The 72,089-nt window shown below is 40.8% G+C and overlaps 2 protein-coding genes and 1 non-coding gene across 5 annotated transcripts; 2 read left to right on the top strand and 1 right to left on the bottom strand.

The window, feature by feature from the left end:
- The first annotated feature begins 15,648 nt into the window (after window positions 1-15,648).
- LOC145159159 (cactus-binding carboxy-terminal, cactin) lies at window positions 15,649-20,519 on the top strand. 3 transcript variants are annotated; one of them, XM_079078074.1, is made up of 13 exons: window positions 15,649-16,086; window positions 16,265-16,595; window positions 16,686-16,777; window positions 16,955-17,054; window positions 17,179-17,250; window positions 17,391-17,453; window positions 17,661-17,801; window positions 17,956-18,051; window positions 18,818-19,102; window positions 19,178-19,480; window positions 19,571-19,756; window positions 19,838-20,108; window positions 20,199-20,519. In XM_079078074.1, exons 2-13 carry the CDS (start codon window positions 16,299-16,301, stop codon window positions 20,261-20,263), a joined length of 1,971 nt encoding a protein of 656 aa, XP_078934200.1. In that variant the 5' UTR covers window positions 15,649-16,086; window positions 16,265-16,298; the 3' UTR covers window positions 20,264-20,519. The 3 variants fall into 3 exon arrangements, with proteins under 3 accessions (XP_078934200.1, XP_078934198.1, XP_078934199.1); XM_079078072.1 differs by having other exon boundaries at window positions 15,650-16,086; window positions 19,838-20,104; XM_079078073.1 differs by lacking the exon at window positions 15,649-16,086 and having other exon boundaries at window positions 16,098-16,595; window positions 19,838-20,104.
- Window positions 20,520-38,510: 17,991 nt separating this feature from the next.
- Window positions 38,511-38,617, bottom strand: LOC145161781 (small nucleolar RNA R71). Its single transcript, XR_013738655.1, has one exon. It is a non-coding gene; the product is annotated as a small nucleolar RNA R71 (small nucleolar RNA).
- Window positions 38,618-40,517: 1,900 nt separating this feature from the next.
- On the top strand, window positions 40,518-43,444 carry LOC145157493 (uncharacterized). Its single transcript, XM_079076526.1, has 3 exons — window positions 40,518-40,959; window positions 41,398-42,523; window positions 42,976-43,444. Exons 1-3 carry the CDS (start codon window positions 40,518-40,520, stop codon window positions 43,442-43,444), a joined length of 2,037 nt encoding a protein of 678 aa, XP_078932652.1.
- Window positions 43,445-72,089: the final 28,645 nt, after the last annotated feature.

Raw genomic sequence — 72,089 nt, 5'->3', positions numbered from 1 at the left:
TAACCGGCCCAGATGCAAACCCTAAATTGTGGCTTGTGTACTATAAAAGGAATGTTAAGGCCTTATTCTCAGCCGCCATTTCAGAGAGTGAAACCCTAATAGAGAGATACCCTTCGTTCCTAGCTTGTGTGTGTGTGTTCTAAGCTTCAAAGTGCCATTTCAAGGTGGTGAAGGAGAAGGGGAGGCCATTGTAGGAGCTAGAAGTTGGTGGACAAGAGTAGATCTGAGTTCTTCAGAGGTTGGAGCTTCCTTCTGAGGTAAAAAGCTCAAAGCTTTCCTTGTTATTTGTGATTTGTGCTTCTTGGACCAATTTTAGGGTTTTTGGTCCCAAGGTGGAGACTTTATGAGCAAATGGTCTCCATAAGCTTAGATCTGTCATATTTCAGAGTAAAATGAGTTGTAGGTTCATAAAAATCCAATCTTGGACGTGAATATTGAGCCATGCATGAGATCTAGACTTTATAAGGAAGAAGGAAAGGTGTTAAAGTGATTGGGAACCTTTACAGCCATGCAAAGGCTTAAAGGTCTCGACTTTATGAATTAAGTGGTCTTAGAGAAGTCAGATCTGGAGTTTGAGTTTATGTCTTAACCGTTTAAGACCAAAATCCATGAATGCATGAAACTGAGACTTACGTTGGGCGTAAATCTCAGTACGCGCAACGTAAGGGTCTGAGACCCCGATTCTGGATCGCCGGAGTACGCCCCGCGTACAAGAGTTGGTACGCGCCGCGTACTGCCCCTGTTGACTTTCGTTGACTTTTAGAGTTTTGGTCAACATTTGGACTTTCGGGTCAGGGAGGGGTAAAATGGTCTTTTACCCTTCTGTGGGATTGTAGGAAGGGATGTAATCTAGTCCTTGAGAGCCATTATTTATTCGAGAATACTGTTTATGTGTTTAGGCGGGGATTAGATCAGTGTTTCCGTGTGCGAGATTATCCGAGATTACCCGAGGTGAGTCTTCTCACTATACTGTACCTGGAAAGGTACCTATGTGTGACCGAAAGGTCTTGTATGTTATGATGTGTATGTACTGTATGCTATTATGTGATATGTATGTGATATGATGTGGGCCGGAAGGACAAGAGGATATGGACCGGAAGGTCAGAGTGAAATGGACCGGAAGGTCATTATAGGTAGGGCCGGAAGGTCTACCAGAGTTATGGGACGGAAGTCCCCTGAGACACAGAGACCGGAAGGTCTTATAGCCTTGAGTGGCGTACGTGCGTATGTGGTATTTTGGGGAACTCACTAAGCATTTATGCTTACCATGTTGTGTGTTATGTGTTTCAGGTACCAGTGAGGATCGCGGGAAGGCGCCGTTATGACCGTACACACAGATGGAGTTTTATTTTCATTGAGATCTTGGGAGTTGTTATTTGAGATGACGTTGGATACATTATGTTTTGATATTGTTTATGATTAAAAGTATGATTTAAAAATGAAAAATTGTTTTGGAAATTTACGTTGTTACAAGTTGGTATTAGAGCCTTGGTTTGAGGGATTCGGATGCACCTTCGGGCGTATCTGAACTCAAACTGAGGGTTTGAGGAAGTTTTTCACAAAATAAACAATTTTTCTAAGGAAGTAAAAGGATTTGAGAAAAACAGAAGGAAGCAGTGTGTACGATCAGCCAGCGCCCGAACGGTGATTTCCCAAAATACCCTTACATTATGTGTTATGAGATATGTATGATATGTTATGCATGCTAGAGTAGGCTAGGTACTCATATTAGGACAAGAGTGGCCTGATTTGTGATGATTTAGCCCAGGAAGGTTTCTGCTGCTATGAGATGCTTAAGAGTGAGTAGGTAGCAGTGAGGAGATTATGAGAGGTCTACCGAAGGGTAGCCTATGCTAGCGAGATGTAGAGTACTTGTGATCTGGGATCCAAGGAGGAGGACTTGGGGTGAATGCTGATGCGGTGTGGACGGTAGTATAGGGCTCGTACTACTGTAGACACCGGATCGGTGCGCAGCCCAAGTAAGAATCCTTAGGGTACTAAAGAACAAGTAGGGTTGAGTATCGAGTGCGAGTATACTCGATCGAATCTCTGATTTCTTTTTATGTTATATTTCAGAGACATCATGGTTGGGACACACCACAGACCAGAGACGAGCGGCGTGAGTGACGAGGAGCTTCGTCAGATGATCCACGACGAAGTGGCTGCGGCGATCCGGGCCGAGATTCCGGAGATGTTTGGGTCTATCAAGACCACATTGATTGAGACCTTTGATGAGCGGTACACAACGGTTACTGAGGCTGCGGCTGCTGCAGCTACTGCAGCTGTGGCTGCTGCTAGACCTCAGGGGGTGACTCGTTGCTGTACCGAGAGTTCAGCAACACGAAGCCACCAGAGTTTGATGGGACGCAGGATCCGATTGCTGCGATGAGATGGATTTCTGATATTGAGGGATGCTTCTACACCTGCTCGTGTCCAGAGCATCTGAGGGTTCGGTTTGCACTGAACCAGCTTCGCTTGGGAGCGAAGGACTGGTGGAAGTTTGTCGACAGATTTCTCTACGGCAGAGCTTACCGCGGTGACCTGGGAGTGGTTCACCGCGATGTTTCGAGATTAGTATGTTCCCCCTGTGGAGAGGGAACGATTAGCCCAGGAGTTCTTGTCCCTCAAGCAGGGAACTGAGTCTGTGACGGTGATTACGAGGATGTTTCATGAGAGGGCGATGTTTTGCCCTGAGCACGTGTCGTCTGAGCAGGCACGCATGAGTCAGTACTTGAGCATTTTGAGGAGGGATATCAGGGAGTTCGTGTCGAACTCGTCATACCGGACATTTGCTGAGCTCCAGGTAAATGGCCGGAAGATGGAGATTGAGCTGGAGACTCAGGCCAGGGAGGAGGTCGAGTCTCAGAGTAGGGACAGGCGACCGGTGCAGGCGCAGCCGGCTGCCAAGCGGACAAAGTCCGCTGATACGAGATCTGGAGGCCAGAAGGGCCGCACTTGTGGGAAGTGCGGCAAGGGACATGATGGGGTCTGTCGATCAGGTGCTTGCTACAAATGTGGAAAGGAGGGCATATCGCCAAGGATTGCCCCAAGGGATTTATGGTATGCTTTCATTGCAACCAGACTGGCCATCGGAAGGCCGAGTGCCCGCAGTTACATCAGGGATCAGCACATGGATCTGCACCTGCTACTAGGGCTATCGAGGTTCGGCCAGTGAAGGCCGAGGCACCGAAGGCTCGCGAGAGAGCTTTCCAGTTGACAGCGGAGGAGGTCCGCGCAGCGCCCGATGTTGTGGCAGGTATGTAATCTTTATTTATTTATGCTAAGCTGAGATCTTTTGCTTATATTATGATATGCGTAGGTACTTTTCTTGTGAGTTCTGTACCTGCTTTGGTGTTATTTGACTCGGGTGCGAGTCGGTCATTTGTGTCCTTAGCGTTTAGTCAGCACATCAGTATCCAGCGGGAGGCGTTGAGTCGACCGCTACGGGTTTCCATAGCTGACGAACGAGCGGTATATGTTACGGACGTGATTCGAGGTTGTGTACTCGAGATCTTCGGTGTTGAGTTCCCGATAGATCTGATTCCTATAGCGATGGGGGACGTGTGTGTCATAGTGGGCATGGATTGGTTGAGCCGGTTTGGGGCTGTTATAGACTGCGAGCGGTAGTTGGTGACGATACGAGACCCTAGTGGGGGAGTACTTACGGTATACGGCGAGGGTACCCGTTCTGGGTCAGCATTTTGTTCAGCTGCTAGAGCAAGGCGGAGTCTACAGCAGGGCTGTAGCGGGTTTGTGGCATATGTGATGGATTCACGAGTAGCCGCCGAGGGGCCAAGATCGATTGATGATGTGCCGATAGTGCGTGAGTTCCCGTATGTGTTTCCCAAGGAGTTGTCGGGTGTGCCTCCCGAGAGGCAGGTGGAGTTCCGCATTGATTTGATTCCGGGGGCAGCGCCTATCGCCAAGGCGCCTTATCGCCTTGCGCCGCTAGAGATGCAGGAGTTATCCTCGCAGCTTCAGGAGCTGCTGGGGAAGGGGTTTATTCGACTGAGTAGCTCGCCTTAGGGAGCGCTGATCCTTTTTGTCAAGAAAAAGGATGGTTCACACCGGATGTGTATTGATTACCGGGAGTTGAACAAGTTGACGGTCAAGAACCGTTACCCCTTACCGAGGATTGACGACCTGTTCGATCAGTTGCAGGGAGCGTCTTGGTTCTCCAAGATTGATTTGAGGTCTGGATATCATCAGATGAGGGTGCGTGATGAGGATATCCAGAAGACGGCGTTCAGAACTCGTTATGGGCATTACGAGTTCGTGGTGATGCCTTTTGGGCTCACCAATGCACCAGCAGCGTTCATGGATCTCATAAACAGGGTGTGTAGACCGATGCTGGACCGATCGGTAATCGTGTTCATTGATGATATTCTGGTGTATTCGAGGTCCCGAGAGCAGCACGAGGAGCATTTGAAGGAAATCCTCGAAGTTTTGAGCTCGGAGAGGCTGTACGCCAAATTCTCCAAATGTGATTTCTGGTTGCGAGAGGTCCAGTTATTAGGGCATCTCGTCAATCAGAAGGGGATATTGGTCGATCCAGCCAAGATTGAGGCGGTGATGAGTTGGGAGGTGCCGAGATCTCCCACCGAGATCAGGAGTTTTCTGGGGTTGGTCGGCTACTATCGGAGATTTATCAAGGATTTCTCCAAGATCGTTGTGCCTCTCACCAGGATGACCCGGAAAGGTGTTGCTTTTTCGTGGGGTCAGGAGCAGCAGACCTCGTTCGAGACCCTTCGCCAGAGGTTGTGCGAAGCCCCGATGTTATCCCTTCCGGAGGGAATGGAGGACTTTGTGGTGTACTGCGATGCATCGATATCAGGGTTGGGTGCGGTGCTTATGCAGAGGGGGTACGTGATAGCGTATGCATCGAGGCAGCTGAAGCCTCATGAGACGAGGTATCCTACCCACGATCTGGAGTTGGGAGCAGTGGTGTTCGCCCTCAAGATCTGGCGCCATTATCTGTATGGGGTTCGGTATACCATATACACGGACCACAAGAGTTTGAAGTATCTGATGGATCAGCCCAACCTGAATATGCGCCAGAGGAGATGGTTGGATGTGGTAAAGGACTATGATTGTGAGATCATATACAACCCGGGCAAAGCTAATGTTGTGGCTGATGCTCTGAGCCGTAGGGCAGGGAGTGCCCCGATTCGAGACCTTTGTATGCGATTGACGGTGATGACTCCGGTGTTGGACACCATTCGGGAGGCCCAGGCAGAGGCCGTGATGCCAGAGAACCTCAAAAGGGAGCGGGTGATCGGGCAAGTGTCCGAGTTCGTTACCGATACCCGAGGGCTGATGACTTTTCAAGGTCGGATTGGGTGCCGTATGCAGGCGGGGCACGTACCATTCTGATGGAGGAGGCGCACCGATCGAGGTTCTCGATCCATCCCGGGGCCACTAAGATGTATTTGGACCTGAAGAGAGAGTATTGGTGGCCTTGCATGAGGAGGGATGTCGCGTGGTTTGTTTAGAGGTTCTTGATCTGTCGTAGGGTTAAGGCCAAGCACCAACGTCCACATGGCAAGTTGCAGCCACTTGAGGTTCCCCAATGGAAGTGGGAACAGATTTCTATGGATTTTATCACCAAATTGCCAAGGACCGCGAGGGGCGTCGATGCAATTTGGGTGATAGTCGACCGGATGACGAAGAGCGCCCACTTCCTTGCTATCAGTGAGAGCTCTTCCGCAGAGAGTCTGGCCGAGTTGTATGTGAGAGAGGTGGTATCGCGTCACGGAGTGCCAATCTCGATTGTATCAGATCGGGATGTGCGATTCACTTCCAGGTTCTGGAAGAAGTTCCATGAGGAGTTGGGTACGAGGTTGCATTTCAGTACCGCCTACCACCCACAGAAGGACGGGCAGAGTGAGCGGACGATTCAGACACTCGAGGACATGCTTCGAGCATATGTGTTGGACTTCGGAGGAAGTTGGGACACGTACTTGCCGTTGGCTGAGTTTTCCTATAATAACAACCACCATTCGAGTATCGGTATGCCTCCTTTCGAGTTGTTGTATGGGAGGAGGTGTCGGACTCCCATTTGTTGGGGAGAGGTAGGGCAACGAGTGATGGGCAGCACTGAGATAATGCTCCAGACGACAGAGCAGATACAACAGGTCAGATAGAGATTGTTGACAGCTCAGAGTCGGCAGAAAAGTTATGCGGATAGACGACGATCTGAGCTTGAGTTTCAGGTGGGAGACTTCGTACTCCTGAAGGTGTCTCCTTGGAAAGGAGTGATCCGATTCAGGAAAAGGGGCAAGCTGGGGCCCCGGTACATTGGTTCGTTCAGGGTGACCGCGAGGGTGGGCAGGGTAGCGTATCGTTTGGAGCTACCTGCAGAGTTGAGTCAGATTCATGATACCTTCCACATGTCTCGGTTGAGGAAGTGTATTGCTGACGAGACGGCAGTGGTACCGCTAGAGGACATTCAGGTGGATGCGAGCCTGAATTATGTTGAGAGGCCAATCGCGATTGTGGATCGGAAGATCAAGGTTCTGAGGAACAAGGAGGTGCCCGTGGTTCAGGTCCAGTGGCAACATCGGAGAGGGTCCGAGCTAACTTGGGAGCCGGAGTCGCAGATGCGGGAGCAACATCCGGAGTTGTTTACAGCATGAGACTTCGAGGGCGAAGTCTGGTTCTAGTGGGGGAGAATTGTAACATCCCGAAATTCAGGTACATCTCTTGTACCCTTCTTCTTTTCCAAGTTGTCAAGTTTTCCCCTTAAAGGAAATATTAGGCAAATGAGTACGCTGAGCGTACTGAAGAGTACGTTGCGCGTACTCATGCGCTTAAGTTGGACGCGGACTCGCCTAGGTACGCTGGGCGTACCCAAGGTTACGTCGGGCGTAACCGGCCCAGATGCAAACCCTAAATTGTGGCTTGTGCACTATAAAAGGAATGTTAAGGCCTTATTCTCAGCCACCATTTCAGAGAGTGAAACCCTAATAGAGAGATACCCTTCGTTCCTAGCTTGTGTGTGTGTGTGTTCTAAGCTTCAAAGTGCCATTTCAAGGTGGTGAAGGAGAAGGGGAGGCCATTGTAGGAGCTAGAAGTTGGTGGACAAGAGTAGATCTGAGTTCTTCAGAGGTTGGAGCTTCCTTCTGAGGTAAAAAGCTCAAAGCTTTCCTTGTTATTTGTGATTTGTGCTTCTTGGACCAATTTTAGGGTTTTTGGTCCCAAGGTGGAGACTTTATGAGCAAATGGTCTCCATAAGCTTAGATCTGTCATATTTCAGAGTAAAATGAGTTGTAGGTTCATAAAAATCCAATCTTGGACGTGAATATTGAGCCATGCATGAGATCTAGACTTTATGAGGAAGAAGTAAAGGTGTTAAAGTGATTGGGAACCTTTACAGCCATGCAAAGGCTTAAAGGTCTCGACTTTATGGATTAAGTGGTCTTAGAGAAGTCAGATCTGGAGTTTGAGTTTATGTCTTAACCGTTTAAGACCAAAATCCATGAATGCATGAAACTGAGACTTACGCTGGGCGTAAATCTCAGTACGCGCAACGTAAGGGTCTGAGACCCCGATTCTGGATCGCCGGAGTACGCCCCGCGTGCAAGAGTTGGTACGCGCCGCGTACTGCCCCTGTTGACTTTCGTTGATTTTTAGAGTTTTGGTCAACATTTGGACTTTCGGGTCAGGGAGGGGTAAAATGGTCGTTTACCCTTCTGTGGGATTGTAGGAAGGGATGTAATCTAGTCCTTGAGAGCCATTATTTATTCGAGAGTACTGTTTATGTGTTTAGGCGAGGACTAGATCAGTGTTTCCGTGTGCGAGATGATCCGAGATTACCCGAGGTGAGTCTTCTCACTATACTGTACCTGGAAAGGTACCTATGTGCGACCGGAAGGTCTTGTATGCTATGATGTGTATGTACTGTATGCTGTTATGTGATATGTATGTGATATGATGTGGGCCGGAAGGTCAAGAGGATATGGACCGGAAGGTCAGAGTGAAATGGACCGGAAGGTCATTATAGGTAGGGCCGGAAGGTCTACCAGAGTTATGGGATGAAAGTCCCCTGAGACACAGAGACCGGAAGGTCTTATAGCCTTGAGTGGCGTACGTGCGTATGTGGTATTTTGGGGAACTCACTAAGCATTTATGTTTACCATGTTGTGTGTTATGTGTTTCAGGTACCAGTGAGGATCGCGGGAAAGGCGCCGGCATGACCGTACACACAGATGGAGTTTTATTTTCATTGAGATCTTGGGAGTTGTTATTTGAGATGACGTTGGATACATTATGTTTTGATATTGTTTATGATTAAAAGTATGATTTAAAAATGAAAAATTGTTTTGGAAATTTACGTTGTTACATGACTTCTGCCTTCGTTCATCCTTAGAGGGTGTTTGAGAATACTTTTTAAATGACTTTTGCCTTTTAACTTTTCTAAAAAGTTATAAAGATGTTTGGAAGATGCAAAAATTCTTTTCAAAATAATTTTTTGTAAAGAATAAAAGAGTGGGTTTTCAAAAGTCAAGAAAGTGTGACTTTTTGTAACTTTTGGACTTTTAAAGCTAAATTACACTCAAAAGTCAAAAAATACTATCCAAACACTTTTTAAAACCCACTTTTAGCTTTTGTTTCCTCAAAAGAACTCTTACAAAAAGAACTTTTAGGCTTAAAAAGTAATCCCAAACACCCCCTTAGTTTTCTTCCATTCCTTTCCCGATTGAAAACGGAGACTTATTCCCTTTTTATGGTTTTGCCCAAAAACAGCCCTTCAATTGTTTAGGATGTTACCAAATTAGTCCCTCTATTGCATTGTTTGACCAAGACAACCCTTGTTTGCATTATTTAATCAAATCTGACCCCAATGGATTATTTCATTACAAAAATCGTCCCTTTTGGATATAATTTATCACAAATCAGTCCTTGTGTTAGATAAATTACAAATTAGTCCTTTTTAAATATAATGTATTTAAAAACAAGTCTCTTTAGTTTTAAATATTACAAAACAAACTCATAAATGTTTTAAAGTCCAATAACGGTTACTTTGCGGTTACTCACGAAAAGCTTCACCAAAACTAACATGGATCGATATCACGCATCGAATGTGAGTTTCTATGGCCCCTCTTTTACAATTTTAATATTTGGAGGAGAATACATGCGTGCCTATTAAAGTCTTGATGATTTTCATGTTTTATACACAAAATACACATCATACTTTATTATTGGTCAAAAGTTTATGAAATAGCAATCTAAATTGTGTAAATCATCAATAAATCATATAAATTATAGTAGAATGCTATAAATGATATAATTACACCTTGTTATGATAGATTAATTAATATTAATAAAAATCACAAGATTTTAAGTAGATTGCTATAAAGATATAAGTATACTTGACGAATCAGGAATTGAAAGCCTTCTTGTATATATGCACGAATACAGTGAGAAAGCATGAAAAAGACATTATATCTATAACCAAATATGTTATTCAACATAATTATGTACAAAAGAAATGTACATTACCTTAAACGGTTGATAAACGAAGATTGAACAAATACATAATAATTAATTGAAAATATACCAAAAATCAACTATTATTATTATCATACTCTTGATCATCACGTAGAAATGATTTTAAATAAACGATATATTTTATTTTAATAATTATTATAAAAATATAAGTTATTTTTACTGTAATATGAAATTTGTGATATATGATAACATAATTGATTCTCAGATTTTAAGAATCGTTACCAAATAAATTATATATCATATCAATTATGCAACCTATCGAATATTATGAGAATTGTTGGTTTCACATTGGATGAAACCTGAAAAATATTATAAAAGCAGCTGTCATGCTGCCCAAAATTTGTCATAACAAACAATAAAAATTTGGAAACCCTTTAAGTCTTACGAATATCAAATACTAAAAGACTTAAATCAAAATCATTCATAAACATCAAAGAATTATAAGTATTCAGGAGTTTTATATCGGAAAGTTTAGGATTAGGATGCCTAGACACATTGTTAGGACCCAACACGCACGAGACTTCCTATATGAGCTATGTTTGTTTTTTTTTACAGCCATAAGAGCTCGGATCATTTCCTAAGCTTTGGGCTATATTTTTATGTATACTGAGACCGGTTGTCTTAGTGAAAATCCTCTGCGTTATAACCATTAATCCGTATGGAACGCAAAACGTCAGGTATATATCGACGATACTGATCTATACAGGTCGACATCCCGCCCACATGTGTTAGCTACACCATCACCTGACGAGACGAGTTTAGCGTTGACATTTCTATTTTTTCTACTCTGCGACGTTGATAAAGCGTTGATGTGGAACTTTTAGCACTTCCATGCTAGTGTTGTGGAACTTTTAGCACACCCTTTTTATGTTGGTGTAGAGGTGTCGCGTCGCAGTTCGGTTATGAGTTCATTATAGATCCCATATTTGTTTTGTTACCGTATAAAATTTACATTTGGTTTATATGGGGTTTTTGTTCACTTATACTAGTTGGAAGAGACTGTATTTAGTGAGATAGTTTGTGACTCAAAACGATAAGTGTCAATACCATAAATTAAGTCATATAACACTTAATTAACAACATGACACGTTTGGTTAGGGTTTGTTAACTTACATTTAATAAGTTATTTATATAAACCCTTTGTTTTTTTTATGAAAATACAATATTTATGTGGGAAGAGTTTCCCTACTGATTAAGTGTCGGTTTCCAAACTATGTAAGATAACACTTCATTAATACCACGACACGAATTTATAAAGTTTATAAATTCAAAACTTATGAGTTTTACATATAAACTATAGAAATGCATGTACAAGGTTTCAAGGGTAAAGTTGGCTATTTTATGTTTTCACAAAGTGTGACATGGCTTTATTTTATATAAATTGGTATTCAAAATCCTTACATTAAAATATTTTGGTCATGGAAACCGTAAAAATTTGATACAAGTCTGATATACTTATATATTTATCAAATGGTGTATTTTTGGATTTAAGCAAACGATATTTCTGAATGAGTCTAAATACACTTTTATAACTCAAATATTTTGTACTCTTGATAGAAAATTACGAACTTATAAAAGCTGATCAACCAGATAAATTTTATAAAACACTTTTGAGTATAAAAAAAAATATTTTGTGTCAAAACCTGTTGAACTCACCAACAATTTTGTTGACGTATCTTAATGCATGTATTCTTAGGTTATTTAGAAGGTCGGAAGTGTTCGTTCAGAAGACCCTCTGTTATTTTTACCATACATTTGTAAACGCTGGATTTTTAGGCGTGTGCCGCGATTTAGCAATAACTATTGTCAATGTAATTTCTGTTTCGATGATAATAGAAGATTTTATTTGTACTGTTCAATGTATGCTCAATAACTATGATCGTTGATTTACGTCGTGCACCTCGGCGTTTCCGCCGGCGACCGGGGGTGTGACACTTAAGATAAACCCTTAGGGAAGAATAAATAAGAAAACGGGGATGAGTAATTGGGTTAATTGTTTGTTTGATGATTTAACACATATATCACTATGGGTTGAAAACCCTATGTACTCGTCAGGTTTCCCAACCTAACCTACTCAACTTCTTTGTATCACAAGTAGTGGTGCAAAGTTGCACACATGATGAGAGATTCAAGGAGATGTAGAATGTTAGTATAATGAGACACTGTAAGTCTCTGTTTATGCTTATGTTCTTTATCAGTTATGACATCCCAAACTTTTATAAATCAATGAAAATCATTTCATATGAAATGCCTAGATTTGATATTATTTCATATCAAGGTTATTTTTGGGACCAATTCCGCAACAAAAGAAATACTCTGTTTTAAAATAAGCATAAATAAAAGTTTTAAAATAACCATAAATTTGGGGATGTCACAGCCGGGGGAAATCCAATGTTATATTGTGGGCCCGGTGTGTATGCATTGTATATGTATTGTTGTATGGGGTATTGTGGGGAACTCACTAAGCTTTGGCTTACAGTTGTGGATTTTAATGTTTTTCAGGTACTTATCGGATTGCGAATGCAGGACTATACACATGCACATCAACGATTTTATGATTCAATATTCCGCATTGTTTTCCATATAACTTTGATTTTGAATTATTGTTTTTGAACAAATGGTGTGACTTAATATAATTTTATAAAAATGAGTGTTTATTCTATTTTAAAAATAAAAAAATTTATTCTGCAATTGGGGACGTTTCATATATATATATATATATATATATATATATATATATATATATATATATATATATATATATATATATATATTGCAAATTTCATCTATTATGCACTATCAATTGAAAAACATGACTCTGATACCACTGATGGAAATTATAGGTTACAAAAATTGTACATGAGGAAAAACACTTAACACTTAAGTGTACATGCACCCTAACAGATCTATGTCTTTTCACATTCAATAGCGACATACTTATGAAACTAAACTAAGAACCCTATTGAATAATCAAAATTCATAGAATGCAATACATACCTTTGTGTTATAATCATATATAACACTTTAGAATCCTCATATCCGCCTCAGAAAGCTAGCACCAAAAGTATGGCTGCCTCTAGTGGCTCACACCCAAAAACCATAGAAACCCAAAGGATGAAGAGTAGAGAAGGGAGATGAAGAGAATTTCATTGTTTACCTAACTGGGTGTGAGACCCGTGTATTATACGGGTTGATTAAAACCAATTTGGTGTGTGATTTTCTAGAGGAACCGAATTTACAGCTAATATTTTTGAAAGCAATAATTCTAATTAATTTTAATATTGATTTTGCATAAATAATTTAGTGAGTTGTTAATTAAAATCTGTTGGAACAAATAAGAAATAAACACGTGGAATATACATTAAATCAAAATTGCTTAGAAAATGTCATGTGTCCAAATTAAGGAGAAGATGACATGTGACAATAAGTTCTTTATTTATTAGGTAGGATAATAGGTAAAAGCCATGAAATATAGGAGCCAAGGGGTCCTATTTATAGTTGATAGATCATAAGGATAAACCTTGATTTGAATAATTAAATAATAAATTTAATATATTCAAATCTCTATCCCTATCAGCTACTAGAAGGTTTCTAGAAGACAAAATTGCAAAAATGGTCCCTGTGGTTGTCAAAATTATGTAGTTTTGGTCCAAAAAGTTTTGATGGTGCACCAGTGGTCCAATTTTGGATCTTTTTAGTGATTTTGGTCCCTATGGTTGATACTTTTGTGTGTTTTTAGTCCATACCCCACATGAAATGACAAATATGCCCTTCATTACTTATTTTATTTAATTTCTTATTATTTTTTATTAAAAAAAGAAAATAAAATATCTCTCTCCTTATTATTTTGCAAACGGGTACAAATGTGCCAACACCCAAAATCTGAAGAACACACCTCGAAACTCAAAGTGTATAGATCTGTAAACTCATCATCTTTATCATCTCCATCAGATTTTGACGTTAGTGTGAATGAGATTTTGATTTCGGCAACCACTTTTAGAAGTCTTTGAAGAACAGCAACCAAATGAGCGCTAGTACCTCCGATCAACCAAAATTGTTCGTTCCTCCAACATTCTTCTAACTCAATCCCTAAACCTAGATATGATATGAAAATACAGAAACGAAATCGATTGTTCTTGAAAGCCCATTACCCATAAGCTTTTTTTTTAGATTCAAAACTCAATTCCAGTTCTAGAAACAAACCCAGAAATTCAATGAAGGAAATGGAGGTGGTTGGCGTCGGATGGTGGTGTTTGCGAACGGTGATGGACGGTGGAGATGGAGATCACCTCCGGTTCTCTGTTCCTCACACACATTTTATTCCAGATATTTTTCTCGATTTTGTTCCAGATTTGGGTGTTATTTTCTTATTTTGATCTTGGATAAAAATTAATGGTGGACGGCGGAAGATGTTGGTGGTGAAGCAACGAAAGATGTTGTTGGTGAGCGGTGGTTGTTGGTTTCTGCATTTTAATCTAGTACCCCAAAATAGAGCTTCAGATTGATGGATAAACATGTGTTTGAAACAAAGAGGTAGTGGTTGGTTTCTGCGTAACAATTACCTGGATTTCTTGATCATCAAGCACACATGCCCACACAAAGAACATACCAGAAGGGACATCTCTTTCAAGTGCTTGTTTTGTACTGTTTAGGTCATTAACTGTTCTGGCTAACTAGTGCATAGAATAGCTTCACTTTGATGGCCTTGTAAGTCGAATATCTGCCTACTGGGAACATTTCATTGAATGCCCATATGATTGTCAGTTCATCCTCCCTATTGTAAGAACTGCAAGATTTAGAGAAGAAACTCATCAGGCTACAAGTGTGTGTGTGTGTGTGTGTGTGTGTGAGAGAGAGAGAGAGAGAAATGACATTTTTCTATTTTTTAATTAATTAAAAATACTAATATAAATATAAAATAATTAAAAAATGAATATAAAGGGTATAATCATCTTTTTAAGTGTATAGGGACCAAAATTACTAAAAAGATCCAAAATTGGACCACTGGTGCACCATCGAAACTTTTTGGACTAAAACTACATAATTTTGCCAACCACAGAGACCATTTTTGCAATTTTGTCCTTCAAGAAACCCTAAAAGACCTCCTTAAAACCGTCCATAACATGGTAGGTTCTAGAATTATCTTGCTCATTTATTGAATAATTACAATTAATCTCTTTTACCTTTAATTAATTTTAGTTAATCCCAAATTAATTGTAGATTAATACTGATTAATAATTAATTAACTTCAATTATTTCTAATTAATTTATTAATCATATAATAAATTAACAAATCATTTTATCTATCTCCCTAAAGTCATTTCTAGCTATTTCTAGTTATTAATGACAACCTAAAAAAGACTTTACTATTATTCCATAAAGTTATATCAATTTAGTTTTGACTTTGGCCAATTTAGTAATGATCTTGGACACCTATTCAACAAGGAAAATGAAAATAACTTTGCTCTGATGGTTTTTCAATATGGAAAGGCTTCCCCAAATTCCGTCGACCCCCCTCTGATTTTGTAAACCCGTCTGGAACCTCATCGCAACCATCCTCGGCCACCCGTTATCAACAGCTCCCCATCTACGTCCTCCCTATTTCTTCGTCGAAACCCCTAAAGCCACTAGCATGTCACAACCTCTAATGAATAGCCAATACCATCGCTGCTTACGTTAACCCTAAGAGCGTTCATATCAGATACGAACAAAAAAACAACATCATCGCCATCGACAACTGCAAAAAACCGACCATTCTCTTAATGAGGTACACATGTGACGAATAGAGACAGAAGACAATTTAGAAACGAAGGCGATGAGAACCGGGTGGAAGAGTTGGATTGGAGGCAAATGACAATATCTTTACACCTGCAAAAACAAATGAGGAGGACCAAATGTCAAACATGCGAGAAACCCGCCCAAGATCGGCTCCAACCCAGCCAAAAGCCAAAACCAGAAAATAAATACCCGAGTTATTGTTCATAAGTTACATGTTTATTAATATATTTATACATAATTAAAATTTGATGGTTAACAAAAAAAAAAAAAAAAAGAACATAATATAATTTTTTTTATGAAGGTAATTTGATAGTTTGAAACTATATCCGAATGAAACAATGAACAACCGATTCATTCACAAATTGCCTATCCCTTTTATATTTTTTACGTTTCTTTTTTACATAGCTGCCTTCCTAGACGACGACGATCCCCGCCCCTGCTCCCCGTAACGACTTATCATTCGTCCCTGTCGTCGGCCTTCCTAATCTTCCGTTCGTCGGCGTGACGGCGTCGCCGTTCAATAAACCTCCCGATTTCAGTAAACCCTCCCAGCCTCCCTTCTACTCATATCCATTTCAATAAACCCAATCTCACGAACACTTCATTAGAGGGAAGTCCCAATCAAAACAACGAAATCACCACCTTACTCTCTCCATTAAATTACCCTCTCATTCTTACTCCCCGAAGTATCCCCAGCTTTCCCACCTACAAAATCCTAGTTTTTTTTTTTTTACGCGTTAACTTTATATTCGAAGCAGAACTGCTGCGTATCTGGATCAACTTCTGTTTCGGAGCGAGGTAAGATACTGCACTGGTTTTTATCTGCAATTTAGATGTATGTCTATGTTCAAGCGATCGTCGTAAAATTGTTGAAGTTGGGGAACTTGGACAATTAAATTAAACATCACTACTTTGCACGCCGTGCGATAACCTAGAAACCCTAAAACCCTCTATCTAAGATTGGAATTTCCTCCAGGGATTTTGAAGGTTTCGCGTAGGGCAAAATAATAATGGACAGTAGGAGGATGATTAAAAGAGAGGACTCCAAACGAAGACACACCCGTGATGATAATTCCCCCTCCATCTCGGATGAATCCGACAGCCATGATTCTTCTCCCCGACGACGCTCTTCTGGGAGAAGTAAAGAACGAAGCCGCAGTAGTAAGCACAGCCGGCGTCGGGATTCTGAATCCGATTCCGATTCCGATGACCACAGGAGTAAGAAGAAAAAAAAGGGGACAGGGTCTTCGAAGAAGATTAGTGAAGACGAGATCGCTGAGTATCTAACCAAGAAAGCTCAGAAAAAGGTTCCAGTTTTTACACAAGTTAAAGTTGTTTGACTAAATGTGATTTGTACCTTGTTTGGTGATTTGATTGTGTTACTTATGATTCTTTAGGCAACGAAAGTAGCAAAGAAGCTGAGAGCTCAGAATGTTTATGGTTATGCCAATGACTCCAATCCGTTTGGTGATTCCAACCTCAATGAGAAGTAAGTTTCTAGTCCTTTGGTCTCTTTTATGTTGCCTTTTAGGCACATTCAGCTAGCCTATATGATTTCTTCTTTGATTTAATCTAATGGTAATAATTTGGATAATCTTTGACAAATAGTGCTAATTTAGAAAATCAATGCTATTGGTAATAATGAAAATATGATATAAATTTGCAGGTTTGTATGGAGAAAGAAGATTGAGCGAGATGTTATTCAAGGAGCTCCTCTTGACATGTTCTCTGTTAAAGCTGAAAAGAAGAAACAGAAAGAAAGAATGGTATGTAACTTGCAAACAAATTATTTTCATGGTTTTTTCCTCTTATGATTTCTATTTATAATGTGATTCTTCATTCTTTTGTATTATACTTTCTATCTAATTCATATCTTTACATAAATTACAGGCCGAAATTGAAAAAGTTAAAAAGAGAAGGGAGGAAAGGGCCATTGAAAAAGCACAACATGAAGAGGAAATGGTAAAAGTTTGATATGTATTATGTATAACTAATTAACTATCATTCTACTTTCTTTCTCATAATTAGCAACCTTAATCTAATTTTAAAAAAGTTATTACTTTTTATTTTCTTATATAACTTAATACCCATTATTTCTACAGGCCTTGTTAGCTAGAGAGCGTGCTCGAGCTGAATTCCAAGATTGGGAAAAGAAAGAAGAAGAGGTTGAATAATTTATTACTTTTCTTTTTCCACATTAAAAAAAAAAATCTAATATTTTTTGTAAATATATCTTGTCATCTTGTATCTGACAACCTTGTAACATGTATTGGACTGGGACTGGGACTGAGACTCAGACTGATGTCAATGGAAAAAAATTGTAATTTTTTTTATCTGTGCAAATGACGTGAATGCCCTTGTCATGATTACAGTTTCATTTTGATCAAAGCAAAGTTCGATCTGGAATACGGTTGCGTGAAGGGCGTATCAAGCCAATTGATATATTATCAAAGCATGTTAATCCTTCTGATGAATTTGATGTAGAATTAGAGGAGCCATACATGGTCTTTAAGGTACTTTTTAAGCCCTATTATTAACATTCTAGTATGTTAGTTTCTTAATCTTATTTTTCAAATCTATTTGTTTTGTACTTTTTTGAGTAAATTTATGTTTATTAATCTGTATCATTTATATTTTAGGCTAAAAATAGTTTCTTGATTTACACAGGGTTTGACAGTTAAGGAAATGGAAGAGCTTCATGAGGACATAAAAATGCATCTAGATTTGGACAGAGGAACACCAACTCATATACAATATTGGGAGGTAATCTCTCTCTCTCTCTCTCTCTCTCTCTCTATATATATATATATATATATATATATATATATATATATGATCCTTAAGTCCCATTTTTTTTTCCAGGAAAAATCTTTTTTTATGTCAATAATTAAACAGTAACAAAATTTCCATTTTCATGCTTTTTTTGTACTGTTTGGTTTGCAAAATCATCAAATGAATTCGAATCTAAATTATACTAAATGACTAAAATACCCTTTATTGATTTTGAAGAACGAGATGAGGAGGTAAGAAAAATTATGTTAAATGACCAAAGTAACCTCTATAGATTTTGAAGAAATAGATAAGGAGGTAAGGAAAATTATGTTAAATGACCAAAATACCCTTTGTTGATTTTGTGTAACGAGATAAGGATGTAAGGAAATTTATGATAAATGACCAAAATACCCTTTATTGGTTTTAAAGAACAAGATAAGGAGGTAAGAAAAATTATGTTAAATGACCAAAGTAACCTCTATAGATTTTGAAGAACGAGATAAGGAAAATTATGTTAAATGACCAAAATAACCTTTATTGATTATGAAGAACGAGATAAGGAAAATCATGTTAAATGACTAAAATACCCTTTGTTGGTTTTGAGGAATGAGACAAGGAGGTAAGGAAATTTTTGTTAAATGACAAAAAGTACCCTTTATTGACTTTGAAGAACAAGATAAGGAGGCAAGGAAGATTACGTTAAATGACGAAAATACCCTTTTGTTGATTTGATGATGTAAAAAATTTGATTAAACAGGCACTATTGGTGGTATGTGAGTGGGAATTAGGTGAGGCACGAAAAAAAGATACATTGGATCGAGCTAGAGTCAGAGGTGAACAACCACCTGCCGAGTTACTTGCAGAAGAAAGAGGTTTGCACTCAAGTATAGAAGCTGATGTCAAGAAGCTTCTAGATGGAAAGTCATTTCTTGCCCTTGAAGCTCTTCAGTCACAAATCGAGTCACAAATGCGTTCAGGCACTGCTAAAGTTGTTGAGTATTGGGAAGCTGTTCTTAAACGCCTTCACATCTATAAAGCCAAGGTATCATCATCATCACCATCATCATCATCATCATCATCACCATCATCATCATCATATAATTTGGTGTGTTTGCAGGCTTGCTTAAAGGAAATTCACAATAAGATGTTGAGGAAGCATCTAGAACATCTTGAGAAACCATCATACGGGGACATGGAAAGAGACAAAACCGTTTCACCCAAAGTGGAGGAAGAATCTGATCATGATTCCAAGGGTATTTCCGTCAATTCACCCCGTGTCTCTCCTGAACCAATACCACAGGACAAGACAATGGAAGAGGAGGAGGAAGAAGAAGAAGAAGCTGGCTCTTTCTCACCGGAGCTGTTACATGGTGATGAAAATGAAGAAGCAATTGATCCTGAAGAGGACAGGGCCATTTTGGTAAATTACATCACCCATTCCCTTTCCCTTTCCCTTTCCCTTTCACTTTCACTTTCACTTTGTGTAATTATTGTAATTTGTAAAAAACAGGAAAGGAAACGTGTGGAAGTAGTGGAAGAACAACAGAGGAAATTTCAAGAAGCAATGGCTTCAAGGCCACCACCTCCTTCATCTGAAGATAATAATTTGGAAATGAGAGCTGTGAAAATCATGGGAGCTATGGATAATGGTGATGAGGTGTTTGGAAACAGTGATGAAGTTAATGTTGATTCACAGGTATTTATATTTATATTTTGTTTTAAAAATTAAAAAAATAAACGAATTTAAATTTACGGATGTGTGTATGATTTTTTACAGGTGTACTGGTGGCATGACAAATATAGGCCAAGAAAACCCAAGTATTTCAACAGAGTGCACACGGGATACGAGTGGAATAAATACAATCAAACTCATTATGATCATGATAATCCACCTCCAAAGATTGTTCAAGGATACAAATTTAATATATTTTATCCGGATCTTGTGGATAAAATTAAAGCGCCAATTTATACAATTGAAAAGGATGGTGATAGTGCTGAAACATGCATCATTCGTTTCCATGCGGGCCCACCCTACGAAGATATCGCAAGTTTCTATTGATTTCTTATTATTATTATTATTATTATTATTATTATTATGCTACAATAATTTATTCGTAAATGTGTTTTATTTGTGATAGGCATTTCGCATAGTGAACAAAGAATGGGAGTATTCTCACAAGAAGGGATTCAAATGCACGTTTGAACGTGGAATCTTGCATGTATATTTCAACTTTAAACGTTACAGGTATCGCAGATGAGTCAAAGTCAAAGTCAACAGCGTTGACTTTGAGTTCAGTCTTTTCTACATACTGCTTCTTTGACTTGTACTTTGAGCACGGATGGTTGTACTTTGTACCTTTGAGCATTTTTTATTTTCTTGATTATCTTGAAGTTTAAAATTAGTTAATTGTAATAAAAAAGGATGTTACAAGAAAAAAGCATTTGGATGTGTGTGTTAATGTGATTGTTGGACAAATAATGACTACTTAGGAAATTAATAAATATATAACGACAAATGATAGGATTACATATAATCGAAGTAAGATCCTCTTTGAAATAAGCAGTTTGTTGTAATTATCTATTTGGTAAAAATAAAAAGTGGTTTAATTTAACTTATGAACCAATTTATAAGCTAGCTTTTAAAAAGTTATATTGAAATAACTTTTTGCAAGCTTTTAGATATGTTTTGTTAATTATATCTATTTTTTAGGTTATATATCTAAATGTCTATTTATGTTATTTTTAAAAAATTGCAATCTAACTTATAAGTTATTTTTTTACCAAATACTATTAGTTTATAAATTAGCTTATCAATTATTATAGTTGTACTCCTTATGGTCACATTCATATTTAGTTTTACTTCAAGATTTGAAAAATTGATGTAGCTGTATGTTTTTTTTTTTTGTTTTTTTTTTGTTTCTCTAAGACCATAACGTACGGATGAGAATTTGGCCTGAAAACCTGAACCAAAAACCGAACCGAACCGAATTAGACCCGAATAAGCAATTCGATTCGGTTTTCGGGTATCTATATAAGGCTTATTCAGTTTTCGGGTTATTCGGTCTGGATTACCCGAATAAGGGCTTATTCAAAAGGACCGAACCGAATATGAAAAGTCACATTTTTTTTCCTAACACGATTGTTTATTCGGTCTTCTTTTCTATCGATCGTTACCCAACAAAACCCACGTAATACACCAAAAAAAATCAACGAAATCGAATTCGATCATCCGTATTACACCAAATCGACAATAGCGTATTACACCAAATCGACGAGTCGACGACATTACTCTTTGATCGATTGAAGTTTTTCTCATCCTTGCGACATTAGTCTTTTAGTGTTTAATTTGTTTCTTTAAAAGATTTGTTATGAAATCATAAGCTACAAAAGTCATACAAAATACAATATTTATAATCACATTGTAAATGTTATTTGTAAATGTTATTTGAGTTATTTGGGTTATTCGGCTCCTTAATCATCTTGTACATGTTATTTGGGTTATTCGGACCGGAACTGAACCGAACCGAATAATACCCAAACCGAACCGAACCCGTATTGCTTATTTGGTTCGGTTTTCGGTTCATACAATTACTCTTATTCGGTTTTCGGTTTATTCGGATTCGGGTCGGTTCGGTTTGGTTACGACCCGAATAACATCCCTACCATAATGTATGTTCAAAAACATCTTTCATTTTTTGACTGTGACGTCAATTTTCCATATCTCTCCATTTCATCAAAAGGTAGGAAATGATCACCATTCATTATAGGCAATTAAAAGCTATAAATTTTGATATATTTTTTATAATTTTTTAGTAGATATATAATTTAATAAATATTAAAAAACTGAAAAAAAAGACCAACCAATGACACGAGGAGAGAGAGTGATGGATATGCTTCCCTCACTCTTTTCCCGCACCCTCTAAAACGCAGTGGTGGTATGGTGTTCCAATGCGAGGGAAATCATCTTTCACTCCTTTCCCATGGTATACCCTTCGGTCTAACACCATTAGAAGATAATTGTTTAAATCATATCATAAAACTAATAAAATGACCATTTTACTCTCATTTTGATTTATTTGTATCCTCATTTCGCCACTTATTTAACTTCAATATATTTTTTCTCATTCCACCACCACCATATACCATTGCCACCACCATTGTCGTATATCACTACTACTCCCACCACCTACAACATAAAAAAAACACAAGAAGTTAGAACCACAAATTCGATAAACTAAGTCTAAAATAAAAAGAGAAATTTCAATACTCAATGAACCAAACTTGGAAACCATCTATCATAAACACTATTTACATTCTCCTAACATAGCACTCAAATGAACCCAAACCCATAAACCAAACCCTAAAACTTTAATTTCACCCTTGATTTGCAACCATTTCAAAAGTGGATGATTCCTAAATAGGAAAAATCGAGTTTAAAATGGGAAACCAAAATCATAAACATGGAAAATTCGATGAAAACAACACCTCAAGGTTGATGGCACCAAACCTTGGAAAACTCGTGTTTCAGAAAATTGTAAAGGTGGGCGACGATGGATACGAGGGTAGTGTCTAGTAATGGAGGTGAAAGGGTTGGGGTGAACGATGTGGTCTATCAGTGGCGGTGGGAAGAGGAGAGGAGGCGTAGGGTTAGCAGTGGTCGGAGAAGAATACGATCGACGACGCTGAGGGTGCCTGTGAGAGGGTGGGTGACATAACCCAAGTGTAGCTACTACTCTTTTTTAATGGTTCATTTCTAGCTTTTTGCTAGTATTTACTAAATCGTCGTCGTTCCAAAAAAAAGTATAAGACAAGGAGAAAAGAGTATTAGAATTATGTATTTACGTTTAAGTGTTTCACAATCACATTTTCAATTTTACGGTAACATCAAAAGTCAAGAGAGAATTGCAATTATATAGACAACATACTACTACTATTGCACTTTATGTTCAACTGTTCAAAGTCGGTTCTCAGTTGACAATTGCAATCGAAATAATTGAACGGTAAACATATGTAATTGAACAAATAATACAAACAAGTGTAATATTTAAATTTGAATAATATAATATATAGATTTGTGATTTTATATTCTAATTGTAACGCCCATAAAATTCAAGCCAATTTAAAACTTTTAAAACATTTTCAAAACCATTAACCATTACAAAACTTGTTTTCAAAATGTATCATATCAGAGTATCCCAGAAACAAAGTCATAAAAAGTGAGGAGCTGTACGACCACGCCTTTGCCTTGCCACGATCCCCTGATGTACCTGAAACAATAAACTGAAACTGTAAGCCCGAAAGCTTAGTGAGTTCCCCCAAAATACCCATACCCACAACAATACACACATTATCATAAACAACATACTATAGGTCCAGTCAACCATCGGGTTGGAATACCCCATGCCCTCAACCATCCGGTTGGAATGCCGACATACTATGGGTCCAATCATCCTCGGGATGGAATACCCCAGGCCCTCAACCAACATGTTGGAATGCCCACATACTATGAGTCCAATCATCCTCGGGATGGAATACTCACCGACCACAACCAACAGGTTGGAATGCCCACATACTATAAGTCCAATCATCCTCGGGATGGAATACTCACGGCCCACAACCAACAGGTTGGAATGCCCAGGTCTATTGGCTTTCGCACAAAGCAGATAAGCCTCAACCGCCAAACAAACATGTGCACATATAACATAACCAATAACAATTCAACGGGCCGACCTTGGTGCCTTAGACCCTTGAGTATAGCGAGGATAACTCACCTGGTACTGCTGAAGTCCTGCAGACAAAACTCCAGCTGCTGGTTGACAGATTCCCGAACTGTCAACATCAAACAATACCCAATTAATAATTGGGTTCCAAGCCCAAGGTCCAACTCACATTACAAAAGCCCAAAAGTCAAATAATGGGCCAAAGCCCAACATGTGGCCCAATTTTCCAAATTGGGCCCAGACCTCTACATGGTCTTTCCTTAAGGCCCGTTCAATTATTCTAGTGCAAACTATTGGTATTCCCATGGTCCAATATCACGTAATCATAAAGGCCCAATTATGGCCCATCTATGGCCCAATTTTCCAAATTGGGCCCAAGTCCTCACATGGGCCTTATCCTAAAGCCCATCTAATTACTTTGGTCCATTAACTTGTTCTTGGATGGCCCACCAATAGTCCAATCGCCAAAGACCAATAGGAAGGCCCAATTCAAGGCCCGAGTGAGATTAGGGCTTTCACATGAAATGGTGATTAGGGTTAAGTGTTTCTTACTTAACCCATTAAGGACTTAATCCATTAAAGACTTAATCCATTAAGTCCATTATTGCCTTAAGCTAGTTTGCCAATGATTATTAATTATTATTTAGGTTTAATAATTAATTCTCGTGTGTGTCCCAAACGATTACCACAATTAGGGTTTTATGCCCTTAGGGTTTTCCAAACCCTAATTAGGGTTATCCAACCCAATACTAACTCATTAGTCCATTGGTTGGGCTTTTAGGTCACATTGGGCCTTATTGGCCCATTAGGGTTCCATTGGGCCTACATTGTCCAAACATCTCCCAAACGAGGTCCAAACGCAATCAAAGCACACCTGTAACATCCGGGAATTTGGGTATATCTGTTTAACCCTTCCTCTTCTCCAAATTGTCAAGAGAAGCCCCTTTATGGAAATGTTACAAAGGAGTACACTGGGCGTACTGAAGAGTACACTGCGCGTACTCATTCGCTTTTAATAAACGTGGACTCCATGAAGTACGCTGGGCGTACTAAAGTTACGCTGGGCGTAACCGGCCCAGATGCAAAACCCTAATTTAGACTTGAGCCCTATATAAAGAAGGTTATGGCCTTATCCTCAGCCACCATTTGAGTGAGTGAAACCCTAAAAGAGAGCCAACCTTCGTTCTAAGCTTGTGTGAGTGTTTTTGGAGCTAAAGTGCCTTTGTGTGGTAGTAAAGAAGAAGAGGAGATTCTTGTGAAGGCTAGAAGTTGGAGTGCAAGCTTGGATCTGAGTTCTACAGAGGGAGAAGCTTCACTTGGAGGTAAAAAGCTCAGAACTTTCCTTGTTATGGTTGTGTGCTTCTTGGAACAATTTTAGGCTTTTTGGTCCCAAGCTTAAGGCTTTATGAGTTGATGCACTCCAGAGCTTAATAACCTGTCCTTTTAAGTGTTTCTTGTGGTGGAGAACCATAAAAATAAGGCCTTGATCGTGTGAATATACCCATGCATGAGTTATGAGCACTTTGGGTTAAGAAAGCAAGAGTTTTCATGTGTTGTGGCCTTATCAGCCATGCAAAGGCTTAAAGTTGTTAACTTTATGGAGTAAGAGATGTTAGGAAGTCCAGATCCAAGAGTTGAGCTAAGGTCTTAACGGGTTAAGACCCAGAAAATGGATTAAGCAAGCCTGTTGGTACGCGCCGCGTAATTCCAGTACGCCCCGCGTACTGGGTTGAGGTCCCCGATCAGTTCCTTGAATGTTTGGGCACGCTGAGCGTACCAGGGGGGGGTACGCCCCGCGTAACTCCTTCTGGGGGTTTTTGGGTAAGCATTTTGTTAGGCCTTGAGTGTTGGGCCGGGAGTTTTGGACCTCATGTAATAGAGTCTTGGACTAGAGAAGTGTATGTATGTGCTTTGGGCCTTTGGTTTGGACTTGCCTTTTTGGTTGGGATTTGGGCCGTGTGAGGGCCCATTTATTATTGGGCCTTGGTGGGCCCAATGGACTTAGGGCATTAATGGGCGGATAGGTGGTCTATCTTTAGACCCAATAAGTGAGAGGTTGGACTTAGCTCCTAATTGAGATTATTGTGGGTTTGGCATAGAGTTAGAGCTCGGTGCGTAGCAGCAGTGATTATAGGAGCTGTTCTTCATCCAAGGTGAGTCTTCTCACTATACTTTATCTAGAGTGGTAATTAGAGTTATGTGACAGAGTATTTTGTATGCTTTTGCATGATGTGCTTTCTATGTGATTTATGCTATGTATGTTACAGAGTTTACAGAGTTAGGACCGGAAGGTCCACAGAGTTAGGGCCAGAGGGCCCACAGAGTTATGGGACTGGAGGGTCCCACTGAGACACATTGACCAGAGGGTCAACAGAGTTATAGCCTCGAGTGGCTAATATGTGTTGTGTATGGTATTTTGGGGAACTCACTAAGCTTTGTGCTTACCGTGTTATGTGTTTTGTGTTTCAGGTTTTCTCGAGATCGCGGGACGGCACAGGCTTGATTGTACACACCAGAGAAAGAGTTATATTTTGAGGATCCTGGATTATTAATGGAGTTGTGCTCTGTAATTTGAATAAACGAGATTTTATACAATTTGTTATGAAAAGTATGCGGTTTTAAAATGAAAAATCTGTTTGAAAATTTACGGCGTTACAAGTTGGTATCAGAGCCTTGGTTTGAGGGATTCGGATGCACCTTCGGGTATATCTGGACTCAAACTGAGGAATTGAGGAAAATTTTCAAAATAAATGATTTTTTCTAAAACGAGCAAGAGTTCCTAAGAGAAAACGAGAAAGAGCAATGTGTACAATCAGCCAGAGCCCGAACGGTGATTTCCCAAAATACCCTTACATTATGTGTTTATGAGATATTATGAGATATTATGCATGCTAGAGATAGGCTAGGTATTTCATATTTTAGGACTAGAGTGGCCTGATCTGTGATGCCTTAGCCTAGGAGTTGCTGTTATCTGTGATGCGTTTTCGAGTACGTGCTGAGTAAGAGTATCCAGCGGGAATCCTTGTGGAGAGGGATTGAGTAGAGGAGTAATCTAGGAAAGATACCTAGATGAGAATTTGTGGAGCCTACCGAGAGAGTAGCTAGATACCCGCGGGGGTAGAGTTTCAGAGTTCGGTGATGTCTTTTGAGTATGAGTAGAGCAAGTGGAGTTATCACCTAGAGCGGGTTTACGTGTTATTTCGATGCCCGAATGCTGCTTGCTTCGTGCTTTGTGGAATTCCCGATGATAGGAGTCGGCTACCAAGTGAATGTGACGATATTCAGGAGGTAGATGACTGGCATCATAAGGAGTTTCTCAGCAGCTGATGGTGGAGAAGTGTGAGAACCTAGGAAGTGACCTTAGTCAGATGAGTACGCGGACAGAGTAGAGCATTTCGCTGGGGAGCGAGCACGCGTGTTGGGATTGGTGATTGAGAATGTTGAGCAGCTACTTAGGGAATCGGGAATGGTCCGTGTAAAGAGTATGGGTAGATGTGGCAGGTAGTATGGGCCCGTACTACGGAAAGCAGAGGACCCATACTCGATGCAGGGAGTATTCCAGATGTTCTAAGTAGCAGATCGAGAGGTGATGTCATGGTTCGAGTACCATGATTGGTAGCAGATCGAGAGGTGATGTCATGGTTCGAGTACCATGATTGGTAGCAGATCGAGAGGTGATGTCATGGTTCGAGTACCATGATTGGTAGCAGATCGAGAGGTGATGTCATGGTTCGAGTACCATGATTGGTAGCAGATCGAGAGGTGATGTCATGGTTCGAGTACCATGATTGGTAGCATATCGAGAGGTGATGACATGGTTCGAGTACCATGATTGGTAGCAAATCGAGAGGTGATGTCATCGTTCGAGTACCATGATTGGTAGCAGATCGAGAGGTGATGGCATGGTTCGAATACCATGATTGGTAGCAGATCGAGAGGTGATTTCATGGTTCGAGTACCATGATTTGTAGCAGATCGAGAGGTGGCCGCATGGTTCGAGTACCATGACCCGTGGCAGTTAGTGTTATTGGTTCTACCAGTTATTCCGTGGTGATTGGCTAGACCGAGATCAGATGTGAAAGAGTATGGGGCCAGAGGGCCATGATGAACGAGTTTTAATGGAGCATACCTTAAAAAGGGGAAATCGAGTTAGCTCCGAGGGATTGTTGGTGACATGCCAATTGGAGTCGCAAAACTCAGGAATGAGTAGAGATGGCGATTATGGAGGATTATGGCATGAGTTGAGCAATCAGCCGATAGTGGAGATGTCATTTTCTGTGACCTGAGCGGTGCTATTTCTATTCCTATGGGAAACAGGAGAGGTATTGAGATTTCCGGTTTCCATGGTTGGGGGTGAGCCCTGTGGGGTAGCTTTAGTTACGATCTTTCATCAGAGTATTTGGGCAGTAGGTCTGCCGAGAGGTAATGTTAGAGCATGGGCAGGTTGTCATCGGGGACTGAGATGGTTAAGGACAAGGATACACCCTATTGAGCATAGTAGGGCATGTATTAGCTGCAGCGGCAGATGATCAAGAAGAGGATATTGGGGCGGTGGCTCTTATTGTCATGATGAGAAGTTTCTGAGGATTTCATCGGAGATTCGGGGTATTTGGAATTGCTTGACCTCCATCGGGGAGATCATCGAGCATTGCGTATCACCTTCCAAGAGTAGGTGCGATGTTGTTAGTAAAAACAATCTGTGGGTTAGATTGTTGGCGAAGCAATTGGTGATGGTTCGAACCCTGAATGGGGGAGAACCGGGTACTTTTGAGGAGATTAGAGATTTGTTCAAGGGTGGTTAGAGAACTGGATAGAGAGGCCTGCGGTGTGGATTCCTGAGACCAGAGTTATTGGTGGTCAAGGGGAGGTGCAGAGTGAGATAGTGCATGTGGTACGTGTTTGAGAAAGAATGAGTGTCTCCATGGCAAGTGGCCATTGGTCGGAGACCTTGTGGTGGTTCGGAATCCTTCAGGGTTAAAAAGGTGAATTCGAGGTGGTTGGCTTGTGAGGTTAGTTCGGCGGTTGAGAGTTTCTGGTTCAGAGTATGGGCTATTATATGCAGTATGGGAAGGAAAGAAGTTGATTGAGCAATCAACTTCAAGGTTGTTATGAGTATTCTTGCATGAGTTTTGAGCAATAGAGGAGGAAGTCTCGGATTGTCATCTTCGTGTTCTGAGTCGTCGACAATTTCTCCGTGTTTTAATTTGGGAGATGGAATATTCCGGGGTATCCGAGTTTAATGTCCTAAATCTCAGATTATTTTGAGTTTGAGTTTGAGATGACAAGTGGTGCATCGGGTGTCTATGGTTTCGGTGGGGGCCCTTCAGCTAATTGACATCAAATGGATTTATTTGAGAGTGTGAATTGCAGCGAGAAAAAGAGGTTTTTGTCATGACGGTGGTCGTCCGAAGTAGTGATTCTTAGCCTGGATGGGTGTGTGTGTACCTATCTATGCTGGGCCGCAAAGCATGAGTTAATGATCGCAGTGCGATTTCAACCTGAGGATGAGATTGTGAAGTGGTAAGAGTTAGTGGGGTGGGACTGCGAAGAGCTGCAGTTCAATGAGTTAGTGCAAAAGGGTGTTGTGATGCTACGGGGAGCCGTAGTACTCACTAGTCAGAGGAGGGTGTTGTGATGCTACGGGGAGCCGTAGTACTCACTAGTCAGAGGAGGGTGTTGTGATGCTACGGGGAGCCGTAGTACTCACTAGTCAGAGAGAGGGTGTTGTGATGCTACGGGGAGCCGTAGTACTCACTAGTCAGAAGAGGGTGTTGTGATGCTACGGGGAGCCGTAGTACTCACTAGTCAGAAGAGGGTGTTGTGATGCTACGGGGAGCCGTAGTACTCACTAGTCAGAGAGAGGGTGTTGTGATGCTACGGGGAGCCGTAGTACTCACTAGTCAGAGGAGGGTGTTGTGATGCTACGGGGAGCCGTAGTACTCACTAGTCAGAGGAGGGTGTTGTGATGCTACGGGGAGCCGTAGTACTCACTAGTCAGAGAGAGGGTGTTGTGATGCTACGGGGAGCCGTAGTACTCACTAGTCAGAAGAGGGTGTTGTGATGCTACGGGGAGCCGTAGTACTCACTAGTCAGAGAGGGGGTGTTGTGATGCTATGGGGAGCCGTAGTACTCACTAGTCAGTAGGAGGTTGTTGTGATGCTATGGGGAACCGTAGTACGCACTAGTTAGCGAGAGGTTGTTATGATGAAGCATTCTTGATCAGAGCATGAAACAGAAGAGTTTTAGGCATGAGTATCCCTAATCTATGAGTTTTTGGGAGCCTGGTGGTCGGACCAGGGGCGAGACCGGGGTCTCCTCAATGATCGGGAATCATTATATTCTGAGTAAGGTGTGGACATCGCAATCCGAAGGGATTGGATAAGTGAAGTACGCATGGGTTGCGGGTCACGAGTCATGAGTTGAGTGGGTCTTGGGGACGAGTGGTTACAACTACGGGTCGGACCAAACTCTCGAGTTGAGTTGAGTCCTGGTGGTGTGTTGGATAGGTGAGATGAGATTCTGGAATCGGAGGTGGGATTCCATATGAGGGGTATTGTTCGTCATCTGATGTCTTCGACCTGAGTAGGTCAGGGCCTTGGTTCGGGAGGTGCAGCGGGATGTACGAAACTATTGAGCAGTAATCGACAGAGTTCAAGGGTGATCCAATCTTCAATAAAGTATAGTTTTCGCTTGAGGGAAGCGAACTGTGTGACTTGAGCGTCACTAAGAGTCGAGACAGTTATTATAAGATGGGAATCGGTGAAACCTTTTTGGTTATGGGATGGGTGAGCATGAGGTTCATCTATTGGGTTATTAAAGTAAGAGAATATTCCCAGGCGAGCATGATCAATTTATGGTGTCCAAGATTAGAGTTTTGGGTTCATCCCCTCTGATGAATCCTGATGTTGGTGCTTGCAGTAGGTCCTGGAGAAAGGGGGGAGATTATGATCTTTCTGTCCTTTTGAGTTGAGATCGGGTTTGATCAGGGAATCAGGGTTGGTAGAGTGTTCTTAGAGTCTGTTAGTCGGCGGGCGGTTAACAGGATGATGATTCGAGTGTGATCTGGCCAGGAGATAGACCGCAAGAGTTTTCAAGCTCTGAAGATTCAGATTGAGTACCGCAGCGACAGTTTGGTCTGCCCTTTTGGTTCAGGAGACCCTGGTGGGATTTAGTATCTGTGGAAGCGATTGTTGTATGGTTTAAGGACCTTCGCTAGTGCATCTCGGGTAGTTGGGTTCGATCTATGTATGGTAAGGAGCGATTTCGAGGGCGAAATCTAATTCAAGTGGGGGAGAATTGTAACATCCGGGAATTTAGGTATATCTGTTTAACCCTTCCTCTTCTCCTAATTGTCAAGAGAAGCCCCTTTATGGAAGTGTTGCAAAGGAGTACGCTGGGCGTACTGAAGAGTACGCTGCGCGTACTCATTCGCTTTTAATAAACGCGGACTCCATGAAGTACGCTGGGCGTACTAAAGTTACGCTGGGCGTAACCGACCCAGATGCAAAACCCCAATTTAGACTTGAGCCTTATATAAAGAAGGTTATGGCCTTATCCTCAGCCACCATTTGAGTGAGTGAAACCCTAAAAGAGAGCCAACCTTCGTTCTAAGCTTGTGTGAGTGTTTTTGGAGCTAAAGTGCCTTTGTGTGGTAGTAAAGAAGAAGAGGAGATTCTTGTGAAGGCTAGAAGTTGGAGTGCAAGCTTGGATCTGAGTTCTACAGAGGGAGAAGCTTCACTTGGAGGTAAAAAGCTCAGAACTTTCCTTGTTGTTATGGTTGTGTGCTTCTTGGACCAATTTTAGGGTTTTTGGTCCCAAGCTTGAGGTTTTATGAGTTGATGCACTCCAGAGCTTAATAACCTGTCCTTTTAAGTGTTTCTTGTGGTGGAGAACCATAAAAATAAGGCCTTGATCGTGTGAATCTACCCATGCATGAGTTATGAGCACTTTGGGTTAAGAAAGCAAGAGTTTTCATGTGTTGTGGCCTTATCAGCCATGCAAAGGCTTAAAGTTGTTAACTTTATGGAGTAAGAGATGTTAGGAAGTCCAGATCCAAGAGTTGAGCTAAGGTCTTAACGGGTTAAGACCCAGAAAATGGATTAAGCAAGCCTGTTGGTACGCGCCGCGTAATTCCAGTACGCCCCGCGTACTGGGTTGAGGTTCCCGATCAGTTCCTTGAGTGTTTGGGTACGCTGAGCGTACCAGGGGGGGGGGGGGGGGTACGCCCCGCGTAACTCCTTCTGGGGGTTTTTGGGCTAAGCATTTTGTTGGGTCTTGAGTGTTGGGCCGGGAGTTTGGACCTCATGTAATAGAGTCTTGGATTAGAGAAGTGTATGTATGTGCTTTGGGCCTTTGGTTTGGACTTGCCTTTTTGGTTGGGATTTGGGCCGTGTGAGGGCCCATTTATTATTGGGCCTTGGTGGGCCCAATGGACTTAGGGCATTAATGGGCGGATAGGTAGTCTATCTTTAGACCCAATAAGTGAGAGGTTGGACTTAGCTCCTAATTGAGATTATTGTGGGTTTGGCATAGAGTTAGAGCCCGGTGCGTAGCAGCAGTGATTATCGGAGTTGTTCTTCATCCAAGGTGAGTCTTCTCACTATACTTTACCTAGAGTGGTAATTAGAGTTATGTGACAGAGTATTTTGTATGCTTTTGCATGATGTGCTTTCTATGTGATTTATGCTATGTATGTTACAGAGTTTACAGAGTTAGGACCGGAAGGTCCACAGAGTTAGGGCCAGAGGGCCCACAGAGTTATGAGACTGGAGGGTCCCACTGAGGCACATTGACCAGAGGGTCAACAGAGTTATAGCCTCGAGTGGCTAATATGTGTTGTGTGTGGTATTTTGGGGAACTCACTAAGCTTTGTGCTTACCGTGTTATGTGTTTTGTGTTTCAGGTTTTCTCGAGATCGCGGGACGGCACCGACTTGATTGTACACACTAGAAAAAGAGTTATATTTTGAGGATCCTGGATTATTAATGGAGTTGTGCTCTGTAATTTGAATAAACGAGATTTTATACAATTTGTTATGAAAAGTATGCGGTTTTAAAATGAAAAATCTGTTTGAAAATTTACGGCGTTACAACACCGCCACCCGACTCGGCAGCCGGTGGCGGCAGGAGGCAGCAACCACCACTCTACGGTGGTGGTTTGGGTTTTTCTCCTCATTATTTCACTTTTTGTTACAATTACAATGCTAAAAAAACAAATAACCCACACACACTAACACACCTAAATCCATAGCAAAACACACACACACACACAGCCACCTCACGGTGGCTGGTGGCGACGGAACCATGGCAGCAGGCGGCTGTCGGCGGCAGTTCTCGTGAGTTCCGGCCAACAAGATCATGTACACCCTATCTGTTCACAAAACGACCCCAGCCACCCACCTGGCGGCGTGAGGCGGCAACGGAGACCCAAGAGGCGGACAGCAGCGACAGTTAACGGCGGCAAGGGCTGCCCCTCTTTACTCCCGACGTCCCAACGTCGGTCTTCTTCTTCCTCAACGGCTGGGCACGGTGGCGGCGCAACCATCCCGGAATAGAAACGGAGATGGGGGAGAAAACACGGCAAGGAGGTGGCGGCGGTAGCGGAAAACGGCAGCAACGTCAGTTGTTGGGGCGGCAAACGGCGGTCGATCGTCAACTTTTGCGAACACCGCATGGCAGCGCTGAATGAGATCCAACAGCGGCAGGTTCGCCCAGCCCCTCCCACGACCACGGCGCCCTCAACTGCCGTCACCTTCGATCTTCAAAACTTAACGGTGACGGTTGGCGGCTGTGCTCTTGGTGGGGTTTCCTTCGACCATTCACGACGACACAACCGTCATGGACCATGGTGGTGGTGCTCACCGACTTCAGCAACGGTGGTGCAAGGTGACTCGGCAGAGAGAGAGAGAGAGAGAGTAGCGGCGCCGGAGTTGAAGTAGGGTTAAGGTGGAGTTGCGGCTGCTCTTCGCTAGGGTTAGGGTTCACTGTGGTGACGGGTTTAATACCCCATGCCCCATACAAGTTTATCCCATATTAACAGGATCAGTCCCTCCTTCCCCCGATTCTTTCAAAACTAATCCAAATGTTACCGTTTCTACCCTGACTCCAGAAACTTCTTTCAAATTAAACCCGTAATTTACCCAACAGCCCCTCCTTTTACAATATCTTTCCAATATAGGTCCAAAATTTACTCTTTTAACCCCAACCATTCAAGACCCTTTCAAATTAAGTCCAATATTATTCTTTAATCCCCGAAACTAACATTCCAATAATTATTAATTGATCTTGGACTATAATAGTATGAAATAATCATAATAATTACTTCCCGGGGTTCCTGATTTATTATTTAATTATTCTATTTTAAACGGGATGTTACAATTCTCCCCCACTTAAATTTGATTTCGTCCTCGAAATCGTTTCTTATCATTCCTTACATGCCAAACAACTTGAACTACAATCCCGAGCATAACCCTAGCCTTTCCAAGGCAACCGTAACCAACCCTCGCAGGGTTCTAAAACCTAAAAATAAACGAATCCCTTGCAATATGATCACATTTACTCAATCCGTAATCTGAAGTCTCGAGATAGTCTGGCTCCCTGACAGACTGCCCACCCTGGATCGTTGTCGAATGCATTGCACTTAACCTCCAACTGGCTACTCAACTTCTGATAACCTGAGGTTCCCACTAGAAAACAGAATCACAAATCCTACACTGCTAACTATGATCCTTTAGTTCTCGAACCACATACATATAATAACCTGCTCATAAGCACAAATACTCATACCTGGCCCAATCAGCCTCAGGCTGGAATACCAGGCATGCCTACGACGGGTCCAGTCATCCCTAGTATGGAATACCCTCGTATCACACACATGTTTGGTCCAATCAACCCTCGGGTTGGAATACCAAACACGTCAGGTCCACTCAATCGTAGGGTCCGGTCATCCTCATGATGGTATACCCTAGATTGGAATACCACTATATACATAACTAGGGTCTAACCCATAACCTGAAATCCAAGGACCAATCCTTGCATCTCATCCAAAATCCTATGATTCGCCACAACCGAGTAACACTCATCCGAAATACCGGGTTCCGGCCCGGTCGCGGAGCTAAAGGACTCCCACATAGTTGCCTCACACGACTTCCGAACGAAATCCTTCCCTGGAACTAATTGCCACTAGTTATCATGCCACTGCGACTCTAACAACTTTCTGATCCAACCGATCAGATCCATGTGTCGAATCCCATCGTTACCAAATCCACGGCTAAAAGCGATTGCTACATAACCAATGGTGGCCTTACATCACAAGCAACCTTAAGCAATCCATTGCTTCCTTGATCTCATAACTGTAGTGACGTTCCTACAGTCTTATCACTGGCTTAACCAAGTATAATCCCTATGGGGAAACCCATAAACCAATCCGTGGATTTCCATATCCTCACTGCTACACTCAAACTAGTGGTTACTACTGTCCCTTCCGCGTCCTAGCAACGCGCTCATGCTATCTACCAACCTAGTGAATGTTGCGGCTACACCCACAGACTTACATCACTCTAGCACTATCTGTTGCTAGTGAATGCTACGGCTACCCCCACAGTCTTACAACACTTTCCATACTAACTGATCGCTAGTGAATGCTACGGCTACCCCTGCAGTCTTACAACACTTTCCATACTAACTGATCACTAGTGAATGCTACGGCTACCCCCGCAATCTTACAACACTTTCCATACCAAATGATCGCTAGTGAATGCTACGACTACCCCCGCAGTCTTACAACACTTTCCATACCGGTCGAACATGCGCTCGACCTAACACACCACTGAACTTAATTCATGGCTAGAATCCCAACCCGATTTCCCAAGTTCTGCTATCAAGCACCGAGAAGACGCGATTCACATGCTGAGGAGTTTTACCGAACTCCCAACTCACACAACACTCAAACCAAGCAGCCACTAGGGTTGTCTTCCTTCCCGAAAACGATGTGTAACTTATCCCAGTTTCAAAACCGATCCTGCTTCCGCATTCCGGGACGATTCTCCCCCACTTAGATTCAACTAAGTCTTCAGAATACATGAAAATTTGAGAATTCCCAATCCTTCTCGCTTTCCAATGATCGATCTGATGACAACCAGACCTTTCCAACTAGTACTCCTTTACTAGCCAACCACAAGTGATCACACACTTCTAAGAACCAGCTGAACACTTCCTGAATCCCAGTGAAACCTACAGTCCCTAATTCTTGAATGATCCCACACTAAAATCTTGAAGTCCAAAAGATTGATGCTCCAACTAACATCTCAGCAACGAGCTACTTCCCTTGGCGTTTTCCTCCGCTAACCAATAACGGTTACTAAACTACTGAATCCTGACAATGGTGAATAACCATCCTGTGGGACCCTGATATGTGCATAATTAGCTATATGTTTAGTATAGATTTTTATTAACTTTTAGCTAATTATTTGCATAATATGGACAAAAGGTACTTAATAAGGTCTAAATTATATTTTCAGTCCAGAAGACATGCTTGGAGCAAAAAGGAAGAAAGAGAAGAATTCAGAAGCTGGAGAATGAAGAAAGAAGAGAAAACCTGGAGCTACTCGGCGAGTCCCGAAGAATGTTCGCGAAGTAATATCCAGAATCCTTACTGCACACGGATTTCTCAAAGGTACTCGGCGAGTTGGAGACTTACTCGCCGAGTTGCCCCTGTTTTGAGATAAGTATAAATAAAGGATCTTATTCCGAATGGAGAGACTTTCTGATTTTCTTGGACGATAACTTGCGACTGAGGAAACCTTTGGAGACCTGAAGAACCCTAATCTTTGATCTTTTGAAGACTCAAGGCGAATTAGGTTAAATTTTCCACTTAATCTTAGAAGTGAATCATGTCTATATCAACTAGATTCGTTTTTGAGCTTGTTCTTACTGTAATCATGAGTTGAATTTTCGTAGTTTCTGTTTAGGAAAGACCAAGTTACTCCTATGGTTTGATTTATACTTTTATTGATTGATTATTGGTGATTTTATTAAATTAAGTTTGTTAAAGAACCTTATGCATTAACCATAACTATTATCTGTTAATTGGAAGACAATTAGGCTGCATGAACATCTCTTAATTGTTAACCTCATATGATTTATGTGAACACTTCATTATATGCCTAGGATTAGTGAATATGAAACTAGGATTAACTAGAGAATGGGTAAATTAATTTGTGAGCTTGTTTGAGAAACCAACAAACAAAAGGTTAGTTGAATTACTAATTTGATTAACCAATTACAAATCTTATTTAATCCAAATAATTGAGCTAGGGAGTTAATTAGTTTAAACAATTGGCCACTGCTTGAATTGATTAATTTTCTAAGGGTTAGTAATAGTGAATGCGAATCTAACCACTATAGTTGGTAACCAATAACAATTAATTTATCACTTTATCATAAAATTAACCATAGGAGTGAATTGGTTGGACCTAAACAGAAACCCTTTATTAAATTTGGTGAATTTTTACTTGTTTTAGTTGATTAGTTAATTACTTGTTAGGTGGTGTGTTTAAGTTTATAGTCTTGTAAAACTAGAGAAACTAGAGAAAAACCCTTACTTTTATCATTTGTTTAGTTAAAATTAGTTATTAGTTTAATCTCCGTTCCCTGAGTTCGACACCCTACTTATCCAACTATACCACTAAAAGACAGGTTCACTGCCTTTGTGTGCTAAATCTATATTTTTAAAGTAGGAATAAAACTAGTGCATTTTACACACATCAAGTTTTTGGCGCCGTTGCCGGGGAACGGTTCAAAAATTAGCACTAATTTCTAGTTTTATCGATCATTTGTGTGAGATTTATCTTGCACAAAGTTATTTTTAAGTAATTTAGTTATTAGGATTAATTTTAATAGTTTTCTGTTTTAGAATTTTAATTTAATTTTTTGTTTTTGCCTTGAACTCGCCGAGTGCATTCGAAGCTACTCGGCGAGTCCATTGCAGTTTTGCACTTTTTATTATTATTTTCTTTTTGTTCTTTTTACGCGTTTTTCTTACTTTGGTTGCAGTTGTTACATAACCCGATGATCCAATACGTCTTTGGTTCCTCCACTTGAAGACCCAGAGTCCGCTTTAAGAAAGAACAAAGGAAAAACCGTTGGAGAATCCGCTTCTTCAAAGAATTCACCTTTGAAGAATCTCAAGTCCGTTTTCAGCAAGAAGAAGAGCAGCAAATCAGGAGCATCCAGCGCCTCTTTAGCCAGCAAAGACCCAATCAGAGAGGATACCGAGTACGAAACCGAAGGAGAAGAAGACCCTACATTCGGGCACGTTTCCGATTCCGACGACGAATTAGCTATCCCTATGGCTAACATTGATGAAGTTCCCATGGGGGAATGGAATAAGAGGATACACGATGATACCGGGCCGGGACTTGTGCAACCCGCAATTCCCGCAACTGCCACTTTTGAGCTTAAGGGTCACATTCTTGCTCTACTCAAGGAGATCCCCTTCCACGGAAAAGACCACGAAGATGCTTACAAACACTTGGATGAAGTAAATGATGTAGCTGATTATTTTAATGTTCCAAACGTGCCTCGCGAAACTCAGCTACTTCGCATGCTTCCGGTTACATTGAAGGGTGCTGCAAAGGATTGGCTCAAGTTACTTCCCCCCGGATCCATCACTACATGGACCAAGATGAAAGAAAAGTTTATTGATTAATTTTGCCCACCCTCCAAGATATCTAAGTTAAAGAAAGCCATAGCCAACTTTGAACAACAAGCTGGAGAGTCACTTTATGAAGCTTGGGAGAGGTACACGAGTCTGCTAAGGAATAGCCCACATCATGACCTCAATAGTCAACAAGAAGTCTCCATTTTTTATGATGGAGTAAATGTTACAACAAGGCAATTACTTGACTCGCAAGGTCCACTAACAAAGAAGGCGCCCTCGGTGATAAAGCAACTAATTGAAGAATTCTCTAAGCATTCTAGAGAATACCACAACCCAAGGAATGATGTGACAAGAGGATCAGCTTATGCAGCTTTAGAAGATTTGTCAGCAGTCATGGCTATGTTGAAAACCATGGATAGGAGGATGGATAAAATGGATCAAACGATACATGTTATTCGGGTGGGTTGTGAGAATTGCAATGGACCTCATCTTACTAGAGATTGTGACTTGGACGAGAATGGGAATAAGAAGGTGCAAGTATGTTACTCAAGTGGTGACCGATATGATGAAGATTGGCGGAAACCCAAGAAAGAGTGGCTTCCTTATGATGAGTACAAGAGGGCTAAGGAGGACAAGTTTAAACAAAAAGGAAGAGGTTTTTACCAAAAGGAGGAGCCGGCACAAGAAAGGAAACCAAGTTTAGAGGAGATGCTTACTAAGTTTGTAGCTACTTCAGAAAAGAGACATAATGATCATGATGCTGCAATCCAAGAAACAAGAACAATGCTTAGAAATCAACAAGCATCTATCCACAACATTGAGACACAGCTGGGGCAACTTGCTCAACAAATTAATCAAAGATCACCGGGAGAACTTCCTAGTAAAACTGAAAACAACCCACGAGGCGTACATATAAATATCGTGACAACAAGAAGTGGAAAGATAATTACTCCTCTGGCCCCAATTCAGTCTGAAGAGCCCAAGCAGTTACAAAAGGAGGATGCAGAAAAACAAAGCCAAAATCAAAATCTGCATGACACAGACCCTACTCGCCTAGTCCAGAATATGGACTCGACGAGTCCATTACCTAATCAGAAAAGTCAGATTCCTGCAAAGCCATTTCAGCCTCCATTGCCATATCCAGCCAGAGCTAAGAAAGAAAAGAATGAAGAAGACTACCAGAAGTTTCTAGAACATATAAAGGCTCTTCAAATCAACATACCATTCATAGAAGCGGTTGCCCAAATGCCAAAATACGTTAAGTTTCTCAAAGAGCTTCTAACTAACAGAAGGAAGATGGAAGAAGTGAGTGAAGTAGTTCTTAATGAGAATTGCTCAGCTGCCATGTTAAACAAGCTACCAAAGAAGAAGGGTGACCCGGGAAGCTTAACATTGCCTTGTCAATTTGGGAATTTGGCCACCATTCATGCTTTAGCCGATTCAGGAGCAAGTGTAAACCTCATGCCTTATTCATTTTTCAAGAAACTAGATCTCCCGGAACCGAGGCCAATCCGAATGGCAATCCACTTAGCAAACAAAACTGTTACATTCCCAAGAGGAATATGTGAAGATCTATTGGTGAAGGTAGATAAGTTCGTGTTTCCCGCGGACTTCATAATTCTAGACATGGAAGCCGATCCTCAAGTCCCGATCATCCTTGGAAGACCTTTCCTTAACACTGCAAGCGCTATAGTTGACATGCGAGATTCAAAACTTACTCTACGGGTGGGGGATGATTCAGTCACTTTTGGGGTTGATCAAGCCATGAAGCATGCAAGGCCTAGTGATGACACGGCATTTTCAATTGATATGTTGGATGAATTGATGGAGGAATGACATAATGAAGATCCAAACAAGTCCACCATCCCCTTTACTGAAGAACTTGATGCTGAAAAAGACCTACTGGAAATAGAGAGACTGCTGGAAGAAGCTGATTATGATGAGTTAATGAAGACCATGGAGCAACCTACTCGCCGAGTAGAAGCGATCTACTCGCCGAGTCCAGTTGAAGAATCCCGAGAAATCGCATATTTTGAAGAGGACTCGACGAGTCTCTTACCTGTACTCGACGTGTTCAGCATGCAGAACGCAAAAACTGAGCTCAAAGCACTACCAGATCACTTGGAGTATGCATTCCTTGAAGATGGTCAACAAAAACCTGTTATAATAGCTTCTGACCTCTCCAAATCTGAAAAAGAAGAATTAGTTCAAGTCTTGAAGAAGAGGAAGAGTGCCATTGCATGGAGTATCACCGATATCAAGGGAATAAGCCCCTCTTATTGCTCTCACAAGATTAACCTGGAAGAAGCAGCAAAGCCGGTAGTGCAACACCAAAGAAGATTGAACCCAAACATGCAAGAAGTGGTCAAAAAGGAAGTAGTCAAGCTTTTAGATACGGGGATCATTTATTCTATTTCTGATAGTCCATGGGTTAGTCCAGTTCAAGTGGTGCCCAAGAAAGGAGGGATGACGGTCGTGACAAACGAGAAGAACGAGCTTATTCCGACCCGAACGGTAACCGGTTGGCGAGTGTGCATCGATTATCGAAAACTAAACGATGCCACTCGTAAAGACCATTTTCCTTTACCTTTTATTGATCAAATGCTTGAAAGATTGTCCGGCCATAGTTATTATTGTTTCTTAGACGGATTTTCGGGCTACTTCCAAATACCCATAGACCCAAGGGACCAAGAAAAGACCACTTTCACTTGCCCGAGTGGGACTTTTGCCTATCGCCGCATGCCCTTTGGGTTATGCAATGCACCTGCGACATTTCAAAGGTGCATGACGGCCATATTCCACGACATGGTGGAAAAATTCATGGAAGTATTTATGGACGACTTTTCTGTTTTTGGATCTTCCTTCCATCATTGTCTTACTAACCTTGATTTAATGCTTGCAAGGTGTGAAAAGACCGATTTAGTCCTTAATTGGGAAAAATGTCACTTTATGGTTAAAGAGGGTATAGTTTTGGGCCACAAGGTATCCAAATCGGGAATTGAGGTGGATCGGGCAAAAATAGATACAATTGCCAAATTACCTCCACCAACTAATGTAAAGGGCATTAGGAGTTTTTTAGGACACGCGGGTTTTTACCGCCGTTTCATAAAAGATTTTTCTAAAATAGCTAGACCTCTAACACAATTGCTTTTAAAAGATGCACCATTTAATTTCACTAAAGAGTGTCTAGACGCTTTTGAATTTTTGAAAGAAAAATTAACTAATGCCCCGATCATTATTGCCCCGAATTGGAACTTACCTTTTGAAATAATGTGTGATGCAAGTGACTTTGCATTAGGAGCTGTCCTTGGTCAAAGGGTCGATAAGCACTTTCGACCCATTTATTATGCAAGTAAGACTTTGAATCCGGCCCAAGAAAATTACACCACAACTGAAAAAGAATTACTAGCAGTGGTGTATGCTTTTGACAAATTCCACCCTTATCTTGTTTTATCTAAAACCATTGTTTCTACTGACCACTCTGCTATTAAGTACTTGTTTGCCAAGCAGGATGCAAAGCCAAGATTGATACGTTGGGTCCTACTTCTACAAGAATTTGATATCGAGATACGTGATAAGAAGGGAATGGAGAATGTAGCAGCCGACCACTTATCAAGGCTAGAAAACCTGCATTTGGAGTCATTGGAAGAAGAAAAGATTGGAGATGATTTTCCGGACGAATACATTTTGGTGACCACGGGGGAAGAGCCATGGTTTGCAGATATAGCTAATTATTTAGCTACCAAGTACATCCCAAAAGACTTTACCCGCCAACAAAAGAAGAAATTCTTTTCGGAAATAAAATACTACTTTTGGGATGAGCCATATCTTTTCCGAAGCTGCGCGGATGGGATCATAAGGAGATGCGTATTCGGGAATGAAAGCCGAGAAATTTTGGAGCATTGCCATAGCGGGCCCACCGGTAGACATCATGGAGCACATTACACGGCAAAGAAGATATTTGATATTGGGTTTTATTGGCCCACAATTTTTAAGATGCTACCCAATATGTCAAAGAGTGTGATGCATGCCAAAGAGCGGGAAACATCTCCTCCCGAAACGAAATGCCACAACATAGTATTCAAGTGTGCGAAGTATTTGACATATGGGGGATCGATTTCATGGGACCATTTCCAATCTCAAAGGGCAACAAATATATTTTGGTGGCGGTTGATTATGTATCCAAGTGGGCGGAGGCACAAGCTTTACCAAATATTGATGCTCGGGTGGTGGTGCGCTTTTTGAAGAAGTTATTCTCAAGATTTGGAGTTCCTAAAGCCCTTATAAGTGACCGAGGCACTCATTTTGCCAATGATCAATTAGAAAAGGTGTTAAGGAAATATGGGGTAACCCATAAATTCTCTACATCTTACCATCCACAAACTAGTGGGCAAACTGAAGTGACGAATAGAGCATTAAAGAGAATTTTGGAGAGATCAGTGGGTAGCAATCGAAAGGAATGGTCGGATAGACTAGATGATGCACTTTGGGCCTTCCGAACAGCTTTCAAAACACCTATTGGTACTACACCATATAGGCTAGTTTATGGGAAGCAATGTCATTTACCGGTGGAAATAGAGCATAAAGCTTTTTGGGCTTTAAAAATATGCAACTTTGATATAGCTGAACTTAAAAAAAACCGGTTGATGCAAATGAATGCTCTTGAAGAACTTAGGAATGAGGCTTATACTAGCTCCTTGATTTATAAAGAAAAAACCAAGCGTTGGCATGACAAAAGAATCAAGGGTAATAAAGACTTTCATGAAGGGCAAAAAGTTTTACTTTTTAATTCAAGGCTCAAAATCTTTCCGGGCAAACTAAAGTCAAGATGGGATGGTCCATTTCTAGTGAAGAAGGTGTTTCCACATGGAGATATCGAGTTATTATCAAGAGATGGCACTCCTTTCAAAGTTAATGGACATAGAGTGAAAAAATATGAAGAAGGAATCCCGAGGAATGAATACATAGAAGAAGGGATGCTGCTGGAGGGCATGGCAGAAACGTAGAACGGAAGGAGTCCAGCTAACGACTCCTTAAAAAGAAGCGCTTCCGGGAGGCAACCCGAGTTTAGAGTTTGCATTTCTTTTCCCTTTGTTTTTCTTTTTCACTTTTAGGATATGTTTTCTTTTCATTCTTCTTCTGAAATTTTGCTTAAAATGATTGCTTGAGGGCAAGAAATGCTCAAAGTGTGGGGTGGTGGTTTAAAAAAAAATTGAGTTTTTTTTTCAAACTGAACGATATACTCGCCGAGTTCATACGATTACTCGGCGAGTACCTTTTGAAAATCACGACAAAACGCGAACACGCGTCCCTACTCGGCGATTAGGAATTTCTACTCGACGAGTACAAGCATTTAAACGGGTTTTTTTTACAATCTGTAAATAAGGGTTTCTTTTTACTTTACTCATTTTCACCAACACATTCATACTCGCCGAACATTCTCTTCCTCTCAAGCCATTCCTTTGATTTTTGTTGAATCTCCATCCACAAGGCAAAAAGGTATGATTTTTCCTTTGTATTCTTGTTAAAGGTTATAACTCTATCAATTCTTGGTTCTTATTTTGCTTAAATCCGGATTTGGGGGTTTACTTCGATTCTAGGGTTTCAATTTTACTATGAATTAGGAAGATTTGGACAAAATTTCTTGTGGATTTGTGTTTAAGGGACTTAGAACAGAAAACCCCTTTGCAACTTTATGTGTTTTGATTGACCTAATATGGCCCGATTGAAATATGTTCTCGCAGTTCATCCTACTCGCCGAGTAGTTCATGAACTCGGCGAGTAGATGCTGTGATAGACCTGTTATGGTTAACTTTAATTGCTGGGTTTTGTTTGTTGTTGTTTTCTTGATGTTTTTCTGCAGAAATCATGTCCAGAAGAGGTCAGAGTTCAAGAGGAGGGGGTCAAGGAGACATTCCATGGCTTACTTTTCCACAAATCACTTCAAAATCTTCTCAAGTTAGGGCGAAGAATAGGTTGGAGGTTTTGAAGCAGAAAGAGATTCATCTACCCAATGCAATTAATTGGGATTGGTTGGGTAAAACTGGGTTGGAAGAAGAATTGACACCTTATTTGGTGAAATCTTTTGACGTGGGTGGATCAACAATAATTTGTGATGGATGGTTGCAGCTGTTCAAAATACAAGAACCTGTGTTTGCAGAACTATGTTGGGAATTCTTCGCTACTCTCTCATTCCGGGGTGGTAGTGAATATTATAACGCCAACATTATCACTTTTTGCCTCGGAGGGGAGCTGCGCCACTGCAGCATAGCGGAACTCGCCTGGAGGGTTGGTATCTATGACCAAAATGTCATCATGACGGAGGATTTTGAAACATTTTTGGAGCAATGTCACAAGGATCTTCCCGAGGGAGTCGTTGCCTCCACTTGGTGGAATACTATTGCAAACCGGGTCTATATTTCCTCTTCTGCTCAAGAGGGCCATATTCGTTCTCTGATCCATCGTCTCATCCACCGCCTCATCGCTAGTACCATAAATATGAGGAAGGATGATGACAAAGTTCCTACCCTCGACATTTTTTATTTGTGGAGCATCATTACCCCGGACGTCTTTTGCAACTTGCCTTATTGTTTGGAAAAATAGCTTGCGGAAGGAGCGGTTAAAGAGAAGATTAACTCCAAAATTAATGGGGGTATGTTTGTGACAAGACTCGCAAGGTCATATGGCATTTTGGACATGCAAGAGGCAAGGGCGTTGACTGTAATTTCTCCTCCTCCGTTTAGCATTACATTATTCCGGAGGGCAAGGATTGTGGAAAAATTTGGGGATTCATTTGCAATTCCACATGTAGATGAGGTGGTTGCTCCCGAGAGGCCGGGAAGAAAAGTTAGGCAAAGGAACGAACGGGCCCGAGAAGACCCACCGGTTATTCCGGTGGAAGATGAGAATGAGGGATGGAATCAAGTGGAATATAGGAGGTATTTGGATGACATTGGTCAAGGTGTTAATTATAACAATGAGTCATTCAATTATCTCTTTCAGCAAATGAACATCGCCCCAAGGCCCGGGCCCGGATATCCTTACATCATGAGTTGGGATGAGCGGATGCAGAGGAGCAACAATCAAGCAGGAGGAAGTGGCGCAGGAGGGGCAGACATGGAAGAAGAAGTTTGAAGCTTGGTTTTATTTGGATGTTTTTTTATGTTTTTATTGTGTTTGATGTTAAACTTTGTTGAACTTGGATTATTAGGACCTTGGTTTGTTTGCTTTCACTTGTGATTATATGTTTTTCAGGTTTGAAGATTATGATGCATTTAGGAGTCTCATTGGTCAAGGCTAAACTGAGGATTGGTTTAGATGAGAGTGCGAATTGTTACATTTAAGGTTGAGTCCATTAGGATTGAGAGTGACACAATGTGTTATCACTGAAGGAAATAGAAGAAGAGTCACTGAAGTATTTTGAGTTAGAACCTCAGTCAAGAACCAACAGCAGGGAAATTTATTTTCGACTCAGCGACTTACTCGCCGAGTGCACCTAGGGTACTCGCCGAGTGCATGTGTAAATCCGCGATTATCTGCTAAATGCTGATCTATTCGCCGAGTTCACGCCTGACTCGCCGAGTCCATCAACATTTCACACGCAGAATTTGTTTTGAGCACATTCACTGCAGTTCTTATCCATGTCTTATGTGGAGACTCATTCCTGGAAGATTTCTGAGAGCTTTTTCCTAAGCATTTGGAGCTACTTAGATGTTTACCACACGCGACATGACACCCAAGGCATGGATGAGCTGTTCCCATGCCTAAAGTCATTTGAAGTAGGAGCTTAATTGAAGATGATCAGCCTCGCCACTGCTATCCCAGGGGAGTTTGTTCCAATTTCCCCTTTACTTTAGGATTGTTCTTTATCATGCATAACATGTAATGGGGACATTGCATGAATTAAGTGTGGGGTAGGGGGTTGGTTACATTAGCTAACTTAGAATCTTAATTTTAGGCATAATTTTAAAATTCTTGCATAAATTTTTTTTTGCCTAGGACTTAACTTAGAAAACTTTGGTAAAAGCAATTAGGATTCCATGTTAGAATTATGTTGAAGGATGCAATATGTTTAGAATTTGTGGCCTCCTTATTTGTCCCATGATTTCAACCTTTATTGATTGAAGTTGAGCGCCCCTGCTTAAGCATGTAGGTATTGAGTGAAAAAAAAAGAAGTGAGTTACATGAGAAAATTATAAGAAAAGTTTGAAGAAATTTTGGAGCAGTTAAAGTGAAGATCAAAAGATCAAAATTCCAAAGTTCAAAAGTTGAAGATACCCAAAAATCAAAGAAAATAAAAAAGGTGGCAAATTTTGAAGAATTCAAAGAAATTAAAGTGCAAACTATCAAAGAAAGTGAAGAATTCCAAAAAGCTCCATAGTGGTATCGAAAATTGTAATTTTTAGAATATGTATGCTTGGGTTGCTCAACCAAAAATACCTTGAGGCTAGGAGGTTTTCTGCGGATGGATTCGGAGGGATGCATAAAATGAGCATCGTTCAAAAGAAGTGGGCGGGTGTTTATGAGGATTGTTAGTATTTAGAGTATTGGGGGGTCTTTAGGAAAATTTTAGACACAAATGCATGCGTTGCGGTCTTGGCATAATGGCTGGGTTGAATTGGAGTTGTCTAATGTGATTCTAATGTGCTAAAATTCAGTTTTGCTTGGGGGCAAGCAAAAGTCAAGTGTGGGGTATTTTGATATGTGCATAATTAGCTATATGTTTAGTATAGATTTTTATTAATTTTTAGCTAATTATTTGCATAATATGGACAAAAGGTACTTAATAAGGTCTAAATTATATTTTCAGTCCAGAATACATGCTTGGAGCAAAAAGGAAGAAGGAGAAGCAATCAGAAGCTGGAGAATGAAGAAAGAAGAGAAAACCTGGAGCTACTCGGCGAGTCTACGAAGCTACTCGGCGAGTTCTGAAGAATGTTCGCGAAGTAATATCCAGAATCCTTACCGCACACGGATTTCTCAAAGGTACTCGGCGAGTTGGAGACTTACTCGCCGAGTTGCCCCTGTTTTGAGATAAGTATAAATAAAGGATCTTATTCCGAATGGAGAGACTTTCTGATTTTCTTGGACGATAACTTGCGACTGAGGAAACCTTTGGAGACCTGAAGAACCCTAATCTTTGATCTTTTGAAGACTCAAGGCGAATTAGGTTAAATTTTCCACTTAATCTTAGAAGTGAATCATGTCTATATCAACTAGATTCGTTTTTGAGCTTGTTCTTACTGTAATCATGAGCTGAATTTTCGTAGTTTCTGTTTAGGAAAGACCAAGTTACTCCTATGGTTTGATTTATACTTTTATTGATTGATTATTGGTGATTTTATTAAATTAAGTTTGTTAAAGAACCTTATGCATTAACCATAACTATTATCTGTTAATTGGAAGACAATTAGGCTGCATGAACATCTCTTAATTGTTAACCTCATATGATTTATGTGAACACTTCATTATATGCCTAGGATTAGTGAATATGAAACTAGGATTAACTAGAGAATGGGTAAATTAATTTGTGAGCTTGTTTGAGAAACCAACAAACAAGAGGTTAGTTGAATTACTAATTTGATTAACCAATTACAAATCTTATTTAATCCAAATAATTGAGCTAGGGAGTTAATTAGTTTAAACAATTGGCCACTGCTTGAATTGATTAATTTTCTAAGGGTTAGTAATAGTGAATGCGAATCTAACCACTATAGTTGGTAACCAATAACAATTAATTTATCACTTTATCATAAAATTAACCATAGGAGTGAATTGGTTGGACCTAAACAGAAACCCTTTATTAAATTTGGTGAATTTTTACTTGTTTTAGTTGATTAGTTAATTACTTGTTAGGTGGTGTGTTTAAGTTTCTAGTCTTGTAAAACTAGAGAAAAACCCTTACTTTTATCATTTGTTTAGTTAAAATTAGTTATTAGTTTAATCTCCGTTCCCTGAGTTCGACACCCTACTTATCCAACTATACCACTAAAAGACAGGTTCACTGCCTTTGTGTGCTAAATCTATATTTTTAAAGTAGGAATAAAACTAGTGCATTTTACACACATCAGACCCTGTCCGCAGACCTCCCACATAATACCCTTCTTCCCAAAGTGTTCCAACAATCCTTCCGCTCTCGACTCTAGAACTCATATCATTCAGGGCCTTGCACCCTGACTCACTCACCAGCTCAATCATCCACAGCTGAACTGCAGTAGCTGAAACAACCTTTGCTCTAAATCGGGATACAACTACTCCCAAGACATAGTCTACAATCCCGAAAGTGCAATAGATCGCATAATCAATCCTTACCGTCTGATACAAGAGATCCAAGGTGAATCAGATCTTAACTCCTATGGGTCGGAAAGGTAATTGCGTACACCTCATAAGATTTCTCATGCCACATTGACCCACCTGCGCTCACCAGCACTGAAATACTATCGCCAACCCCTGCGACTAACTGACCTCGAGCTGGAAATACAACCTGATCCTGGGGTCACGAGCCTGCTCATTCCTTTGAGCTCGCAAAGCTGAAAAGGGCACAATCCTTGCCCTAGAAAATGATATTCCTATCCATCAATTAACCATTCTACTTCCAGCTGCAAAACCCCAGCTGAACATAATCATCACTCCTTTCTGGAGTCCCCGTGACTCACATTCCGGCCTCGAGCAAAACCTTCGGAGCCTTAATCTAGAAATTCATGTGCTAGCCTCGCCCGCTCAACCCGCAGAATGTAACGAGTACAGAACATCTCCATGATCACAAATAACTGCAACCCTCTGCTCATCAGAATATGTCCCAGTAACAAGTACCGGTACTAGAAAGCTCGACCAGTTCCTCACCTTGCAGTCGTTACAGTTGCTATAGCTGTCGCGACAACTGTCTCGGCAATGGCTACATAGTGCTCGTCGAAATACTCAACCATGGCGGTCTTAATAGACCCAAACATCTCCGGAAACTGTTCCCGGAAAACCCGGATCACCTCCTCCCGGATGATCTCACTGACACGGTCCTATGACAATACTGGCCTATCTTGGCTGCCAGCTCCCGATCCTAACCTGGATCCGGTCTCAAGACGTCTCGTAACCACCATTCTGGTAAGACACCAGAAAGATCTCTGATAACCCATATAATGATAGGGAACCAACTCCCTACCCAACCCTAGGGGTTGTGACTTCCTTGCTACGCGTATGGGTCCTGTGCTTTCAGTAGTACGGGCCCATACTACCTTCCACACCTACCCATTTTTGTCTCAAGTATCACCACAACACCCTAACACTATACATGCCCATGGTGGTCGCCCAACCTCACTCCTAGAGGAATGCTAACTGTCTCACAACTGACCTACCGGTCTCACACAACCCACCCACCTATGAAACTTCCACTAACCCTGCAGCACTACTGTATGCTAGTCATACATAACGCTGGACCCTATAGACTTTCGAATAATTGATCCTACCCTAAGCCCTTCATCTAACAAGAACAGGAAATAAGGCCAAACCAAACATTCTCAGGCTATAAGATCTTAGTTATGTACGACCGTGATGCATACACTAAGTAACTACAGTAATGATGTCAATCTCATATAAGGAAAACCCTAGGCTACCAGGCATCATGTAATCAGGCAATTCTATCATGCAATTCCTGAAGATCCCTAGCCTAGCACTAGCATGCTGTTCTAACATATCACATAATCAAATAACTGTATGGTATTTTGGGGTCAACTTATTGGCTTCGGCTGATCGTACACCCTGCATCCTCCTTTACTTATTTTGGAAACCATTTGAAAATCATTTTGAAAATCTTTTCCTTGATTTGAGACTGGAGTCACACGAGTGTTCCTCCAATTCACTCAAACCAAGGCTCTGATACCAACTTGTAACGCCCATAAAATTCAAGCCATTTTAAAACTTTTAAAACATTTCCAAAACCATTAACCATTACAAAACCTATTTTCAAAATGTATCATATCAGAGTATCCCAGAAACAAAGTCATAAAAAGTGAGGAGCTGTACGACCACGCCTTTGCATTGCCACGATTCCCTGATGTCCCTGAAACAATAAACTGAAACTGTAAGCCCGAAAGCTTAGTGAGTTCCCCTAAAATACCCATACCCACAACAATACACACATTATCATAAACAACATACTATAGGTCCAGTCAACCATCGGGTTGGAATACCCCAGGCCCTCAACCATCCGGTTGGAATGCCTACATAGTATGGGTCCAATCATCCTCGGGATGGAATACCCCAGGCCCTCAACCAACAGGTTGGAATGCCCACATACTATGGGTCCAATCATCCTCGGGATGGAATACTCACGACCCACAACCAACAGGTTGGAATGCCCACATACTATGAGTCCAATCATCCTCGTGATGGAATACTCACGGCCCACAACCAACAGGTTGGAATGCCCAGGTCTATTGGCTTTCGCACAATGCAGATAAGCCTCAACCGCCAAACAAACATGTGCACATATAACAGATAATCACATAACAGTCTATAGACAACAACTGGTCTAACGGACCATACCACATACCACATAATATTATCCTACCCTCTAGGATACCGAACTAACAGGTCATACCACATATCACATATTATCATCCTACCCTCCACGATACCGATCTAACAGATCAAACTAGCATAACATAACCAATAACAATTCAAAGGGCCGACCTTGGTGCCTTAGACCCTTGAGTATAGTGAGGATAACTCACCTGGTACTGCTGAAGTCCTGCAGACAAAACTCCAGCTGCTGGTTGACAGATTCCCAAACTGTCAACATCAAACAATACCCAATTAATAATTGGGTTCCAAGCCCAAGGTCCAACTAACACTACAAAAGCCCAAAAGTCAAATAATAGGCCAAAGCCCAACATGTGGCCCAATTTTCCAAATTGGGCCCAGACCTCTACATGGTCTTTCCTTAAGGCCCGTTCAATTATTCTAGTCCAAACTATTGGTATTCCCATGGTCCAATATCACGTAATCATAAAGGCCCAATTATGGCCCATCTATGGCCTAATTTTCCAAATTGGGCCCAAGTCCTCACATGGGCCTTATCCTAAAGCCCATCTAATTACATTGGTCCATTAACTTGTTCTTGGATGGCCCACCAATAGTCCAATCGCCAAAGACCAATAGGAAGGCCCAATTCAAGGCCCGAGTGAGATTAGGGCTTTCACATGAAATGATGATTAGGGTTAAGTGTTTCTTACTTCACCCATTTAGGACTTAATCCATTAAGTCCATTATTGTCGTAAGCTAGTTTGCCAATGATTATTAATTATTATTTTAGGTTTAATAATTAATTCTCGTGTGTGTCCCAAACGATTCCCACAATTAGGGTTTTATGCCCTTAGGGTTATCCAACCCAATACTAGCCCATTAGTCCATTGGTTGGGCTTTTAGGTCACATTGGGCCTTATTGGCCCATTAGGGTTCCATTGGGGCCACATTGTCCAAACATCCCCCAAACGAGGTCCAAACGCAATCAAAGCACACCGCCACCCGACACAGCGGTCGGTGGCGGCAACCACCACTCTGCGGTGGTGGTTTGGGTTTTTCTCTTCATTATTTCACTTTTTGTTACAATTAAAATGCTAAAAAAACAAATAACCCACACACACTGACACACCTAAATCCATAGCAAAACACACACACACAGCCACCTCACGGTGGCTGGTGGCGACGGAACCATGACAGCAGGCGGCTGTCGGCGGCAGTTCTTGTGAGTTCTGGCCAACAAGATCGTGTACACCCTATCTGTTCACAAATCGACCCCAGCCACCCACCTGGTGGCGTGAGGCGGCAGCGGAGACCCAAGAGGCGGACAACAACGGCAGCTAACGGTGGCAAGGGTTGCCCCTCTTTACTCCCGACGTCCCAACGTCGGTCTTCTTCTTCCTCAACAGGTGGGCACGGTGGCGGCGCAACCATCCCGGAATAGAAACAGAGATGGGGGAGAAAACACGGCAAGGAGGTGGCGACGGTAGCAGAAAACGGCAGCAACGTCAGTGGTTGGGGGCAGCAAACGGCGGTCGATCGGCATCATTTGCGAACACCGCATGGCAGCGCTGAATGAGATCCAACAGCGGCAGGTTCGCCCAGCCCCTCCCAAGACCACGACGCCCTCAACTGCCGTCACCTTCGATCTCCAAAACTGAACGGTGACGGGTGGCGGCTGCGCTCTTGGTGGGGTTTCCTTCGACCATTCACGACGACACAACCGTCATGGACCATGGTGGTGGTGCTCGCCGACTTCAGCAACGGTGGTGCAAGGTGAGAGAGAGAGAGAGAGAGAGAGAGAGAGAGAGAGAGAGAGAGTAGCGACGCCGAAGTTGAAGTAGGGTTAAGATGGAGTTGCAGCTGCTCTTCGCTAGGGTTAGGGTTCACTATGGTGACGGGTTTAATACCCCATGCCCCATACAAGTTTATACCATATTAACAGGATTTGCGAACACCGCATGTCAGCGCTGAATGAGATCCAACAGCGGCAGGTTCGCCCAGCCCCTCCCACGACCACGACGCCCTCAACTGTCGTCACTTTCGATCTCCAAAACTGAACGGTGACGGGTGGCGTCTGCGCTCTTGGTGGGGTTTCCTTCGACCATTCACGACGACACACCCGTCATGGACCATGGTGGTGGTGCTCGCCGACTTCAGCAACGGTGGTGCAAGGTGACTCGGTAGAGAGAGAGAGAGAGAGAGAGAGAGAGAGAGAGAGAGAGAGAGAGAGAGTAACGACGCCGAAGTTGAAGTAGGGTTAAGGTGGAGTTGCAGCTGCTCTTCGCTAGGGTTAGGGTTCACTATGGTGACGGGTTTAATACTCCACGCCCCATACAAGTTTATCCCATATTAACAGGATCAGTCCCTCCTTCCCCCGATTCTTTCAAAACTAATCCAAATGTTACCGTTTCTACCCTAACTCCAGAAACTCCTTTCAAATTAAACCCACAATTTACCCAACAGCCCCTTCTTTTACAATATCTTTCCAATATAGGTCCAAAATTTACTCTTTTAATCCCAACCATTCATGACCCTTTCAAATTAAGTCCAATATTACTCTTTAATCCCCGAAACTAACATTCCAATAATTATTAATTGATCTTGGACTATAATAGTATGAAATAATCATAATAATTACTTCCCGGGGTTCCTGATTTATTATTTAATTATTCTATTTTAAACGGGATGTTACACTAATTAATAGAAACATTTGTTCAAATGCTCTAATTGTACATTGTTAAGTATATAATAATGATTTTTTTAATAAAAAGATGGCTCCAACTAAAAAACTTGAATTGGATTGTTCTAAGTATAAAAGAAAAAAAAACAACTTATTCATAGTCATTGACGAATTATCAATCGATTTATTAGCAAACAAGTTCTGGTTAATCATCATAATGAATAATAAGTCAAATGGAGCAAAATGTATTGGAAGATATATAGTACTATAAATTTTGATAATTTTCAATCTAAAGAGAAGAAACACATGACATATGTAACACTAAATGTAGATGATGTTGTCGAAGATCCTAGAAAAAAGGAAACTGAATTGCGATTGCAGAACTTGTGTCGAAGAAAACACGACCAACTTAAATGGTAATGATGACACTAAGATATAGTTAACATCTATGATCCTAGAAATTTAGATGCCCTTTTTATTAAATGGAGAGATTTATTAGTAAGAAATATTTTGTATATGTAGAGAATTTACAAGATATTTGTTATCAATTTTGTGTTTTAAATTTAGCTGTAAGAAATTTATTTAATAATATTTTATCAGAATATTTTATGGGGTTTTAATTTAACTTTCGCAAAAAGTCTCCAAAAATATCTGGCTTGGACCGTCTTCAATAACATATAATTATTTTTAAAATAATAAAATACACATTCAATTATTTTATTTTGTTGTGGAACACACCAAAAGTGATCATGATACAACGACTAGAGGAAGATTTCAAAAAGATATTTAAGTTAGTTAAACCGTTCTTTGTTTAGTTTTGGTTTTACATATCCGTTTTTTAATCATTTGATATTAATATTTATTAAGTTAATGAAAAATACCATAAATGTATGATTAGAAGAAAAAAATCACAACCCACTACATGTAAGGTTTACGTTTGTGGGGTTTAATTTTTTATATGGCACACTATATACAACCACACGTTTTATCAAACTCAAACTCACTTTTTGATCCGAATAGACGTTTCAAGTCAAATATAAGTTGTAATGTATTTTTTTTGTATAGTTCAATTTATATGTTTCATATCATACGACAATACATGTGGATCTGCCTATAGTCTTATTGATTGAACTTCAGCAACATTCCAAATGCTTCAAGAAAAAACCCTTTATGTGTTTTTGGTAGCCCCTTATTTTATGTGGACAATACTATTCGAAGCATTAGGAAATAGAAGACATCATTAGTGATGTTAGTGAAAAGACAATTGATATGCTTTTGGCTACTCCCATTTCATTGCTAATCATTCCTTATTCGTGGTACTTATTGGCTTGTGAAATCCTCCCATAAATAAATGATGAAAATATAACATAAAAAAATAGGGAATAACAAATGAAATTACTCTCATTGGCTACATAGCAATATAAAATTCATACCATGATAAGAAACATAACAACATATGTCTGCACATAAATTTTCAAGGGTTCCTGCAAGCTGAATTTAGCGAGAGGTGAGAATTAATAAGTAGATCTGATAATAAAGAGGGTTTAGAACAAATCAGCTTTGATCCAATCTCTTTAACGTATTTCAAAATCTAATCCAAATATGTTCCGTAACCCGTATAATTTTCAATAATCAAACTCATATCCTTATTGACTGAATCAACGGATAATCGCCTCATTAGCAAAAATCATTTACAATATTATGCATTCCACAAAGTATTATCTATAAAATATAACACGAATCACATTTTACGAAATACTTGAAATTATATTTCTTAATAGAAATCTCCAATAAAGTCTCAATATTTTGGATCAGTTCGCGGTTTAATTCCAACATTTATTTTTTGAACTTAAAAGTCCCGATTATCTAATTTTATAAGATAATCTGTCATTTTCTATTGAAAAAAATAAGGACTATTTCGTTAATTTGGACAAAATATAAAATAATCGAGACTTTTCTATTCAAAAAATAAAAGTTGAGATTAAACCGTAAACTGACTCAAAATAATGAGACTTTATTGGAGATTTCCCTATTTTTTTTAAATAAATGAAATATTTGCTATAACAAACATGAATGAGATAATGTAGACATTGATGATTTATAAATAGCAAATTGAGTATGAAAATCCTGAAAACTAGAACAAGAATGACTCATTGACTTTGACTTCTCGGGTACGTGGTAGTCGCTCCTCCCTTTTGTCGTTTTGGCCTTTGTGCTTTGGATTTGGAATAAAACAGAAACGTTCGGGGAAATTAAATACTATAATTCTAATATTTATATGGGGTGAGTTATTGTAACATCTGGATCTTTGAGGTATGAATTTTAAAGTAATTTATGAGTTTTTGGTTAACCACGACGTGGTGGAGGTATCATCACGACGTGGCATCGCCCGCATGAGACACGTATATCATTTAGATGTCACGACATGACACTATAATGGTCACGACGTAGCATCTAGGCATGGGCAAACCCTAATTTTCTGGGCTTAGATCCTATTTAAAGGAAATGATGGCTAGGATTTCCTCCACCCTCAGCCCCCATCACCTCCTAATTATTGTTGTGACATCCATAAAATTCGAGCCAATTTAAAACTTTTAAAACATTTAAAACCATTCAGTTATTACAATTTGTTTTCAAAATAGTTTAAACATCAGAGTTCCCAGAAATCATAATCATAAATCGAGGAAGTGTACGGTCACACCTTCACCTTCCCGTGGTCATCCGCTGTACCTGAAACAATAATCGATAAATGTAAGTTCGAAGGCTTAGTGAGTTACCCCCAAAATACCCATACACACAACAATACACATACAATAACAAAAAGCAAACTATGGGTCCAATCAACCATCGGGTTGGAATACCCCATGCCCTCAACCATCGGGTTGGAATGCCAATGTACTACGAGCCCAATCATCCTCGGGATGGAGTGCTCTCGGCCCACAACCATCGGGTTGGAATGCCCACATACTATGAGTCCAATCATCCTCGGGATGGAATACTCTCTGCCCACAACCATCAGGTTGGAATGCCAACATAGTATGGGTCCAATCATCCTCGGGATGGAATGCTCTCGGCCCACAACCATCGGGTTGGAATGCCCACATACTATGAGTCCAGTCATCCTCGGGATGGAATACTCTCGGCCCACAACCATCGGGTTGGAATGCCAATATACTACGAGCCCAATCATCCTCGTGATGGAATGCTCTCGGCCCACAACCATCGGGTTGGAATGCCCATAACCAATCAAACAGGTTCACCTATATTAGATAATCATATAACAGTCTATAGAGACAACATACTAGGGTCCTATCATCCTCGGGATGGAATACCCTCAACTACCAATCAATCATGTGCACATATAACAGGTAAACTCCTACCAGCATACAGACAGTCAGACCAAACTACAGGTTACTAAGCATAACCATCCTATCTACCAGGATATTGATCTAACCTATCATAACAGCAACAAATCCGAATAATAATTCAAAGGGCCGGCCTAGGTGCCTTAGACCCTTGAGTATAGTGAGGATAACTCACTTCGCAATGTCGATCTGAACTGAAGAATCAAGTTTCCAAATCACCGTCTCACCAAAAATCCCGAACTATCCAAAGTAACGAATAATAAGTCAATAAAGGGGAATATTAATCTTGACCAAGAGTCCCACATAGTCCATTTTGCCTTTCCTTTAATTTGGGCCAAGGCCCAATACCAAATCCATGATCCACAAGTCCACATATACATGGCCCATCATTGGCCCAATTCTCCAAATTAGGCCCAACTCCCTAATTGGGCCTCATTCAAAGACTCATTACCAAAACTGGCCCCAAATACATTTATCCAGAAATCCCATCAAGGCCCAAGTCCAACTAGTCCAAAGGTGGCCCAATCCCGAAGCCCAAATCGCAAAATCCCAATAGGGGGTCGTACGCCGGGCGTACTCCTTTGGTACGCGGGGCATACTCATCTGGTACGCGGAGCGTACTCCGTCTCGCGTTGACTGAAAACGGGGCCAATGACTCGGTACGTGGGGCGTACTGCTCTCTACGCGGGGCGTACGCGAGTCTGTACCAAAACTCTCATAAGCGCTTAATGGCTTAAGGACTTAAGTCCAAACTCCAGATCCATCAACCAAATGTTCCTAAGACTCATAAAGTCTTGAACTTTAAGGCTTTAGACGTCCAGAAAGTTCTTAATATATGGTCTTAGCCCATTAAGACCTTCCTACTCCATGCATGGGACACATTCAGCTATTGGGACATCATTTTTATCACTTAGGACCTTTTCTAGGGTCTGGAAGGACAACTTAATATGACCAAAATGCATCATGCACCATATTGGGGTTTTTGGGATAAGAAAAGTGCCAAGAAACTAAACAAGACAAGATCTACTCAAAATAGTTGCCAAGCTAGAAGCTTTTTACCTCCTGGAGCTTCTAGAGGACCAGAGAACTTTAGATCTTCAAGCTTGCCTTCCTTCTCCAACTATTTGGTGCAACACCTCCTCCTTCAAGTGCTCAAAACACACACAAACTCATACTCACACACAAGGCTAGGGTTTGGGACGTTTATGGGGTATGGAGGCTGAAAGTGGTGGGAGAAATGAGCCATAAGGATGTTTATATAGCACCCAAACCCTAAATATTAGGGTTTCCCTCTGTCATGAGTACGTCCAGCATACACAAGTGTACGCCCATCATACAAGGGCGTGCGTAGTACGCTCAACGTACCCTTATGTACGCGCAGCGTACTCCTCTTGATCCCCAAATTACAATTTAGCCCTTAGACTTTTCATGGCTTCACCCCTCTATCCCCAGGGACTATCAATGACAAATCTTGGGATGTTACAAATCTCCCCCACTTGAACTAGGCTTCGTCCTTGAAGCCTGCTGCTCGAACAATTCAGGGTAATGCTCCCGCATCTTGGACTGCGGCTCCCAAGTCTACTCGAATCCTTTCCGATGTTGTCACTGGTCTCCCTACATAGCTCAAGTGCTCTCAGTCCTGAATATCACTCAGCGATACAACCATCTTCTCATCCATTATGCATCTTTTCATAGCTATGAGACGTGAAAAGTGATGTGAATCTAACCGAACCCTTCCGGAAGGTCTATCCTATATGTTACCTTGCCAACCCTGGCAAAATCCTGATGATTCAAAATATCAGGGACCCATCATCCCCCCTTTCCTGAAGCGAATCCTCTTATACTGACAGGATAATGCATCCTTCAGCTCCCGAAACAACTCACGTGAACAACCAGCTAACAAGTACGAACACTCATACCTGGCCCAATCAGCCTCAGGCTGAAATACCAGGCATTCCTACGACGGGTCTAGTCATCCCTAGGATGGAATACCCTCGTATCACACACATATTTGGCCCAATCAGCCCTCGGGTTGGAATACCAAACATGTCAGGTCCAATCAATCATAGGGTCCGGTCATCCTCATGATGGAATACCCTAGATTGGAATACCTCTATGAACATAACTCGGGTCTACTCATAACTTGAGATCCAAGGATCTATCCTTGCGTCTCATCCACAATCCTCTGATTCGTCTCAACCGAGTACAACCCATCCGAATCTCAACAATACATCCATTCCGAACGCGCTCCAACAAGAGACGTAACTATCACAATCTCTATGCCCACAACCTATAACTAGAATACCCTTACATGGTCCTCAACATAGGTCTGGATTGCTTCTGAGCCCATAGCATGAGTCTGGTATGCCCTCTCCGGCCCTCAGCTCATGACTGGAATGCTCCCGATAACCTATCGACACTGCTGTCGTCACTTCAGTTGCCCAACACTCCATCCTGGAGATACTTACCTCCTCCATTGCCCAGGAAGGCCTAATCAATGTCATTTACAACATCAACAAGTGCCACAGTACTGAAACCTCACCATACACTATCCACTTATAGAACAAGTTGCTACCCCAAGATTTTCCAAGCTCTCCTTCATAACCACCGACAATCTCCAAGGACATTCTATAATCAACGAGCATAAATAACATATAGTTCTACGGGTTGCTGTCACTAAACATCATACTCACTACTAGAAAAACAGACCTACTGATTGCTACCGCATATCATACACTCAGTACCCGATCATATAACTAACAAAACCCATACAAAGTCTTTAGCATGTCCGGACCGCCTCAACCCCACTACTCTGGAAACTGTTATCCGAACCGCAACAGACAGCATCTTTAATGGCTGATGTCCCATCCGAGAATCCCCGATTCTCCCCCACTTAGAGTACTAACCACTACCCACTGGTGGTGAAGATGATACACGACTTAACCGTCCCAATTGAGTTTTACCTTAGTTAACCTTAGAGGGGTTAACCCACGCAAGACAATCCTCCCGATACGAAGTAACCGAACTTCAAGAGAATATGAATTCCTGCTGATGACCTCTGAATTTCTGAGTTACAACTGCTCGTCTTAGACTGGCGATTCTCTATCCTAACTCCTTATCCTCGAATGCACCTCTGGATCCTAACCATCTACAATCCATTGATAATAAATTGCACCTAACACCTCCTATGTCCTAATAACTTATGCAGAAAGAAAACGAAAGCTCGTAATACAATCATAAATAAATAGATAGGAGGAAAGACATACCGGTAGCCACATCAGGTACTGTCTTGGCCTCCTCGGCTATAAGCTGGAAGGTGCGTCCTTGAGCCTTCGGAGGCTATGCTCTACCCTGACTCCCGCCAGTAATCCTCAGTGTAGCCGGTGCTGGCCTGGCAGCTAGTAGGGGACATTGGGCCTTCATATCGCCCACATGCTCATAATGGTAACAAAGCCTGACACCAGCCCCTGGAGTCTGCTGCATATAATCTCTTGCGATGTGACCTTCCTTGCCACACTTGTGGCATCCTGAAGAAGATCGGCAAACCCCATCATGCACCTTGCCGCACTTCCCACAAGGGCGACCCCTCTGACTCTCCTATCTGTAATCTGCGGCCCTAAACCATTTCGGTACAGGCTGTGACTGCGTCGGGGCCTGTCTCTGCTCTCTCAGCTGAAGCTCAATCTCCAAATCATGCCGCCTGGCGGCCTCCTGTAAATCTAGTAAGGTATCACATCTCTGCGTGGACACGAACTGTCTGATGTCTGTCTTGAGCATGCTCAGATAACGAGTCATCTGAGCCTGCTCGGATGCAAACTACGGGAAAAACATCGCCCTCTCAGTAAACATGCGGGTGATCTCCGTCACCGACTCTGAATCCTATCGCAGATCCAAAAAATCCTGCACCAATCTCTCCCGCTCAACCCGCGGGACGTAGCGGGTACGAAACATATCCCGAAATCGATCCCAAGTAACCGTAGCTCGCTTCTCATCCGAATATGATCCAATCATCAATCTCCACCAGTCCTTTGCTCCGGACCTCAGCAGGTTCAGAGCACACCTGACCTTTTGGTCAGCAGGGCATGAACATGTGAAGAAACACCCCTCCACGTCAGACAGCCACCTCATGACTTTGATGGGGTCCTGAGTCCCATCAAAAGTAGGGGCTTCGAGTTGTCGAAGTCCTGGTACTGAAAAGCCCGTTCGGCTCCCAACCTTGTCGCCGATACAGCTGTTGTGGCTGCTGCGGCAGCCGCCTCTGTGAGGGCTGCATAGCGATCATCGAAATACTCCGCCATAGCGGTCTTGATAGACCCAAACATCTCCGGAAAACTGAGCCCGAAACATAGCAACAATCTCATCATGCAGGATCTCCCGGATCATGTCATCCATCTCATCTGGCCTCATCTGGCCGATAGTCTCGGGCACTGTCGGCGCCTCCTGTCCGTCCTCTCCTGATCCTGACCCGGATCTAGTCACGAATCGTCGTGTAACCACCATGTTGAAAATATACCAAAAAGATATCAGGTATTCCACATAACAATCCGGAAACAACTCCCAACCAAAACCCTAGGGGTTGTGACTTCCTTGCTACGCGTATGGGTCCTGTGCTTTCAGTAGTACGGGCCCATACTACCTTCCACACCTACCCATATTTGTCTCAAGTATCATCACAATGCCCTAAAACTATACATAAGCATGCCATGCGCTCATTCCTCACTCCCAGAGGAAGGCTAAATATCTCATAACAGGCGGACTCACCCAAACAACCCATCCATGAAACTTCCACCAACCCTGCAGAACTAGTGTATGCTAGTCATACATAACGTTGGACCCTATAGACTTTCGAATACCAGATCCTACCCTAAGCCCTACATCAGAGAAGAACAGGAAATAAGGGCAAACCAACCACTCTCAGGCTATAAGATCTTAATTATGTACGGCCGTGATGCATACACTAAGCAACTACAATAATGATGTCAATTTCATATAAGGAAAACCCTAGGCTACAATCAGGCAATTCTATCATGCAATTCCTGAAGACCCCTAGCCTAGTACTAGCATGCTGTTCTAACATATCACATAATCAAATAACTGTATGGTATTTTGGGGTTTACTTACTGGCTCCGGCTGATCGTATACTCTGCATCCTTCTTTTCTTATTTTGAAAACCATTTAAAAATCATTTTGAAAATATTTTCCTTAGTTTGAGACTGGATTCACATGAGTGTTCCTCCAATTCACTCAAACCAAGGCTCTGATACCAACTTGTAACATCCATAAAATTCGAGCCAATTTAAAACTTTTAAAACATTTAAAACCATTCAGTTATTACAATTTGTTTTCAAAATAGTTTAAACATCAGAGTTCCCAGAAATCATAATCATAAATCGAGGAAGTGTACGGTCACGCCTTCGCCTTCCCGCGGTCATCCGCTGTACCTGAAACAATAATCGATAAATGTAAGCTCGAAGGCTTAGTGAGTTACCCCCAAAATACCCATACACACAACAATACACATACAATAACAAACAACATACTATGGGTCCAATCAACCATCGGGTTGTAATACCCTAGGCCCTCAACAATCGGGTTGGAATGCCAATATACTACGAGCCCAATCATCCTACGGATGGAATGCTCTCGGCCCAAAACCATCGGGTTGGAACGCGCACATACTATGAGTCCAATCATCCTCGGGATGGAATACTCTCGGCCCACAACCATCGGGTTGGAATGCCAACATACTATGGGTCCAATCATCCTCAGGATGGAATGCTCTCGGACCACAACCATCGGGTTGGACTGCCCACATACTACGAGTCCAGTCATCCTCGGGATGGAATACTCTCGGTTCACAACCATCGGGTTGGAATACCAATATACTACTAGCCCAATCATCCTCGGGATGGAATGCTCTCGGCCCACAACCATCGAGTTGGAATGCCCATAACCAATCAAACATGTGCACCTATATCAGATAACCATATAACAGTCTATAGAGACAACATACTAGGGTCCTATCATCCTCGGGATGGAATACCCTCAACTACCAATCAATCATGTGCACATATAACAGGTAAACTCCTACCAGCATACATATAGTCAGACCAAACTACAGGTCACTAAGCATAACCATCCTATCTACCAGGATATCGATCTAACCTATCATAACAACAACAAATCCGAATAATAACTCAAAGGGCCGGCCTTGGTGCCTTAGACCCTTAAGTATAGCGATGATCACCCACCTCGCAATGTCGATCTGAACTGAAGAATCAAGTTCCCGAATCACCGTCTCATCAAAAATCCCGAACTATCCAAAGTAACGAATAATAAGTCAATAAATGGGAATATTAATCTTGACCAAGAGTCCCAAATAGTCCATTTTGCCTTTCCTTTAATTTGGGCCAAGACCCAATACCAAATCCATGATCCACAAGTCCACATATACATGGCCTATCATTGGCCCAATTCTACAAATTGGGCCTAACTCCCTAATTGGGCCTCATTCCAAGACTCACTACCAAAACTGGACCAAAATACATTTACCAGAGAGCCCATAAAGGACCAAGTCCAACTAGTCCAAAGGTGGCCCAATCCCGAAGCCCAAATCATAAAAGCCCAACAGGGGGTCGTATGCTGGGCGTACTCCTCTGGTGTGCGGGGCGTAGTCCGTCTAGCGTTGACTGAAAATGGGGCCATTGACTCGGTACGCGGGGCGTACTTCTCTCTACGCGGGGCGTACGCGAGTCTGTACCAAAACTCTCATAAGCGTTTAATGGCTTAAGCACTTAAGTCCAAACTTCAGATCCATCGACCAAATGTTCCTAAGACTCATAAAGTCTTGAACTTTAAGGCTTTGGACATCCAGAAATTTCTTAATATATGGTCTTAGCCCATTAAGACCTTCCTACTCCATGCATGGGACACATTCAACTATTGGGACATCATTTTTATCACTTAGGGCCCTTTCTAGGGTCTGGAAGGTCAGCTTAATATGACCAAAATGCATCATGCACCATATTGAGGTTTTTGGGACAAGAAAAGTGCCAAGAAACTAAACAAGACAAGATCTACTAAAAAAAGTTGCCAAGCTAGAAGCTTTTTACATCCTGGAGCTTCTAAAGGACCAGAGAACTTCAGATCTTCAAGCTTGCCTTCCTTCTACAACTATTTGGTGCAACACCTCCTCCTTCAAGTGCTCAAAACACACTGAAACTCATACTCACACACAAGGCTAAGGTTTGGACGTTTCTGGGCTATGGAGGCTGAAAGTGGTGGGAGAAATGAGCCATAAGGATGTTTATATAGCACCCAAACCCTAAATATTAGGATTTCCCTCTGTGATGAGTACGCCTAGTGTACACAAGTGTACGCCCAGTATGCTAGGGCGCGCATAGTACGCTCAGCGTACCCTTATGTACGCACATCATTCTCCTCTTAATCCCCAAATTACAATTTAGCCCTTAGGCTTTTCATGGCTTCACCCCTCTATCCCCACGGAATATCAATGACAAATCTTGGGATGTTACAATTGTATGTCCTTAAGCTTCCACTTTTTTAATGTTTTCTTATTGGATCTAGGTTTTATGTCATAATTTGCCTCATATATGGAGTTCGAATGGTTAGAAGAGATAAAGTTTGCAACTTTATGTCTCTCCATAATCCCTTGAACATTATATCTTCTGGATCTAGGATGAGTTGTAGTTTTCGTAATCATGTATGAAATTTAGGTCCCTTTTCTCATATTTTGACCTAGTTTGGGGAAGGAGATGTATGAGGAATGTATGTCCATAAAGTTTGGATTTTTATGAGCCCTTTGTGTAACAACGTAAATTTTAAAACAATTTTTCATTTTTCAAACACAATAAAACTCATATAATATTCTCAAAATCTCATGTGTATCAAACGTCATCACAATAAAACATATCCCAGAATCTCAAAAACATAATCCTCTGCCAGTGTGTACAAATCATGCCGACGCCTTCCCGTGATCCTCGCTAGTACCTGAAATACATATCACATAACACGGTAAGCATAAATGCTTAGCGAGTTCCCCAAAATACCACATACAACACATAAGCCACTCGAGGCTATAACTCGATAAGTGTAACATACACGTTTTGAAATCGTGTTATGTAAATTAAAAAGTTAATAATATTATGAAATATTATGAGAAATTGAGTGTTAAGTTCTAACAGATAGTTTTTACTAGAAATGAAGTAAAACTATGTTTAGAATCACTCATAAAATATTGGAAGTCTTATGAGATTCCAATTAAAAGCCAAATAGTGAAATTTAGCGAAAATATAAAATTTGAAATAAGTAAAATTTTATTATTGAAAGTTGTAGATAATCTCGTTAGAACCACGTAGGCGAAACCCTCGTCGAAATCCGACTTATAACGAAGAAGTTATGACCAATCGAAGATCCGCAATAAAACCGGCACGGTGTCGAATGACGTAAAAAGTGAGTTTTTGATAAACTACTTTTTAGCCTTAGTGATCTAAATGAAAGTCGTAGTATTCGTTAAACCAAGAAGTTCGATGAAAAGAACGCCAAAATCTGACTTCGTATGAGGAAGTTATGATTTTTACAAGTTTCAGCTTAGCAGTAGACAACTAAAAACTCGAATTTTAGATCGAGTGATTTTTAGCCGACACAACCTAAACGAGAATCGAAGGTCTCGTCATTAGCAGTACAACGGTAAAAAGTCTGACGAAAACAGACGTCGGATGAAGAAGTTATGAATTTTTAACGGATTTACTAGTCCCGGTCTGTTAAAAATAATAATATAAAAATAAATTCAAAATTTTACGACGAAGTCTAAATGAAAGTTGTAGAGCATAGTTTTCTCTACGCGTGCATATAAAAAACGACAAAAACGGAGCTCGTATGAGAAAGTTATGGATTTTACAAGATTTGGCACAATTTTCGAGAAAAATCGCATGAATAGTACTGCCAAGTCACCCTTCGCATGCGAGGGTTCCACGTGTCGGACATGTGTTCGCTGCTGATTGGAGCGCAGTACGCGTGTCACCCGATGATTGGTCCGATGTAGTCATAGGCGCCTCCTGATTGGACCGAAGTCCGGTCCTCTCCTGGTCCGACACGCATCCGAGGCGACCACTCTTCTCGCTTCTCCTTCTGACGTGTGGCTGCTGACTCGCCTTCGCAGATGACTCCTCCGGATCCGAGCCTCGCTCCAGCTGCCGCGTGTCCTTCTTCCTTCGGCCGAAGCTCCGGACCTCGCTACTATAAATAGTAGCTGCGAGACTTCCCGGCTAACTTTGGAAATTTCACACTTTTTCACCCTTTTTCAATATTTTTACTATCCCGACATCCCCCGAAGCCCCGGTACTTATTCCGAAGCCCGAAACGTGCCCCGAGATTCCCGAGAAGCCCGAAAAATTTATTTTTTCGGTTTCGAAGCTCTACCTTCGCAGAGCCCGGTTTTCAACGACGAAAGTCATATTTAGAGCCGAAGTGCTGCCCAAATTATTATTTTGACCCCCGGTTAATTCACGGTGAGTTTAATATGTAGAAACAATTGTATGTTATGTGTTATATGTGCTATGTGCTTTTCCATGTTATCATCTCGAGTTGTTGTATCCGCTATTTTTATAGCTAGGCTGTACCTCTGACTTGAAGTGTATGACATAGGCATCACTTGGGTATTGGTATGAACCGTTGACCATGAAGTGTATGACATAGGCATCACTTTGGCTTCGGTAGAATGTTATTCCTGAGTATTTTCCCGTGTTATTTTTATTTATGCTATTTATGATAGCAAAGCTATACCTTTGACCATGTGATCAGTTTAAGAACTCAGATTCACAGTGGTACTGGTATGTAGCCTCTGGCCATGTAGAGCATGTCCCCCAGTAAGTGAATGACTCTGTTCTATGGCATTGGCATATGGTTAGACAGGGCGTGAAAACCTGAAATCTACCTTAATGTTAATCAGAAATTGTTTGTCTTTAGTGCCATTTGGGCCGAAGCGTTATTGAAGTTTATCAAGTATGGAAATTGTTATGTCTCATTGATTGTATATCTTTGAATCGAGTCATTGATTGATATGGAAAGCTTATCATATTATGCCTTTGTTGTTCCTTGCTCCTATTTGCTTCTGCCATATTGGTATATATATGGCATAACGTTATATTGGATCTATTATTGAACTCACTAAGCGTTATCGCTTACCCCTCCCAATGTTTTAACATAATGCAGGCAATAAGCACCCAGTATAGTTGGAAGACTTAGAATAGTTGTAATATTATTTTTGTATTTTGGTTTAGGTTTGTATAGATTTACAATATCCTGGGTAGTCATGTAAAATCTCAAAACATAGTCGGTTTGTATCCAATCTTTTGTAATGACTTTATCAATGTAAAAATATTGTTTTATGAATATGCATGTAGCATGTTTTGGAGTAACTATATTGTCAAGTATGAAAGTTTGGGTCTTTCAGAAATATGAAAGTATAGAAAGGGGTTCTTTCAATCATGGTATCAGAGAAGTGGTTTAAGTGAACTAAATTCCATGGATTGTTATTTAGACTTAAACTATTGGAAGTTCAATATATGAACTGAATCATTGTAAATATATGGATACAAACCATAGGAAACACTTAAGTGGGGTATTGGGTAGTGATAAACCCTAGCATTCTAAGACATTAAGTTACTTCAAGAATTTTAGAGAATTAGTTTATGTAAACTGGAATTTTGAGAATTTCTAGATTTAGACATGAATTGTTAAGTGATGATACAATATGTATCTAGTATACTTTAGGTTGAATACCTAATGGGGTAAGCACTAGAATATTAAGAGGAGATATGCCTTATATTCTATTAAGTGCTAAATGATAAATAAATATAGCATGCCTTAAGTTGCTTAGCTATATTGCTATTACTTGATAAAGTTTAAGGTCTGTTACTGACCTTGGTTTAGATGAGAAAAGTATATGTTCAGAATTTTAAGAATTTCCATAATAGAATTTACATGAAACTTTTCGAAGTAATAAAGATACTTATGATAGTTGATATTAATAAGTTTATAAATAAACGATTGCGGGAAATCGTAAAATAATAAATATGAAGTGAAATCGTAAATAGTGTATTAATACCAATAGAGTGGTATTGTACATTTAAAATATGTAAGATAATATAATAACATCTTTGGAAGAAAGATGTGCGTTTAAAATACATTTAGATGAGATAAATATTTTGGCATAACCGATGAAGTTGTTCCACCGCTGTCCAGATTAAAGCAGTGATAGTTTATAGAGTCGGAAGAACCGAGGATGGTGATAAATACTTCAACAGTATTGAAATTAATGTAGTCCAAGATTTAGAAGAATTAAATGAAGATCAAAGGAAAGGCTAATGAAGTTTTTAGACTTATTAGGCCAAGACTTTGTGATGAAGTACGTAGTTCGAGTAGTAACCCTATACAAGATGCTCAGACTTATTATTTAATAATACTAAGTAATGATTTACTTCTATCACATCCTTATGGAACTTCCATTGTGTGTTAAGCCGACTTTAACATACAAGATTGGGATAGTGAAATAGGTTATTCGGTTGTGAAAAGGCTGAGTGGCTTACTTGTTAGAGTAAGGTAGAGTACTTAGTTAAAGAAGTTATACACTCATATTATTGTATGAGAAGAAATGTTGTAGTTAAGAATGACAGAGAACCAAGTTGAAGCTAGTAGAGCTTGCTGAGATGCAGCTATAATGCAGACTTCTTAGGATAGACTCATATGAAGTAGACTTAAAAGATACAACCATGAGAAGAAGACTTACTCAGATACAGGAATGACGATGTCATGAAAGGATAATGAAACCAAAAAATATGCATGATGGTTTGCATGAGTTAGAAGATGATGTAAGTAGTTGGAAACTATTTGTCTTTACAATGTTAGAGGAAATTTTGGGTGTAGTATGTCTTGCAGAGTAGACACTACCCGAGAAAGAATTTATATGAAGAAATAGAAGTAAAATTTCTATCGACCTATGGAAAAATATTAGAATATTCTAGATTGAGTATATGCATGAGAAGAATCCTAGAAGGCGAGTATAGGTAATCCAATATATGTTTGATAGAAACGCGAAAACCCTAGTTGAGTCTAGGAGAAATTGTTGTATGTACTTGTTTGAACACACTTAGGTGTGAAAAATTTGCTTTGTGAAAACTTTTGAATAGTGACTTGGGAACTGCGAGACAATACTTGGGACGAGTATGAGTAGGTGTGAATAGTAGTAGAGGCCTGTACTACTGGAAGCACAGGACTCACGCTTGGATCAGGTAAAGTCACAAGGTTACCAAGAAGCTAGTAAATGATTCCGTTTTATTCATGTATGTTGTTACCTTCGTTTCGGTAATGACTAAGGAAACAATTATCGTTCAAATCTTAATGTCATAAAGAATCGAATCCGATTAGTATAAATTCGCGAAAGGAGTTGATTGGTTCAGATAACCATGTCTTGTATAGTGACGAAACTTCAGTAGGAATACTGAAGAAGTAAATGGTCGAGGTAGTCGATAGAAATATAACAATCTTCATTAAAGGATTGAGCAATCATTAGCCAGAGATGTGACTAGCTATGTGGTTTTACTGGCCACAAGAAAGGTTTCCGCCCTACTCTTACTAGTCAAATTACGGGGAGTCAAGTTTCCGTTTAACGATCAAAGAGTACTCCAACTAAAAAGGAGGAGGTGCCAAAAGCTAAAAGATGTGTATGTCCGAAAGCACGAATTAGAGATACGTGGTGCTATTCTTTCTATTCCAAAGCATCCACGTGTTGATCAAACTCTTTTGTTTTCTTTATTCCATCAGCTCGGTTTATTCGATCTGATTCTAATACAAGAGTTTGGTTCGTTATGTGTCCTGTGCGTTATAAAATCAAAGGTCATTAGAATAAGGCCATTCGAGTTGTTGTTATAGCCAAAGTAAAGGCCTTATCTCGGGTTTAGTTTATAAACCAAGAAGGAGCAGGAGTCTGCAATGATAATTGAGTTTTAACTCAAAGATTAGGATCGAAGGCCCAATAGAGAATGATGAGCGGGTGCAGGTTTGAGCACCGCTAGTAATTAAGAAGTTTGAAGAGTTTGACAATCGTTTGGCAAACCAAAAGATAAATATCATACATTTTAGATTACCACAGAGGAAGTAAGATAGGACTCGAATGTTGTGACTAGTAATTTTCTCGTAAAATTTAGATCTTCTCACATCTTATTTGATTATGATGCCTTAGATTCTTTCGTGCATTATAAATTCGCACATTCTTTTCAAATTGCTTGTTACGCAATTGTCCAATCATTTCATATAGATAACATAGGAAATATATTATTACTTGCTGATAAAGTCTATAGAGATAGTGTTATAGGAATTGAAAGTTATAATCTTCCTGCTAACCTAATTCCTATCTTTGATATTATTCTCGACATGGATTGGTTGTTAAAGAACTACGCAGATCTCTTGTGATACGAAGAGATGATATGCATCCCTATCGAAAGGGAAGATTCTATGTAGGTCTATGGTGAAAATAATAAATTTCTTTCTTAAAAACTCGTAAATTTATGTCGAAGGGATATTCTACTTATCCGGCTTATACAGTTAATACCTTGAAAGAGGAGAAGAAAACTGTGAATTATAGCCTTTGGATAATTATCGACCGGCTGATTAAGAGTGCATATTTTCTCGCCATACGTACAACGGTTCGAATGAAGAAATACGCACAAGTTTACTTAGACGAAATTGTGGCGAGACATGGTGTGCCACTAAAGATTATTTCCGATCGTGATACTTGCTTCACTTCTCACTTTTGGGCGAGTATGAAGAGTGAATTGGGATCTCGAGTTACTCCCAACACAACTTATCATCCCCAGACAGATGATTAGACGGAGAGAACAATCCAAGCAGTAGAAGATATGCTTCGTGCATATGTCTTAGAGTTCGGTAGTATCTGTGAACACCATTATGTTGGCATAATGTAGGATAGAAAATCCTTGGTGGTCCTGAAATGATTCAAGACACCACTGATAAGATTCAAATTATATGAGAAAGAATGAAAGTAGCACAGGATCGACAAAAGACCTGTGTAGAAATAGAGGAGACGATCCATAGAATTCCAAGTGGGTGATACTGAAGGTAACCCCGTGGAAAGGTATTATGAAATTTGAGAAGAAAAGGAGATTGAGTCCAATATTTATTGGACTTTTCAAAATTATCTAACAAGCATACCGCTTGGAATTGCCTGAAGATTTGGCAGGTATTCATGATGTATTTCATGTAAGATATCTACGTAAATGCTTGAGCCTATATGATGAAACGGTACCATTATCCAAGGTGGAACGGGATAATAAACTTATACTTAGGAAAAATAAGAATGAGATAAGAGCGAAATATCCTCATTTTTCCAAATCGTTGTGATTTCGGGGACGAAATCGTCAAAAGGAGGAGGTATTTGTAACATACACGTTTTGAAATCGTGTTATGTAAATTAAAAATTTAATAATATTATGAAATATTATGAGAAATTGAGTGTTAAGTTCTAACAGATAGTTTTTACCAGAAATGAAGTAAAACTATGTTTAGAATCCCTCATAAAATATTGGAAGTCTTATGAGATTCCAATTAAAAGCCAAATAGTGAAATTTAGCGAAAATATAAAATTTGAAATAAGTAAAATTTTATTATTGAAAGTTGTAGATAATCTCGTTAGAAACACGTAGGCGAAAACCTCGTCGAAATCCGAGTTATAACGAAGAAGTTATGACCAATCGAAGATCCGCAATAAAACCGGCACGGTGCCGAATGACGTAAAAAGTCGGTTTTTGATAAACTACTTTTTAGCCTTAGTGATCTAAATGAAAGTCGTAGTATTCGTTAAACCGAGAAGTTCGATAAAAAGAACGCCAAAATCTGACTTCGTATGAGGAAGTTATGATTTTTACAAGTTTCAGCTTAGCAGTAGACAGCTAAAAACTCGAATTTTAGATCGAGTGATTTTTAGCCGACCCAACCTAAACGAGAATCAAAGGTCTCGTGATTAGCAGTACAACGGTAAAAAGTCTGACGAAA

The sequence above is a fragment of the Lactuca virosa genome, chromosome 2, assembly GCF_052849685.1.
Source record: "Lactuca virosa cultivar CGN04683 chromosome 2, Lactuca_virosa_CGN04683_v6, whole genome shotgun sequence".
NCBI lineage: Eukaryota > Viridiplantae > Streptophyta > Magnoliopsida > Asterales > Asteraceae > Lactuca > Lactuca virosa.
The sequence above is the reverse complement of the archived record's forward strand: the minus strand, read 5'-3'. Positions and strand labels throughout refer to the sequence as shown.

Excerpts from the sequence above, each read along its gene's own strand:
- LOC145159159 (XM_079078072.1), top strand. The coding sequence starts at position 16,299 with ATGGACAGTAGGAGGATGATTAAAAGAGAGGACTCCAAACGAAGACAC. Across the intron at positions 17,055-17,178 it reads AGAAACAGAAAGAAAGAATG|GCCGAAATTGAAAAAGTTAA; the intron begins GTATGTAACTTG and ends CATAAATTACAG. Across the intron at positions 18,052-18,817 it reads CTCATATACAATATTGGGAG|GCACTATTGGTGGTATGTGA; the intron begins GTAATCTCTCTC and ends TTGATTAAACAG.
- LOC145157493 (XM_079076526.1), top strand. The coding sequence starts at position 40,518 with ATGCAGAACGCAAAAACTGAGCTCAAAGCACTACCAGATCACTTGGAG. Across the intron at positions 40,960-41,397 it reads TCCGACCCGAACGGTAACCG|AGGGTATAGTTTTGGGCCAC; the intron begins GTTGGCGAGTGT and ends TTATGGTTAAAG. Across the intron at positions 42,524-42,975 it reads TGCCACAACATAGTATTCAA|GCTAGTTTATGGGAAGCAAT; the intron begins GTGTGCGAAGTA and ends TACACCATATAG.